At 31.7% G+C, this 72,089-nt stretch overlaps 5 protein-coding genes across 14 annotated transcripts; 1 reads left to right on the plus strand and 4 right to left on the minus strand.

The window, feature by feature from the left end:
- Positions 1–24,040: 24,040 nt before the first annotated feature.
- Positions 24,041–28,069, plus strand: LOC114193458 (VIN3-like protein 2). 2 transcript variants are annotated; one of them, XM_028083269.2, is made up of 4 exons: positions 24,041–24,237; positions 25,625–26,270; positions 26,519–26,838; positions 27,023–28,069. In XM_028083269.2, exons 1-4 carry the CDS (start codon positions 24,180–24,182, stop codon positions 27,829–27,831), a joined length of 1,833 nt encoding a protein of 610 aa, XP_027939070.1. In that variant the 5' UTR covers positions 24,041–24,179; the 3' UTR covers positions 27,832–28,069. The 2 variants fall into 2 exon arrangements, with proteins under 2 accessions (XP_027939070.1, XP_027939069.1); XM_028083268.2 differs by lacking the exon at positions 24,041–24,237 and adding an exon at positions 24,403–24,532.
- Positions 28,070–28,946: 877 nt separating this feature from the next.
- SIC (hydroxyproline-rich glycoprotein family protein) lies at positions 28,947–34,574 on the minus strand. 6 transcript variants are annotated; one of them, XM_028084470.2, is made up of 3 exons: positions 34,436–34,574; positions 30,876–31,190; positions 28,947–30,176 (listed from the first exon to the last, which is right to left on the minus strand). In XM_028084470.2, exons 2-3 carry the CDS (start codon positions 31,183–31,185, stop codon positions 29,314–29,316), a joined length of 1,173 nt encoding a protein of 390 aa, XP_027940271.1. In that variant the 5' UTR covers positions 31,186–31,190; positions 34,436–34,574; the 3' UTR covers positions 28,947–29,313. The 6 variants fall into 6 exon arrangements, with proteins under 6 accessions (XP_027940271.1, XP_085521667.1, XP_027940276.1 ...); XM_085665541.1 differs by lacking the exon at positions 34,436–34,574 and adding an exon at positions 33,668–33,807; XM_028084475.2 differs by lacking the exon at positions 34,436–34,574 and adding an exon at positions 32,158–32,276.
- Positions 32,175–34,561, minus strand: LOC114195050 (Restriction endonuclease, type II-like superfamily protein). Of its 2 annotated transcripts, none has more exons than XM_085665543.1 (2): positions 34,436–34,561; positions 32,175–33,188 (listed from the first exon to the last, which is right to left on the minus strand). In XM_085665543.1, the coding sequence occupies exon 2, from the start codon at positions 33,150–33,152 to the stop codon at positions 32,232–32,234; it is 921 nt and encodes a 306-aa protein (XP_085521669.1). In that variant the 5' UTR covers positions 33,153–33,188; positions 34,436–34,561; the 3' UTR covers positions 32,175–32,231. The 2 variants fall into 2 exon arrangements, with proteins under 2 accessions (XP_085521669.1, XP_085521668.1); XM_085665542.1 differs by lacking the exon at positions 34,436–34,561 and adding an exon at positions 33,668–33,883.
- An 11,019-nt stretch (positions 34,575–45,593) lies between the features above and the next one.
- On the minus strand, positions 45,594–46,669 carry LOC114195051 (uncharacterized). Its single transcript, XM_028085447.2, has one exon. It carries the CDS (start codon positions 46,535–46,537, stop codon positions 45,875–45,877), a length of 663 nt encoding a protein of 220 aa, XP_027941248.1. The 5' UTR covers positions 46,538–46,669; the 3' UTR covers positions 45,594–45,874.
- Positions 46,670–48,991: 2,322 nt separating this feature from the next.
- Positions 48,992–55,397, minus strand: LOC114194189 (serine/threonine-protein kinase CTR1). 3 transcript variants are annotated; one of them, XM_028084284.2, is made up of 16 exons: positions 53,873–55,377; positions 53,480–53,781; positions 53,215–53,356; positions 52,970–53,085; positions 52,395–52,573; positions 52,151–52,243; positions 51,746–52,057; positions 51,621–51,661; positions 51,316–51,384; positions 51,054–51,154; positions 50,866–50,950; positions 50,675–50,773; positions 50,513–50,581; positions 49,876–50,007; positions 49,588–49,682; positions 48,992–49,344 (listed from the first exon to the last, which is right to left on the minus strand). In XM_028084284.2, the coding sequence occupies exons 1-16, from the start codon at positions 54,671–54,673 to the stop codon at positions 49,248–49,250; spliced, it is 2,733 nt and encodes a 910-aa protein (XP_027940085.2). In that variant the 5' UTR covers positions 54,674–55,377; the 3' UTR covers positions 48,992–49,247. The 3 variants fall into 3 exon arrangements, with proteins under 3 accessions (XP_027940085.2, XP_027940084.2, XP_027940086.2); XM_028084283.2 differs by having other exon boundaries at positions 51,746–52,243; positions 53,873–55,382; XM_028084285.2 differs by lacking the exons at positions 48,992–49,344; positions 49,588–49,682 and having other exon boundaries at positions 49,876–50,072; positions 51,746–52,243; positions 53,873–55,397.
- Between the last annotated feature and the right edge of the window lie 16,692 nt (positions 55,398–72,089).

The raw sequence follows: 72,089 nt of genomic DNA on the forward strand, positions 1-72,089 counted from the left end.
AAGATGAAAGACTAAATTGGTCCAAAGTTTTGAAATAGACTAATTTCAAAATTCACTGAAAATTAAGGGATCAAAAATATATTTAACCCATTTTTTAAACATATTTAAAAAAAACAAAGAAAACAAAAACCATACGTACACACGAGTCAAAGATTAGTTGTACTTAAAAACGGAGGTAGGAGAGTATGCATTTTGTAGTAGGGATCATCTTTTTTTATTCTTTTTGGTGATGTGATGTATGATCTAATGGTGATTGAAGTGGTGGGTTAAAAGTGGGTCAAAAAAAGTAGGTTAAAGTATCATTGTCCTTTGTATTATAGTGATCCTTGAAAAAGAAAATCAAAATAAACCCTATAAGTGAAAACATATGTCCGTGTTTTCTACTTTTTTAAGATTATAAAAAATAATAAAATAATTATTATTATAATTATAAAATTAAATATTTATTTTAATTTTTTTAAGTTTGTAAGTATATTTTAATTGAAAAAAATAATTATATTCAAAAAACAGTTAAATTTAAAATTACTTTAAAAATAATATTAATAAAATAATTATTTTAATTAAAAAAATATTTTATGAGCAAAAATTAGAAAATAAATATAAACACCGAAAAAGAGAATTTATGTGTAGTGTGTAAGTAGTTTTAAATAAAAAAAGTAATTACATTTAAAAAACAGTCAAATAAAAAAGTGGTTAAATTTAAATATTAATAAAGTATTATTTTAATTTAAGGAAAAATATTTAAAAGTTAAATTTAAAAAAAAAAAGTGTGAACATAAGAATCGTTTGCATATATGTCTAGATATAATATACATAAACATATTTTCAACTTTAGATTCCTTTCACGTTTAAAATTCAACTTTTCAATTTCACTTTTTTTTTTTAGTTTTCAATTCAAAATTTTTAAAAACGTTTTGGATGCGAAAGTGGCTACATTAGGGATTCGATTATTAGAAAGTAAAATTTTCAATGTTTTGAAAATCAGTTCAAATTTAGTTTCAAAACACTAAATTTTGAAAACCATCTAAAGAAATCTAGTATTGTTTATTATTGAAAATTCAATTCTAAGTCTGTATATACCTAATTCTCCCGTAAAAAAAAATAATTAAACAAATTTATATTATACATCATTATAAACTCATATTTATTATCATATAAAAATTTATAAAATTAAATAAAAAATTAAATAAAAAAATAGGATTACACCAACTCGTAATAATAACTACATTTTATAACATATAAATAAATTATACCTATTATAAAAAATATAAATAAATATATAAAAATAAAAAATTAATTCATTTGTATTAATTTATATAATTAATAAAAATCATATTAACTAATTTATCAATATAATAATTTTTATCATAAAAAACACAATTTTTTTAAACAAATAAATTAAGTTTAAGAATTAGAATAATTTTATTTGAATTTTGTTTTCTTAAAAGTTGGTATATAATTTTAGAAAAAAACTCCCTCTGACATGACATCAACACTATTTTTTGAATACTTGTTAGAGATTGACACGTATTTTCCATACCACTGTTGCCATGACGTAGTTAATAGAAGATGTGATGGCGCACATAAATAAGAGTGAAAAGTAAGGAAAAAGAGAGAAGAGAAAAAATTATTTTATATATATATATATATATATATATATATATATATATATATATATATATATATATGAGTTAAGTCTTTTATTAATGTTGAAATTCATGTTTTATTTTTATTATTCAAAATAAAATCACTTTCAGGTAGAATACATCTTACCCAAAATACCTTAATTTATAGAAGGAATTAGTGTTGACTACTTATTAATTATATTCTTTAAGAATTACGTCCAAATTTTATATATCTGAATCTTTTATCAATTCAAAGTAATGTTTATGTGTTATTTATGCTTCATTCCTTGGTATGAGTTTAACTTTGATTATATAAGATTTTCTAACAGACTCCATTGATTGATTTTGCCATCAATGTTTTTAGAAGTTTCAAACTTTAAATAGTAATAAAGCAACTTTTAAAACAACATTTTCACTTAATCCTAAAATTGCACGGTTTTCATGTCTTCCATTTTATCAGGAAAGTCTTGAATTTTCTTAGAAATGTGAGATTAGAGTTTTATGGTTCCATTACCTATTTCTGTTCCAAGGAATTCTATGAAATTTTTACAAATTTTCATTTTTCCTTTTGATATAATTAAGCCATATTTTTCAAGTTTGTATAATACTTGTTTCAGATGGAGATAATGATCTTCTTTTGTTTTGGAAAAAACTAGTATATCGTCTATATAGATACATGTAAAAGTTTTGCAGTCATTGAAAATGTTACCCATTTTTCTTTGAAAAATTGTAGGAGCATTTTTAAGACCAAAAGACATTACATGCCATTCATATAACCCTTCAGAACAGGAGAAAGCTGTCCATTTTATAGATTTTGGTTCCATTTTTACTTGATGGAATCCACTTTTGAGATCAAATTTTGAAAACCATTTTGCATTTTGAATACGATTTATAAGAATTTCTTTAGACGGAATTGTATATCCATCTTCAACTGTATTATCTTTTAAACGTTTATAATTGTAAACCATTCTAGATTTACCTCTTTTTTGTTCGGAAGATTTATTTACTATAAAAGCAGGACTCCTGTGAGGACTTTCACTTGGAGCTATTACTTTTAGTTTCAGAAGGTGGTCAATATGCATTCGACATTCTTCCTGCTCCCAATTATTGAACTGTATATCTTTAGTCTTTATAATTAAATCAGGGTTGATTATGTTTAATTTACAAGTAATAGGATCACGATCCCAAAATTTTGTAGGACCTTCTCCTATTATACTAGTTTTATTTAACCTATCCAAAATCTGTTGGATATTATCAAAAGTGATTGTTTTGGGTATTTTTATGAATGAAAAAGAGTCCATAGTGTCATCCGGACAGTAATCTATGAATTCCAAATCTTCTTTCATACAATCACATTTTTCTGAGGATTTGGTGCTTGTACATGAACATTCATTAGAGGATTGTTTTGTATAACTGTCTCCACTAATTATGGGTGACATTTGTGTTTTATCACTAATAATGACATAATCTTTGTTTATAGTGATAGTTCTATTATGGCCTAAAATAAAATTTAAACCAATAATCATGCTTTGTTTTGAAGGGACTAAATTTTCTACACGCATGGTTTTAAGATGTATTTTTTGGCCAAATAGGTCACAATTTGTACTAAATTGAAGAGAAATATTATTTATTTCTTCGTCGTTTATCATTACTACTCCAGACATAGTTCTTGTTTTTTGTATATGTTTAATTTAGTAATCATATATGAAGGTACTTTTGTTTTGCAGACGACTGTCTCAGAACATCCTATGTCTAAGAGGGCCTGTATGATTTCTTCTTTAGCAGGGTTTTTGTTTTGTTTTGGAAAATTTAATTTTACTAACACTTTAACAGATATTAGTTGTTTTTCATTGCAAACTAATGGGATACATTCTGTGGTTCCCATCATGTTATTTCGTATGTTTTTTGAGATGATACTTGTTCCAGAATCTTGGATTATTTATTCTAGACGAAGAATTTTTTCTTCAAGGTTATTTATTCTGGTTTCTAAAATTGAAGTCCTAGTATCAATTATGTTTTTATCTTTTATGTTTTCTTTTTGTTCTAAAAAAATTGGTATTTCTTGTATTTTTAGATGTGTTGCAATACATTTTATACAAAAAATTTTGTAGCATAAAGGACAATGAGCCCTTTGTGGTTTATGAAAATATCTATCACAATACTGGCAGGGAATAGATGTTGGTCCTGAAAAGTATTGTAATGTATGAGGACATATATTTGTTTCAGTTATATTCATTAGATAATATCCAGAATCATCTAATATTTCGCCCAATTCATTATATTTGTCATTTAATTCGAAATCATATTCTTTAGGGTAAATTTGGATAAATTCATTATTTGTGAAATCATTTATTAAGTCATAATTTTTGGGTTGTTTTTCTAAATTAATTTCATCATTGTATTTTGTTATACTAACTACTGATAATATTTCAGAGTCAGTAGATACATCTTCGTCAATTGGAAGAAGATTCATATGGCAAGATTTGGTGAGCTCTGCTTCTTTTGTATAAAGATTTGCTATGTTTGGACAATCTCTTGAGAAATGTCCAGTTTGGCTACAAGCATAACATTTTAATGTTTGTTTGTAATTTTTATTTTCTCTAAATTTTCTAACGTGCCTGTCAGGGTTTAGAGTGGGTTTCCTAGAATTTGAGGATCTTATAGTATAAGTCTTTCTAGAATTAGTAGGTCTTTGTACAGTCGATTGAGACTTATGACTATAAAGTTGGCTATGTCTAGGTTTTCTTCTGGACATATATTTTTTATTTTGATTGTATTGTTGTGGAGTGTATATTTGTTTACAAATTTCAAAATCAGAATTTTTTAGTTGTTTTTGTATTGCAATATGTGTACAAGTGTCTTCCATTACTTTCATAATATGTTGTATTCTTATTGAGAGGTTATTTAACATGGGAGTTACCTCATCATTTTTCCAGGATTCTCTGATTTTCTGGCCTAATTTTCCTGGAAGTTTGAGAAACATTTTTTCTCCAACACTTATATCATGAAAACATCCGGCTATGGAGGCATACATGAGATAATCTTGTAAAAATTCTTTAATTTTTCCAAAATATGTTATAGACAACCTTTCTAGATGTCCTAAATAAATTTGTTGTCTGAGTGTATTCCCATCATTTGCAGATTGAGAATTGAGTAATCTTTGTATTAGAGAGCAGAAATTATAAATGTTAGGACCTGGTTCGATCACTAATGTATTTAATTCTGTTGGGTAATTTTTTTTAAAAGATTCCCAACATGCTCTGCCTATATCACCTAAGTAGGTTTCACCTTTGGCAATCATGTCTTGTGAAGACTGAACTTCTTTTTCGTAATGGATACCATAATCACGGATTACAGTAGCAGTCCATTGTTCAATGTATGTTGGTAATAATTGAGAGTCAATTCCTCCTATGTTTAATAAAAGATTTGGCAATGGGAAATTTGGTTCTATTGGGAGCCTTTTTCCATGTGTTGTAGATTGATTATCTGTAAAAGTAACATTTGTTGGGGATTCTCTGGGTATGAATCCAGTAGAATAACTTTGTGTACCAATATGTTCTAACTGATAACTGTTGGGGTTCACTGATCCTACACTTGTATTGACAAAACCTATTGTAGATAAAGGTTCTGATATTACTGAAGAGTTATCTTCTTTGCCTAAATGCAGGCTATCAAGAAAATTATTTATGATATCGTCTGTTTCATCGTAAATATTTTCAATATTTGTGTTTGTAGAGGGATCCAAAGATCATTGTCTATACATGGCTATAATTGCCTGATGATGATTCCATTCTTCATCAGTCATTTCATCATTTTCATCTTCTTCGTATTGTATGATATTCATCATGGAAATGTGTTCGTTATCAGGAATGGCTGAAGTGCTATGCCTATTTTCAGCTAACCTATCTTGTTCTAAGTCAAGTCGTGGTATATTTGTGTAATCTACAAAACTTAGACTAAGTCCTCTAGACCTGTTATGTAAAATAGCAGATGAAGGGGCTGTAATTGGGTTATTTTCTTCTCTGGGTAAATGTGTTTGCCATAAATGTCCTTCATTTCTTTGTGTGAAGGCTTGGGCTGGTAAGAATTGTGTACCATAAGAGCTAATGGCTTCTTCTAATGGTCTAGTGTTTATTCTATACATAGAAGAAATATGGTTACTTATTCTTCCTATGAAGGTTATGTCTAAATGTAGATTTTCACCCATCCAATTGGGTCCAAAACCTATCGTTTGTACTTCTAAGTTTATATGATTTATAAAATCTTGTAAAGTTAATGTGAAATTTGGAGCAAGATAAATAAGGGAAAATGGTTGATTTAAATCTACTTCTAAAATCCCTATTACACTTTGTGAATCATTATTCTGAAATCTTGAATCGTGTAGAACTATCAAAGCTCTAGCTCCAATCATATGTCTGGCTAAGGATCTGACTCCAATGGTAATTAATCCCATGTGGACATATCTTCCTTGTTGATTTTGTAATTGTCTTCCTGTTTGTGGAGATATTAGAGGGATTATCTCATAGGTGTTGTCAGGGAGATGAAAATCTTCTATTCTCCTATTCTCCTATATCGATAGAGGCTTGTTCGTTCAGAACTTAACCACCCTATGTTGTATAACTGTCTAGGATTTAGAGAATCTATCCTTGAGTTAGATCCTATATCTGTATTTTGTTGTATATCTACTAAATCTTCTAATCTTCTAATGTTAGTGGTTCTTTGTCTATTTAAGAATCTATCTAAGATTCCTGGATGTTGTATAAGATTTTGACTTCTAGTCTGATGTTCCCTTAATCTTCTGGGGGTTCCGGGGAATCTTTGTGTGCTACTAAGTTCTATTGTACTATTCATATTAATATTATCAGTTTGTGTTTGTGTAGACGTATTGGTTTGTGTTATCATTACAAACTATTATCATTGTTTGAAGAAGGTGCTGCGTTGGTACTTGCAGCTTTTGAATCTTTTTTAGTTGTAACTTTGATAAATTTCTGTGAAGTTTTAGAAGTTGTTTTTATATGTGTATGTGTTCCTAAAGATAGTTTTGATACTTGCTTTATAAGACCATCTATGTCTTTGGACAAGTTCGTCCCTTTCGTAGAATCAATCATATGATTCAATTTTCTAGAAACTTCTTCTAGAAGAGTTATTATAGTGTTATTTTGTCCTATAATGACTGTGTGTACAGGGTCTACTTATGAAGTAGGTTTTTTATAACCTACAGGAGGAGAGTTTGTAATTTTTTCAACAGCAGTTAGGGCTGATTTGTAGTCGGAGCCTAGAAATGGTTGTATGTTATCCATTAAAGAAAATTTTAAACAGAAAAACAAGAAAGCAGTGTAGTGGCAGGAAAACAATAGTAAGTAAGCAAAGCGGAAAAGCAGTAGTAGGAGATAAAAGGCAGGAATCTACGGAATACACTGTAGAGTAATACTTATAAAAGAATATAAATAATCATAAGGCTCAAAAACTCTTTTTTTTTTTTGACATCGTAGTCTTTTGATTGTTTCTAGTCAGATCTGAGAACAAAATTTACAAAAGCATATAAACAAGAAAATATATATGTAAAGAGTGTCGCAATATGCAAAGTATTCCTCAACCCTCAGAGGCAGATCAGATGTGACTTATGGCTCTATTGGCTCTTCTGGCCATAACCTGCCCGATCTACAAAGGGTATCCTAGCGAATACAAGCCACTTCAATTACATAAATATTCAAAAGGTATCCAAGGATTTCTCGCTCTGATACCATGAAAGGAGAGAGAAATGTAAGATTATGAGAATATAAATCTGGCAGAGCCGGTTAGATATTCTCTCATAAATTTACATCTCAAGTTAACAAAGAAGTAAAAATAGAAAGATAAAATTCTAAAAGGAGAGAGAAATGTAAGATTATGAGAATATAAATCTGGCAGAGCCGGTTAGATATTCTCTCATAAATTTACATCTCAGGTTAACAAAGAAGTAAAAACAGAAAGATAAAATTATGTACATAAAATGTTTTTAAGCCTTTAAATGATTACCGCATCTTTTAATAAATATTACTCAAGGCATCCGTAGATGCCTAGAAAGAAACTACTCCATAAAAACTTGCTTCGATTCCAGAGGGAGGGGAGAGAGATCTGAAATTCGTCGTTTATTTATGGTTGAAAATAGAGTATACAAGAGAGGAAAGGTGAGGAGCGACAAGCGGGAGACAAGTAGAGAGAAGGCAGAGGTAGAGAGAGAGAAGGGTTAAGAGAGAGAGAAGGGTTCAGAGTTCTTGCCCAGCATAAGGGACTTAAAGACTCTTTTATAGAAAAACTTTGAAACCTGTAACTTGTTGAACCGGTTTTCAAGTGACCGGTTACCTAGAGTCTAAGTCATCTGGTGACGTGGTCTGTATTTGAACGTTGTGTGTTTTTACCCTTCAGTCTATTACCCAGTTATGAGTAAAATTACTGTGTCACAGGTAAGAACACTTTATTGTCCTCTTTTGGAGACTACCGTAGAAATCAAGTCTTCGGGATCTTCCTCAAGTATTTGGTCTGAGTCTTCATTGTCAGAAGGGAAAGAAGATCCAGGAGTTCCTTGTCCGTGGCTTCTTGTTTCTTCATAAATTTCTCTATATATCCTTTCTTTTTCAAATCTTTTAACCAGTATTGGACTGGCTTCTATAGGGAAAGGATGAAATTTGTTTCCCATAAACTTTTTCCAGTATATTTTGGTGTTTATGGTTTCTTTTAAAAGGATATATTCTGTATTATCCTTTTTGGAGAAATTCCAATTTGACTCTTCAACATAAGCTTTCCAAAGTTGGTACTGGTATAGCTTTTCTTTATTGAGTGATAAACCTTTCAAGAGACCGTGTTCTAGATGGACATGGGCCTCCGGATTTGATTCTGTGAATAGTTTTATGACATGTGTTGCCACACTATCAGGGGTTGTGGCGCTTTTTGGGGAAGAGGTGATTTGTAAACAGATATTGGTCATATATTCTGCCTGTATTTCATTTACTACGGAGTTTATCTCCTAGGTTAGAGAATTGAATTTTTCGGTAGGTGGGATAAAAAGTGTTTGGAGACATCCTGCCTCTAATAATAGTGAAGGACATATGACTATGTCTCTATATAATTGATTTTTAAAGGTTTTTAAATCAATTTGAGCCTTTCTAAAAATGAATTTTATTTGGCATGTGCATTTTGTGGTTACTGTTTTGCAATAGTCCGAAGACTCTTGGCATGGTGTTTTTGTGTCAAAATAAGTCTGGGATTTTACAAATAATCCATTGTAATTTTGTGTTTCTACATGAACTTCAAACAAGAACTCTTGTATGACTTCGAATTTTGCAAGAAAAATGTTTGGGTTCATTTGTGGTGAGAAGCTACAAGAGGCAACATAGGTATGTGTTTGGGTTCTTGGTTCAAATGTCAACCCTGTTTTTATTTTTTCTTCATCAATAGTTCCCAGCTTTAAAGCCATTTGGGCTTCTTCTAAAGAATTAAAGCCTTTGTAAGTAGACCAAAATTGGTCTTGTTTTGCCTCAGAAAGGTCTTTGAAGGAAGTATAAACTCCTTTATTTGGCCCTGTAATTAGGGCATAATGTGTAAATCCTTTCCCAGAGGGAGAGGCTGGTGAAGTTAACAGAACTCCTTTGTTATCTGCATTGCAGAAATTGTATAGTGCGCTAATGATGCTTTGTTTCACCTTAGTGACTTGGTGTTCATTTTGAACTGTGTATTTTGGAATATTCCATATGTTGTCAATTAAAACATTTAATTTGACATTTGTGTTGTCTCTACCAGGAAAATGGTAGGTATTTGTGAGTATTGACAATTCTTGTTTGTCATACTTTGTGTATTGTTCCACCACAAAGGGGGACTTGACTGGCTTAGGACCTGAAAATCCTTTCTTTGTGTTTTGTATAAATTCCATTTTGGAATATTTGTACCTGCAATATAGAAGCAAATGGGTTAAGCAATAAAATGTCTGAGCATTTGTAGCTGATACTCCAAAACTCTGATGTTAGCTTTGTAGGAGGTAAGTGTAGAATAATATTGGAAGGGATTTTGTTGGCATAATTCTGTTTTTCGTAGCCTTAGGCATGATATCTTTCTTTTAAACCTTTTTATTTGTTTAGTGATTTTAATGGCAGGATTAGGGCTAAAGACAGGACTAATCCCTAGTGGTTGTATTTGTATTCTGACCCGAAATCCAGGAGGGATTTCAGGATCTTGAATTTGAATACGCAAGATATTCATATATTATGACTGTATAGTCTCACTTTTGTATGATGTACCTGGAAAGGATATCAGCAAACATATTGTCATTTCATTGGAATAGTTTTATTAATGGTTAAATGTGTTTTTTAAACTATTTTCGAAAGTTATATTTTGTTTTTATATTTATTTTGTTATTGTATTTTATGAATTATATAAAACATTTTTTCTATAGATTTTCAAAACATAGTTTAAAATGTAAATTTTTTTATGAATGTATACGAGGAATACTAAATATATAAAATATATTAAAATAAAGAAATCTTTTATTTATATATTAATTTAGATATATGTGAGAAAATTTTAGGAGGACAAATTTTCCTTAATCTTTAAGTAAACTTCCATTGTTCTAGTAAAAAATAAGTAAACAATAAGTGAAGGTTATGTTATAGTCTATTATGAAACTTCAGTTGTCAAATGATAAATATTTTACGTGTTATATATCTTTTATAAAGTTTAAAGAATAAATAATTTAGATAAAATATAATTATTTTAAATAACATACATATGAAAAACATATTTAACTATTTGTTCATCATTCAAAATATCATTATAGTTTTAATCTATTATATAACTAAAAAAAACTTAAGTCTAATGAAATTTCTTTAATATCCCAACTTATTTTCTTCCACGTGTTCATTTGTGTGAATTTTTGGTCATTCTACATAATTTTGCATATCAATTCTTTGTTTGACACATGTACAACTCCTTTTTATACTTCATTCACTTCATCCTTCTTTTCATCTCCTTCTTTCATATTCATCTTCTTCCTTCAATCTTCAAAGCTTTCCACCTCCTGCGTTCATATTCATCTTCTTCCATCTAGCTTGAAAGTTAGTTCATTCCTTTCTTGGTTGAAAGGTTACTTTTGTAGATGCTTGATTGACTATGCTTTCTATTGGGTATGGTTGAGGTTGGACGAGGAATTATAAGGTGGCATGGTTGACTTCCTATAACTGTTTGTGTTCCTACTTGGTGTGATATCTGTTGTGGTGGATGTTGTGATGAGTGAGCAGCCTCAGTTTATATTGGTGGTGGCTGTTGTGATGATTCTGGTGGCTGATGTGATGACTGTGTTGCCTGATTCTGTGTTGGTGGTGGCTGCTATGATGACTAACTTGGTTGAATCTGAGGTGGTGGTGGTGGCTGTTCTGATTCCACATTTGTTGGTTGAGTTGTTACAGGTGGTGGTGGTTGTTCTGATCCCATATTTGCTAGCTGAGTTGATTGAGTTGGTGGTGCTGACTAAGGTTGTTGGGGACAACTTTTTAGATTATGGCCTACTTCTTTACATTTGCCACCATTTTTAGTCAAGCCATGTTTTGTAATTTGCTTCCCATTTTTGTTCATCTCCCAAGCTTCAAGTCTTCTTTTTTTTGGGTCTTCCAAGTAGAATTCATTTAGGAGGGGGCAATACATTTGGAAATTTTGTTTGAACCCACATTTGTTGACCATTACAAGGGTATATGATGGAATTTCTCTTCATAGGTTGAGATTTTGAACCAATGAGGGATAAAATCTTCTTCACTTAAGTTCAGATTGCAGCCATTGCATGATAGTAAGATATCCTTATTAGACTCCACTTCCTACAAGTGATGTTCGTTGTCTATGTTGACCATAAATTTCTCCCTAGTAAATGATTTGTGCCTAACCTCAAATATCTTATTTGTTGACCATTTGTGTATCATAATTCAATACAAGTATAAATCACAAATCAGGCAATGGTGACTAAATCAAAACAGTGGACAATAATTTACAAGTACCTAGGAATCCAGTTTGTGGAATTTGTTGTTTCGTTGTCCAATCTTGTCTTAATTCTTGGACATATTGAGTTTTTGAAGGATTTTATCTTTGATCTATTTTCAGCCCATCTTTGCATCATATAAAGACGTATTTCCTCCATCATGGACATTATTGGCTTACTCCTTGCTTGTACAATTATACTATTGATTGCGTCGTTCATGTTATTCACGATTGTGTCACACAAAGGTCTGGGGATGAACCTTGATTTTCGCCAATACCTATTCAAGTGGCACACACAAATCAGTAATGCTTCATAATCAGTTTTCAGCAAAGTTGATTACGTTTAACTTGGGGGTATTCCTAACAGATGTTTGAAAGCATCGATGTTAACTTCTTTAATCTTCCTCATGACTTTCTCCCATTGCTATGGATATGTGCTATGAGTTGCTTCCAACATTAAAGCTTTCAAATTCTTTCCCGAGAATTTCTTCCTAAAGTTTGCACATAAATGCCTCATACAAAACCTTTGGTCAGCCCTATGCAAAAGGGATTGAATAATAGGCAACAAACCCTGCAAACGACAATTAAATTAACTTAGGCAGGGCACCAAATGTCTCAACAGTAAAAGGTAATAACAACAGTGTGCGAAAATAATATATGTACTTTTGTTGGTCTGACATGAACGTGTAGGATGCACAAATATCTGGTCCCCTAAGATCATCAATTAACAACTCCAAAAACCATGTCCATGTGTCCTTATTTTCCACTTCAACAACTGCACATGCAATTGGTACCATTTGGTCGTTGGCATCCCTTCCAACAACAGTTAGGAGTTCACCTCCATACTTGTATTTCAGAAAACAGCCATCTAAACTAATAAAAGGGTAGCATGAAATCATACAATCTTTGCATGCTTTTAAACACATGTAGAACCTGCTAAAATATCTTTCCCCTTCATTTCCTTCAACTTTCACCTTTGTTGTAGAACCAGGATTAGATCGAAGAATCTCATGTGCATAGTCATAAATTCGATTAAATTGTTCTATAAAAGACCCATCAACTTGCTCAACAGCCAATGTTGTTGCTCTACGAGCCATGGACTTTGTCACAAAAATATTCCACTTCCTAGTTACTTTATTTTGAATATCAAGTGCCCTCAGACTTGGGTTGTCTCTTAATGTGTTTTCCAACCTACTACTTAACCACTTAACATTTAACATTTTTAGATTAAATTCTTTGTTACACTTGAACTTGCCATTAATTCTCCTTAATTGCCATATGTTTGTTGCAGTCACATAAGCACAATAGGCAAACCAAGTACATTTTCCTTTCGCACCCAAACATATCACTATACATCTACATTTATCATTTTTTTTTGAAGTTTTAGCCTTCTTCTAGATTGCACTCCATATGTCCTTATTGCCTTTACAAATGTCTCTTTATCAGGAAAATATGTTCCAACTTCCCACTGGTATTGGGCCATGCTTTTGGGCATTTTAAAGGTCCCAAAGTTTACCTTACATTGGTTGCCACTGGCCAATGACTCATCACTATTTGGATCATCGTTGTCCATGTTATTTGATTCCCACCCTTCATTAGATAAACCCCTATCATGCATATCAACTGGGTACTGTCATCAAATTCTAACTCTTCCTCCTCAATATCTTCTTCCCTATTTCCTTCCCACAAATTGTCCTCATAATGGACATTTACATCATGTCATCAGAATCAGTTTGACCTTCATTTCTTTCCTCCACAATCCTTATTTCTGCCTCAGCTCCAGTATGTGCTTCTAAATCACACTCAGTTTGGACACCACCTACTGCCTCATGTGTAATACCTATGTGTACATCAACCTCAGGTTGGTCACCAACTTCTGCTTTAATCTCATTATTTTCCTCAACCAGAATTTGATCCACTTCAGTTTCTGGTTGAACCTCAACATTGACATCAACCACAATTTCAGCATGCACTTCAATTTGTGGCTACACCCTAATGTTATGGTGATTATTAGCGTCATCCTCCAATTCATATTCCATGTGATAACCATTATTATCTTGTTGCATTTCAGTCTCATGAACCACGTTATTATCCTCCACATAATTAATGTGTTCTCCATCGCCACAACCACTATGACCATCCACCTCACCCTGGATCTCAACATTTTTAGTTCCTGTTTTTGCCACCACCTCTTCAGGGAAATTGTAAGACCCGTGAAAATTAATTAAGTAAATAATTAATTAATTAATAAATGCAGGTAGTAGGAGCCTTTAAGACATTTAATGCAGATTGATATAACGTGGAAAAGTACTAGCTTAAGTGGTTAAGAGTACTTTAATTGTGTGAAAGTACTTGTGTTCAAGTCATATGTATGCCATTTGTGTGTTATTTAATTATTATTGTTTTTAATAATATACTAGAGCATATTAAGTGATAATATAATCATAAAATTATATTAATTATCATGAAACATGAATTGGTTGAATGGTTGCTCATTGAATTGAACATTGACATGGCTATGGGTTCGAAACTTGGTGGACCTAAACTAAACTTTCTTTTTGCCAAAATTTCCTTTAGCATGAATGTGAAAAGGTAGAGAAAATCCTAGCTAAGTGAGTAGCCATGGAGGCTGGAAACACCATCACTAAATGAGTATTGAATGGAAGTTAAAGTCATGTTAATGCCAGTTTTCGTTTTGGCCATTAACCTCAATTATAAACCAATTAAGGAGCAGAGAAGGGTTTGGTAGGGATGCCATTGTTTTGCAACAATTTGAGAGAGAGAATTCATAGCGAAATTGGACTTTGAGTGAAGTATAGAGGCGTAATTGGAGAGAATTAAAGCAAGCCATTGGAAGCAAGGGAGAAGCAAATCTTAATTGTGTTTACGCAAGGAGTTCCAGGTTAGGGGAGCTGTACTCCGCTATTTTTGTATTCGTTTTGTGAATGATATGCAATATATGATGAATTTGATGTCCTTATTCTGGTTATTTTTTGTGATTCTACATTTCTTGAATTTTTTCAGAAACCACCTCGCGGGTGATGAATCACCGCCAGGCGACAATTCATTTTGTTCGGGTTTTGGGGTTCCTGCAGAGGGATCGCCTGGCGGCACACCCCTGCGACGCAAGTGGTTTTACCTTGTTTTTTATGTTTTTCTTGTTCTGGACGGATTATGATTAGAGGGAAATCTAGTCCTAACTGTTTGTGAATGATTTAATGTCATATGTTGACGAGATCACATGTATTGGGAAAATTAAATTGGGAAGAAATCACATGACCATGGTTAGGGATTGGGAAATTTGGGAATTTCGTGACAATGGTAAATAACGCGTGAATTGCAATGATTCAATGTGGATTTAAGATTTAACTTGATTATCAATGCATAAAATGAAGGCTAGTCAATTGAAATAGGGTAGTTCACGAAGGAACGCGTTTCTGGACAACTTGGGAATTTGGGAGTTTAGTTCGCGCAGTGCAAAAAGGAGTTCTAGAAATTCCAGAAAACTATGATATGTCTGGCGGTGAGTTGTGTGCCGCCAGGCGCCATGACAGCGAGAGTGGTTGTTTTAAATGCTACGAGGTGTTGTAGTGAAGCTAGAGTTTTATTGGTTTAGAAAATTTATGAAATTAGTTGGAATTGTTGCTTAAGAAATCAATTAGCGGAAATTGAACTTGGGTAATTTGCTATTATCAAATGGAAAGAGTAGTATAATGGGATTGTTAAATAATGGGAAGTGTGCGCGAAATTGTATTGGAGGAATTGTTGGAGAGAAGAGTTGTGTTAGTGCTGAAAATCGGAGTAAAACTGCTCAAAACAGTATACACCGCCTGGCGGCACGGGACTGGCCGCCAAGCGCCATATCAGAGATGTGAGGGGTGCTCTGGTTCACGAAAAACGCTGTTTTTCGTACTTTTCGCGCAACAGGGACCGCCCGACGGTAGTACAGTCCCGCCAGGCGCCACATCCTCACTTTTGGGCGTTAGGCGCCACCATTTTTCTAGTTTGCGTAGTTTTCGTAAAACTGCATTTCCCGATTTGTTAACCGTCTGATATACGTGAAATTTTTACAGGTGGTCCATAACATGTGGTTCTTCACTTTGAACGGTGGAGATTGGATTTGGAGGTCATTAGCTAAAGATATACATTTCTTAATATTGTTGATTTTGGAGTGTGTAAAATACATGAACAAGCTCTGGATAAGTTCAAGTAACTTCTAACGAAGCATGATTGGGTTATGTGGTAAGTCTCTATCAATTTGAATATTCCTTTGGATTAGTCACATGTGGAGAATTGGTTTGGTGAAGGCATGGGTGTCAGTATTAACTTGCATTGGTGCATAAGATCATGTGCTTAAAATTGTTAGAGTGTTGCTGCTTATATTTTGTTTGAGCATGCTTGGGATGGTCTATATGACTAGGGGATGAATGCACATGTGAGATGCTATAATGCCTAGAACATTATAGATGACAATGCTTTTCATTAGGGGTACTCTAGAATGAGAGCAAATGAGAGCAACCTGTGTGAAGTGTGCTTGAACCTTAACTAAAGCCAGTAATGTGCAAGTACTAGTGTAGCGACTGGCAGTACGTGTCCCCCGCCAGGCAATCTGGAAGCGGTAGCGACTGGCGGTACGTGTCCCCTGCCAGGCGATTTTGCTGTAGCAGATTGGTGTTATGCTTGCTATGATGTGCGTGATCTATAAGGCTTCTAGGATATCTTAAAGGTCAACTTGTTGGTGTTCCTTGAGTTGAGCTCGGAACGTATCCCTTGAGTTGAGCTCGGGATAGGGATTAAGCACGTGGTATTCCTTGAGTTGTGGCTCGGAATAACATCTCTTGAGTTGTGGCTCGGGATGACGGATGAACACGAGGAACTCTAGAGTTGTGGCTCAGGTTGGCGAGTGTTGCCGGTGTGAGTGTGCTGATTGTGGCCAGTACGGATGGGTCCAGATAGATTGCCCTCCTCAGTAGTTGACTGACGAGTTTGGTAGTCTTGGGACGTTGCGAACTATGTTCGTATTTGGGAACTTCACCCGGCGTTACGGTGTATGATCCGTAACATGGTTTCCAGCACGTGCTCTATCGGTTGTGGCCGATAGGTATGGCAGCAAGACACCTTGAGGTACCCACTAGAACATGTAGAAAACGAATAACATGGTGGTGGCCATGTGATGTGATATCAAAGGATGAAATTCCTTTGGTGTGATTGTGTGATTGGTATATTTGTGTCATATATATATATATATATATATATATATATATATATATATATATGGTTATTTTGTTAGCTCACCCTATCTACTTGTGTTTGGCGATGATCGTGTACGCGGTACACGGGAGCAGATGATGTTGCAGGTGGATCTGGTGAGGCTTAGCAGCGGAGCAGGGAAAACTCATGGGAATAGTTTTATAGAGTTTTATCATTTATGATTTTGGAATAAAGATGTAATCTATTATGAGACTGTTTTAGTATTTTATTGAATTTTGAGAAGATTTGAACTTAGAGTTATATTTATTATGAAATAAATTCTTTGAAATTCTCGCGTCTTTGGAAAATGGATTTATAATAAATGTGATTTTATTTTCTTATTTTATATTATATTTTAAACCCATAATATCCGGCAGGGATGTTACAGAAATATTCCAAAAAATTGTCCACAACTTCAGCTTCATAAATTTAGTGAATAACAAACATATGAACCTGCCCATTCCTTCTAGCAATAATGACCATGTGCATTGCACCCTTGTCATCAGACAAAATTTTCAAATTGTTCTCCATGTGCATCTAACTTACTAAATTTATACCATAACTCTTTAATGTTTACATAACCTATTTCCCTAAGTATTCCCATTATCTCGAAAAAACTCCACCTATCTGGGTCACAAGCCAACGTGGTCGTTAACCCATTACTATAACTCAATGTTTCATTCGTTTCAAAGTATCCCCCATGGTGCACCACCACCTCAAATCTATCATCACACATCCCAACCTATAAAAAAACTTAAAACAAGTTACTCTATGCACTACCAATGCCCATGGATACAACACATATTACAACCCATACCCCAAAAAAGTTAAACACAATCTCCTTTAAAAGGGGACCACAACCCATTGACAACAAACCAACGGGACCACAACCCACACACCATTAAAAACATACAAAGATAGAATCACACATAAAAAACAATAGCAACGCCCACAATTTCAACAATATAAAAGTAAAAGGCAACAACGAATCCATTAAAAACCTTAAAACTTACCTTCGATTTGGTGCCACTACGAGCAAAGTGAGGACCCTATGCCACAACCAAGGAGATCGTGAATCCTTCCTCTTTGAATCGTCATCCTTCGATCACTTCTTCCTCGAATCAATGTTCTTCTCCACCAATATCCTCAATTTCTTCACCACACGAACCCTAATTTTACCCTCTTCGAAAACCCCAATACAGCTTCAATTTTTTATTTTATTGTCCACATCATCTGATCTCCCTACATTATCACGTAATTATCAATTGTCACAATCTCACATCAGAACACTCTGCCGTTAAATTATTTAACATTGTTAACGTCGAGGACTAAATTGAACCTCCTAAACAAACTAAAGGATTAAATTGAACCCCAAAAAAAATAGGGACCAAAATGAACCAAGTATATAAATTAGGGGACTAAAAGTCTAATTAAGCCTATTAATAACAAGCATATCTTATGATCCATTTCATTGACATGTATTATTTTTTAAATTCAGTTTCCCATCCAACAATGTTTAATATTCACAGTATTGCTTAATTCACTTTTACTGACATATGTGAAAATTTTTTGTTATTGTTAAATATTTTACATATTTAAACTTAAGTTTAATACATGAAATCAACAAAATAAATTTAATTTTGGAATTTTTATTTTACTTATTATGATTCATTTTAATATTAAAAATATTATTGAGTAATTTATTTATTAAGAAAAGATATATATTTCATCCACCATATTCGATATTTAAATTCATTTATTATCTATGTATTACCGATAATTAATGACCTTTTCTTCTTTATATATTTATTTATTAATTAAAATTATATGTTTATAAATTAAAAAATAATTAACATTCAAAAAAGCTTCAACTTAACGCACGAGTCTCGTACTAATTATTTAGAAAAAAAAAGGAGATGAAAAATAATTTTGGCAGTTAAATATTTTGAAAAACATTAAAAAGTAAAAACATAAGGGTGTGAGAAATTTTTAAATTAGGAGGAAAGAAACACAAAAATGATGACTGCCAAACAAATGCCTAAACCTTAAAAACAATCAAAATGTGACAAAGAAGCATGGAAGTGAGGTTTTGTGTGTAAGTTGTCTCATGCATTAGAGAAGGTGAGGAAATTAGTGAGAGTGTAAATAAACAATATCTTATATACCATTAATAGTGTAAAACTCTACTTGCATGTTAAACCTAATCACACTTTTTCTTGTTATTGCTCTTCTTTGATGAACTTGAGCATATGTGCAAGTTATTGGTACTAATAAAAACACACTTCAAAGATTACATCAAGTTAAATTCTAACAAAATAATAACACAATAAAGAATGCTTCGGATGAAATTTTACTCAGGATAAAAACTTATACAAGTTATAATTAAAAGCTAACTTTTTGTTAATTTCTAAATTCAACCAAGAGTGGATGTTATAAAGCCAATATTAATTAATCATAATATTAATAAAAAAACAGTGACATTGTTTTTGGATGAGATAATTTAAAAAAAAATAGTTCATTTATTTAGTATTTTTTTTAGTAAAATAAGTCGTTTAAATGAATAAATTAAAGAAATTGAAATTTAAAAATATTTTAAATAACTAAAATAATACAATTTGAAATTCAACTATTTATTTTCTAGATAGACACATATACATATATATTAAAAAAATGAAGTTGTTAAATATTATTTAAATATTAAAACCTGATTAATATTTTTTTAATTATATACTTTAAAATAATCTTTTTAAAATAAAATTATATATCTTAAAAGAAAATTGTAATTACTTTATAAAAAAAATACTTAAATATAAAATATTTTATTTACTCTATTCAAATAAAAATATTTAAAAAATAAAAATAATTTAATCAAAAAAAATTTAAATATTGAGTATTTTAATTTCTTAAAATCATAGAAATGCCTTATCCAAATACAATATTAGGTAAAATACAAAACAATTGTATTTCTTTTTAAAATACTATAAGAAATTTAAAATATTTACAAAATAAGATAATGTTTATAAATATTAATTATAAGTTATTGTATTAAAAATAAATATCATTTAATATTTTTTGTAATATATTTAAAATCTTTATAGAATATTACCTTATGTAATAGTAATAGCCTTTAGGATTGCTGGAAAATATAACTTGTGATAAAGTGTTTTTATACTATTTTTGATTAACAAAATAATAAAAAGTATGTATGTGTATGTTTAATAGAAAGTTATAAATAATTATAGTTGTAATTATTATTATTATTATTATTGTTATTATTATTATTTATATATCTTCTCGATGTATTGATTAGCCAAAACATATTTATGTATACTAATTATTCATCTCTCGCTATCTATTACTTCTATAAAATATATTATATATTGAAGACGAAACAATGGATTCGATTTTTTTTTTTACTGAGGATAATTGAAAATGGGATTCTTCACTGTTAAATGATCTATTTTGTACGATTCTAATGTGAAAGGTGATATTTCTAATATTCCGCTGGAAAATAAAACTTATTTTCTATGTTTAGCTTGTTATTTTGTTTATGACAAAATGATTTGGATTTCAACTCATTTTTATTTGATTTTTTAAAGTTACATATCAGAAATATATGTTTCTTTAAATCATCATTAATTTGGCATAATATTAAGGATGCATGTGATGCTATTTTTGAAAATACTTTTTTGACATTAAGTAAGGGATGATTGTATTAATCTTTGTAATGATTGTTGGTGTTCTGGCATTTCCATATTTAAATTAGCTAGAATTCCTTATTTTGATAGAGTAAGCTTATACTTTATTACTAGCTTGGTTTGGACATGTACTCATTGTCAAAATTAATTTTGGTGGTGAGAAATAGTTGGTGCAAAAATACAACTAACATTATTGTCCTGGTGGTGAACTTGATACTTCTCAATATTTGGTTGTATGACTCAATCTATTCTCGTGTCTGTGATGGAGATTGTAGTGCAAGCTTTGGTGAAATTCGTGGTGAAGCATGTGGTACAGTTGTCGGTACAGCTTGAGGTTCAATTTGTGATTGATTATGTGGTAGAGCATGTAATGCAGCTTATGGTGTACCTTGAGGTTCAACCCGTGATATAGCCACCAATGCAACTTGAGGTTCAACTTGTGTGGTGCAACATATGGTGCAACAATTCGTGATTTAGTCATTCGTACAACCTATTGTGGTCAAGTCTATTGCGGTACCTCTTGTTGCTCGGTCACAACTTGTTATTGTCTCTTGTTGCTCGGTCACAACTTGTTGTTGTGGTTCAACCTAATAATATTTGTTTGGTGAATGGATCATATTCTGTTAATAATTTATATGCTTCTAATGGTTGTGAGCTAGTGAAATTTGATTCCTTAACTGATGTTTTTTCTAGAGAATGTTACTCCTATTATAAATAATTTGTAGGGCTTACAACAAGTTGATTCGCATCATAGTAATTTTGAGACAATTCCTAATTCTTTCACGTCTAAGGAAGCTCATCTTGTAGATAAATTCAAATTAGGTTTTAAATGAATTGATATGGTTCATAAAGGAGAAAATTCTAATACCGAAACAGAAGATGAGCTAGCTCAAACTACTAGGAAATCCTGCAAGGTAGAAAAAAATTAATATTACATCTTTCAAAGTAGGGATTTTCAATAAACACTAATGAATTTTAGTAGATTGTGATTTTTGTTTGAAGTTTCACATATTTGATATTATTGATCAATTTATTTCATTTGTTATGGCGAATAGTGTTAAATTACAAGTTTCTTATGATGATAGTGCTACTAATGAATGACATGTGGAGTTCAATATTTCTCATGTTTTATGCGAAAAAATCATTATGTACATAAGTTTGTCATCTTGAATTTTATTCATTAGGAACAATATAAGTGATTTTCATGTATTTATTTAGAATATTTATTTATAATATGTGTTATTTTTCTATGTGTTTTTGAGATTTTTTTTTTATCATGTTTGGTGTAATTTTCCATTTGTTGTTCTAATTTTTTTGTTTAATAAAATTTTCAATGTGATGACTATTGTTGGATTTTGGAGTGTCTAACATAGTTGAGATATTAAAGTTTAGTGATACGTAACATGGACTTTATTTGGGATTAATCCAACTTTTGCTAATAAAAAAAAGGTTAGTTAAACTTTTTGTTATAAAAAATAGTTTTATTTGAGTAAATTATTTTGAGTGGCATCACTCATTTCTTGATAGATCTTTTGAAGGAATATTTTTTACAAAGAGTCAACAATAAGACTCAAACAATAAGACTCAAACCAAACTCTTATGAGAAAATGACATAACTTCTAATTAAAAAAACTTAAAACAATAAATTTATAAGTTGTTTATCTTATAAAACATTCAACCTTTTCATTTTTATTTGATGTGAAACTTATACTCACACTTAAATTTGTAAATATATCAGTGTGGAATAGCATAAAAAAAAGAAAAAAAGAAAAACATAAATAGGTAAAGAATAGAAGATAGATTAAAGTTGAAATGTGTGGTGTAAAAGGAAAAAGGAGAAGGAAGAGAAATAAGGATACCTAAAGTAATGAGTATAAAATGAATGTTAATTATATCATTGATTATATTGTTCAAAAAATCATTATCTTTTTATCATTTTACACAAGTGATTGTTAATCCGTACATAATTAATCATGAGTGTGTATGTATGTTTGTCGATTTCTATTATAATAACAATATGAATATTAGCAAATCACTTTTTCTTATTTTTTTAATTAAATAATTACCTTTTCTGTCTATTTTTTTTTTTATTTTTTTCTAACTAAGCGAAATTATTCAATATAGATATATACCCAAAACTAACACTTAATATATTTAATTAAGTTGAAAATTTTAAGAAATTTATAATATATAGTTTAATAAATATAATTTTATTATATAATTTCAATGTAACTTCAATATTGTTTTATTAAAAACTACTATTTATCTTTGTTTGGATGATAAAGGGAGAATAAGAGAGTAAAAATGGAAAGAAAAAAAAAAGAAAGAAAAATTTAATAGGTGAGTTTGTTTGAATTGATGAAAATAAGTAAAAATAAGATAATTCTATTTGTTATTAATAATTTTATTTATTATTTATTTTTATAATAAAATAATTAAAATATTTGTATTGATTTTTCCCGTCTAAATATTTCATGTTATTAGTCTTCAAGAACAATACTAATCTAGAAATTAAAATTAAAATTCTTTGCCACTAAACTAGATTTGAGAAAGAAAACCTTAAAATCATTATTAAAATATTAAAATATTGTATAATTAATTTAATTTAACTTTATCAGTACGTTTTTGAATGAAAATGATCATAAACATATTTATGGATAACACAAGTTACATGACACATTCAATATTTTTTGTATGAAGTGTATTTTTTTAATCCAACTATTGGACTATTAGAAGTTCCAATCATTATATTATATATATATATAGAAAACTTATATGGTTCTAAAATTATTTCTTATATTCACCAAAATTGATTAAATATATAAACATAAACTATTTTATCTTTCTAAAATTTGACACACACTATCAAAATAATATATACTCACAATACTTAAACTGTAAAAAAAAAAATATTCATTGCAATTGTTAAAGGAGTGAGAAATCTAGTGTTACCTATCACTCCTCTCTCAATTTTAAATTGGGTTTTACATAAAGTTCCGACTCTAATATAATTATAGGAAGAAGATTCATTATTAGGGAAATACAAGTTTCTTCTATAAAAGAGCATGTAAAATTTAATATTTTAAATTTTTATTTTTTATATAATCTTTATCTTTCTTATTTTTATTTAATATAAAATTATATATTTTTTGAATCTTGAGCAAAAACCCACCATGATCATTAAAAATTGACTTAAAGAAGATTAATATTGAGGTTTAAACAGTAAATCATTTTATCTAAAAGTTGCTGAATTTATTATTAAGAAGTATATATGAGATGAGATTTTAGTGATATGATATTAGACAATGAAACCTTGTTATAAAAATCATATGTTAATTAATTACTTGTGTCAACCCTAATACACCAAAAACCCTTTTATTATTTGATATTTTGGCACTTTTTGTTTTGAGTTTCCCTTTTCGGGAATTACGTTATACCAAATCACTCGTCACAGCATAAATTTTGTATCCTAGCATTGAATGCTCAATTACATGCCACTCCTTCTATCTTTTTCTCTCACTCTCTTTCTCTCTCCCACCAATACCATTAGATCAGCAATGCCGCTACTCACTCTCAGATAAAACTGCAAATTCTTGTGTGTGAGAGAATCATGAGCGAAGAAGAGACCAAGGGTTCTGCTTTTCTGGGAGCCAACACCTCTTATTCAGGTTACTTTTTTCTCATCACTTTCTCTCTCTTTGCTTTTTCACTATCTGGGGTTTTACGTTTTTTTCTTTACCATGTAAAATAAAAAATAAAAAAATCATGAACTTTGACGTTTTTCACTTTGTTTTCTTTTGTATCTCCCTGAATAAATCGTGGGTGTTCTTCACTTCACAATGTAGGTTATGAAAGTTTCAGTCTTCTTTATTTGCATTATTGCTTTGGTGGTTTGTGTAGTTGGGTGCTTTTACATTCCTATTTTCATCACACAACTGTTGGAAAAATGGGAAATTTGTAAAGGTAAATGGTTTTTCTTTGAGGCCATTCTTGGTCAGTTATATAAAAATTAATTTTTTTTTCCACTTTCCTCATTTTTGTTTAATGTTTTCCCTAAAAGCGGTTCTGGGTTATGTAGTTATGAAGAAATTAAGGTTTAACATATTTGGATAAATCCCTGAAATCCCGTAGTTGGTTGTGCAAGTGTATCATCCAGTTTTTTCTCTCTAGGTTGAGACATCTCTATTCAGTATCTATATATGCATGTCCCAGGTTGTGCCTCTAGTGAATCTCTCTGATGCATGGATTACCGATTTCTACACTGAATAGTTTGGTTGCTAGCTTCAAGTTTTACTGATACTACTTGACCAATTGGAACTTGTAATCTTGATCGTTAAATTGTTAATGCAGTTGATATAGGGTTGTCCTGAGCTGTTTCAATCTTTTATCTTCGACAAGCTTTTCTTTTTAGAAAAAAATAGACCATAGGAATATGGTTAATTAATTTGTGACTGTTGTTATTTTCTTGTTCTCTTTCTGTGAGGATTAGACTCTTGTGGCACCTCCTTCACTTCTAAAGGCAAAATGTTGTTCGTTTTTATGCCTTGTCCTTCATCACATTAACAAATTAGGAATGGGAAATGGAAGTGTTTAGCTGCATGCACTGTTAAGTTCATAATAATATTCATTAATAATAATGCATTTGGAATTGAAGTGTATGAACTGTATTAGAGGTTAATGCAAATCAGAATTCAGTTTTTCAATATTCAGGATGCATGGTGATGGCTCAACTACTAGCGGGTTGTTGTTATTGTTGCATTATTTTGAATTAATCTTTGGTTTGAAAAACTACATGTTAAATACAGTATATAACGGTTTATTTCTTTTCTGGCTTGCACCTTCTGCATGTGTGATTTCAGTATTTTCTTTTGGTAAACGTATTAAATATTTTTGGCAGGTGATAAATACAGTGTTTAATTCACAAGAGGACAATCATGCATATTGTAAATTTGTTTAATTATATTTCCATTTCCATATAAGTCTTGTTGAGCTTCATTTATCAGCACCTTAGACACGTAATGAAGTTCAAGCTAACAATGCTGTATTTCACTACAGGTTTTCTTCTTGATCCTGCAAAATGGGGTGTGCTGAGTTTGCCGGAAAAGCAAAGACTAGTCCATGAGATTGCGCGACAGTCGAAAGATGCCTCTAGTATGCTTCAGACATTTACACGCCGGGAACTTCTAGAAATAATCTGTGCTGAATTAGGCAAAGAGAGGAAGTACACAGGCTATACTAAGAGTCAAATGATAGAACATCTTCTGAAGATAATTTCTAAGAACTCTAACTTGCACATAACCGGAAATATGCCAGCTACTACCAAAAGTTGCATTGGATCTAAAAGGAAAAAGAAACCTGCATCTGAGGATTTACACCATGCTCCTCTAGAGGACATCAAAGAGGAAATAGTGAAAACCTTTTTGTGTCAAAATGTCGCATGCAAAGCTACATTGAATCCAGAAGACTCTTTTTGCAAGAGATGTTCTTGTTGCATATGTCATTGCTATGATGATAACAAGGATCCTAGTTTGTGGTTGACCTGCAGCTCTGATCTTCCCAATGAGGAGTCATGTGGAATGTCCTGTCATTTGCAATGTGCTTTGAGCAATCAAATGTCTGGCATTTTGAAGGGTAGTTGTGGTATTAAGTTAGATGGAGCCTTCTGTTGTGTTTCTTGTGGAAAAAGTAATGAACTGATGAAGTAAGTTGGTTATATACTTTTTCTATACCAGCATGCAAAAGTAAAATATGCATAGATAATTACATACATTCGTAGTTTTATAAACCCTATTAATAAATTGTTATCTGTTCACATGTTATTGGGAGAACTTATTAACAAAAGAAGTGTTATTACAAAGAGTCATATTAGTTGTCTGCTGCAGTGTAAGGTGGCTCATGTAAGCTACAATTTTTATTTGTGTTTTTGGAATGGATGTTTGGATTTTACAGGACATGGAGAAAGCAATTATTGGTTGCCAAAGAAGCAAGAAGAATGGATATACTGTCTTTGCGAATATCCCTGGCTCACAGAATTCTTGTAGGAACAGAAATGTACAAGGAACTGCAAAAGATTGTAGAAACTGCTCTCAAATTACTGGAGAATGAAGTGGGATCACTTGATCATGTATATGCGAGGATGACGCGTGGAATTGTAAGCCGGCTTTCATGCGGTGCTGAGGTTCAGAGATTGTGCTCAACTGCAATTGAATGTTTTGATTCAAAATTTTCTGACCTTTTCTCTGTTTCTGTGGTAAAGAAAGATGCACCAAGTAAGCTTTTTATCTCATTCCATGGTAGACAATGATTGAGAATATGAAATTGCATTTCTTCTATATGATTATACATGTGTATGACAACATGAGAAAGTAAATCAATTGAATTGTTTTTGCATTAGTAAACTTTGCTTTAATTTACCCATGCTGATTTCACTTTTCTTGTGACTTGATTCAACAGCATGTTCAATTCGTTTTGAAGAGTGTCTTCCTAGTTCAGTGGTTATCGTGGTAGAGTACAACGACAAACTTTTAAAGAACTTTCTAGGGTGCAGGCTTTGGCACCGAGTATCAACTACAGACTACCCTGAACAACCCACCTTCATCGTCTTGAGGCCGGAGAAAAGATTCAAGTTAGAAAACCTGCACCCTTCAACCGTGTACTTTTGCAAGGCTTCTCTGTTCAGCAGCACAGGGATTTTGGGTGCTGCAGAAGCTAAATGGGTGACCCAGTGTGAGCCCACCAATTCTGCAAGACGAACAAGTTGTGCCGGAAATCGTTTTACAATGGAAATGTGTGGTCAGGATCATCCCACAGAATCTGGCATCTCCGACATGAAGTTATCATCTCGACAACATCCTGGGAAACCCATCAGTTTGAACATCAGAGGCAGGTTTGAAGAGTTCCTCTCAAAGCCTCAGTCTTTAGAGCCTTTTTCGTATAAAAATCTTGCTGCTGCAGTTTCACCTTCCACACCTTGTAAATCCTATGAGATGAGGCAAATTCCTGGGTTGAATGCTAGAAAACGGTCGAAGGAAAATGACTACGAGTATTCTGTGAGGGTGGTGAAATGGTTGGAGCATCTGGGGCACATAGATGAAATCTTCAGAGTGAGATTTCTGACTTGGTTCAGCCTTAAGGCTACTCAACAGGAGAGAAGGGTGGTTAGTGCTTTTGTTGATGCATTGATTGATGACCCAGCAAGCTTAGCGGATCAGCTCATACACACTTTCAGTGATGAAATATGTTGCGAGCAAAAACCCTTGTGAGGATGCGTTTTACAACACTAAATACTTGTTTTTCTGACTGACTCCACCGATAGAAAGTTGCAACGCATTGTGGGAGTTACAGGGACAGTCCATGGATGAGGTTTTTTCAGCTGTTCATTTCTTAGTTTATGCTCTTTTATACCATTTAGTTTCCATTATCTACTTACTGCTCACTGGACTGATTGTTGGATTATATCACATATCCCCACTTAAGCGCACTACCTTAAATTTTTCCTCACACTTTATTACTTATCTAACAATATGAAATGGCTTGGGGTCTTTTTTTTTTTAGTTTGAGTGAAATTCTAAGGAACTTTCTCACTTAACAATACAAACCCTAGACGTTGGATTGGTGTTCGGTTGGAAGCAACTTCAGAAGATGTAGTAAGATATTCAAAAGTGAAATTGAGTGTAATTTTAAATGATTGTAATTCAATTTATGCTAAATATAAAAATACTGAAAAGCAAAAAACTCAAAATTAAAGGAATTCGTAGGTAATGTCACGGTTTACCTACACAATCCCTGTTAATCTAAACGAGAAGAAGACTTGTTAATGCAATAAAAAAAAAATTAGAAAATTATAGTAAGGGAACATAAATTTGATAAAAAGTAAGAAAATTATAGTAACGAATAATGGAACAGTATATTTTGAGCAATGTTGTATCTCGCGATGGCACACCTATTAACCCGTATATTGTGTTTGATTCATTTACGATGATGTTTTGGACTAGAGTGTTTTCATTTTTGTTTGGTATTCTCCTAATTTGTTCGCTTAAAGCTAAGTCATTAGAATATATGATTTGTTTTTCTTTTGTTCCGATAGCGAAGGGTGGAAAAAGTTTTATTTCCATAAAAGATAAAGAAAGTATTTTTTTCAACCCATCTAAATTCTACTTTCGCTCTTATTTTAAATTTTAAAAACACTCTTAAAATTGATAATATCTTTCCTAAGCATTTTTTAAAATAGTCCCTAAAATAGCATTCCTAATAATGATATCATAAAAAATGAAATTTATAAGAATGTATTACAGCTTGCCCAAACTTTGTAGTAGTAATACAAAGATTAAAAGCGGTAAAAAATGTGAAAGACACAAATGTGATGTTAGTGATGGTGTAAGTCTAATTTGAAAAATACTTTCATATTAAAGCATTTGATCGTAACTTCACCGGGTACCAGCGCTCCACATGTGATTATAATTTTGCAGTTTCTACTTCCTAGACAAATTATGCATGAACTTTTTATCTGGACTGGTACAACTTTAGATAGTACAAAATTAATTGGACGTCAACATATCAAACCGTGCCAAGTACCGAACACATCCCTAAAATTTTCTTATGTTTGTGTATTAGTACAAACAGTAGCTGACCTCCTTGGCATTAACCTATGAAGTGAGTTCAAATTTATTTGGTTTTTCAGTGGCTGGAAATTCATTTCTCTCTGTAACGTCATGATGGGCCCTTCATGAAACGAGCAGCTGTCATCATACATTTTCTGCATCGTTGGCAGCTTCATTGAATGCAGTAGCCAAGTACTCAGCAAGGCTTGGTTCAGAACGGGACTTGACAGAAGCAGCAGATGATCCCTCTCCTGTTGTACTCTTTGATTTTGAAATCCAGGGTTTTACTTTTTCAGGTATACGTGAAGTATGTAAAGAACCATCAATTGCTTCCCATATTTTAGGCTCTAAATGGTTCCACGGATCTTCAACCATGGAGCTCTTGTAAAATCGACTGGGACCAGGACCTGCGTTTTCGTTGGACAAATGACCATGAAAATTTGGTCCTCGTCCACTACCCCGTCCTGAAACAGAGCTACCAGGGTTGTGCCATACACCCCTGCCTCGCCCTTGACCAGGCCTAGGACTGCCCCTGTATCCAGAAGAAGGATTGGGACTGTAACTGGGCCTAGGACTGTTGCTGTATCCTGAAGAAGGATTGGGACTGTAACTGGGCCTATGACTGTTGCTATATCCTGGAGAAGGATTGGGACTGTAACTGGGCCTAGGACTGTTGCTGTAAACTGGAGAAGGATTGGGACTGTAACTGGGCCTAGGACGGTTGCTGTATCCTGGAGAAGGATTCGGACTGTAACTGGGCCTAGGACTGTTGCTGTATCCTGGAGAAGGATTCGGACTGTAATTGGGCCGGTGAGCTATGCCCTGTGTAGAGTTATATAATGGACCACTTGATGGTCCGAATCTAGGATTTGGATGTCTACCCACACTTGATGGATGGCATAGGAAGTTATCGTGAGCAGGGCCTCTAGGTCCAGTCAAATCAAGGTTTCCATATGGTGCTGCTGGTACTTGAAAAGGAGGTAGAGTCATCCTTGGATTTGCTGATTCTGTTATATCCAATCAACGAATAACAATTGTCATTGAGGAATAGATAAGGTAAATCTAGATAGTAGAGTACACGAGAAATTTGAGGTAGTTAATACTAGAAAACATATAAAACTGACTCAAGCAATATGCTGCATACCTTTATTCAACCATTATTATATAAAAATAGACTAGAGAAACTTTTCATACATTACAGAGTAGCATGAAGTTTTAGTCCTTGAAAGATTGGGACTGCGTCCTTTGAATCACCCAAAAGTATTTAAATTAACATACAAATTTGTACCTTAAAAAAATCCAAATTGGACTCAACCAAATCCTTTATGCTAAATTGTTATGATTTAAACAATCTTTTGGAGGACTAGATTTCCTACTGATTGAGTCAATTTTCAAAACGGTGTATATTGTTGTCAATTGATGGAAATAATCTTCTGAAAACTGATTCAATGTAAAAACTCAACATTTTAAGGGTAAGAATATTAGCCTACTTGGTAAATAGGTGTGAAAGGGGTAGGGGTGTTGACGGAATGTAAAGTCCTCATTCCTTTATGCATGGACGTAGTATAAGTAATATTCACCACAAATCAGGCTTATTATCTTATTGCTACATGAATCTACAAGACTCTGACTGGATAGCTACTTATTCAAATCAAATTATAGGATACCAACATCAGGTAAACAGTAACTGATAAACATATCGGTACCTGGATGTGTTGATGAATATTGTGCCATAAGAGAGCCACCAACATTTGGAGGGAAACTATCCGGTGCAGCCTGGATACCGGTATTGTTCCTTTTGTTAGAAGAGAAAGCACTCATCGGATCTGTATAAAAGTCAAACCTTGGAGCAGCATATGATTTATCCCATGATGGCATAGTTAAAGGAGCTTCAATCAGGGGATTTGAGAGAGAACCGGCCATCGCAAAACCTTCCACAGCACCAGAAACTTCAGCATGATCAGCTTGCATGCGCATTTCTCTCAGCCTTTTCTTCCTCTGCTCTGAATCCTCCATGTAACCTGAGAATCCAAATAGTAATTACAGGCACAATATAAATAAGCAATAATAGCCACCATAAAAATTGTCTCAAACACATCAACTACTGCTCGTAAACAGCAAAAACAATAAGCAAAACAAACAACTCATAAACTTATGAAAAGCTGTTAATTTTGCAAGTAATTTATTAACTTCTCAAGTCCCAGATTTTTATTCAAAGCGCAGTTTTACCTATTTCAGAAAACGCATAAGACAGCACTGGTCAAATTTGAACCTTTTCACTCAACACTGGATAGTAAATCACAACATAGTTTACCAAACACATACAGGACTACCTGCAAGGAGTACAAATATTTACTAGTTCACTTTTAGTATAAAAGAGAACTTTGTGCCTTTCAAAACATTAATAGATAAATCCTGTACAAATTGCAATTAGGACAACCAAGTTAACAATCAATTGATCAAAATTACAATTGAAACTTCAATTCAAGCTTTGTAGAACTAATAAATCACCTTGCTTGAACCTATTTTACTGGGTCGTGCTGCAGACTATGAGAAGAAGAGTCTAAATATAAGGCAAAATCGAAGAGAGGGAGAGAAAAGTAACAAGACCTGCAACCTCAAACTGAATTTTGTAGCAAGTAACTTCATATATACTATTGTAACCATTTAACTCCAAATAGCGGGTGATTTTATTGTTATTAGAAAAGTGATCCAACAGATCTAATACACTGACGAATATAGGAAGACAAGGTGCAAGAGCAAACACACGAGACATTTGAAGAGATCTATAGGCATCCTTGCAGTCAAACTCAACCCTTACTGTATCACATTTCTCAAATTTTGTGTAGTTCTATAACCTTTTAAGTCTGTCTCTACCCACTCTCCAACTTCAAATAATCCCATCTAACAATCAACACGACAAATTAATAATGTCATTCTTTATCAATAACATCAATTTATTCATTAACTATATTGATTCCCACTCACCACTCAAATTTTGTGTAGTCTATAATAAAGAATTTGTTACTAATTTGATGACTCTCCTGTACCAACTGAAGGCATCAATTTATCAATTTCCCATGTATCTCCCGCATCAACAACTTAGAATTAGCAGCAATGTGTTTGCTTTTATTAACAATATCTCTACATAACTCATGTCTAGGAGCTGGCCTCACTGTTCTTAATTGAAAAAGGGGACTTCTTAAAACATTGCTACTATACAATTCTCGCGCTGGATGAACATGCTTCCACCAGAAATCATATAGGGCTATTTTCATTACATCCCAATACTCAGCATCACGATGCAACCTGAATAGACTACTACCATTAGGAGTCCAAACATAAAAATCCATCCAATCCCTTCCTAGAATCTCCATTAAACCCTGAGCTTGAGGAATATAGTGAATTGGAATACGAGACCAAGGGAAAGCTTTATTTAAGTCCCCACTGAAATATGGACACTTTATCTCCAGTACTCCACGAGAAGGCAATTCATGCACTAGACTGTCAATTACACCATCTGGTGAAGCAGCAAGCCAGCTGTCTTGTGGGTGTGAATCATAGACCTGAAATTCAGGAAACAACACAGTATTTCCAGTTATCAGTTTGTATCTTTCAAGTGCTTCCTCCTCTTTGATATTGCTCCAACAGGTGGCAAGGTTTCCAGAGAAAGGTTCAATAGCACCAATCTTCTCTAACCACAGCTGGACCCTTTGCCGACGCCAAAACCCAATCGCAGCAGCAAAAGTGCTAGCTGTCAATTTGTTTCTCCTAAGTGCTTGCCAGTTTTTAAACCAATGTTGAAGGCAGCTAGCTTGAAGGACTGAATAAGTTTCAACAGATCTGTATTTTAACATGCCACCAAGTGAGTGCAATTTTCTAGAAGGTTTCTGAAGCACGGTATTGGTATTAGTTTCTCTAAAAACCAGCACAGAAGCATTACTACTAAAGTTTCTCTTATTACTTAGGCATGACTTAGGCATGCAACAAGTGCATCCACATAACAGCAACTTTGGTGCCTGAAACATTGCAGCCAAACATGAGAGAATGAAAGAGCAATTTCACCATCGTTAAAAAAGAGATAACTGTCACTTGAACTTTAGATGTAAGCTAGGCAACAATGGGTAAATGGTATTTAAGAGAACAACAGTGCATCATGGCAATGGCAAGTTTTCTACAAACGTTGAACATGTATATGGTCTCATTCCCGGTTAGCAAAGAAACATTAGTAGAAAGCTCATCGATTGAAATTCTTAAAATCAGAACAGCTTTCCTCATTAAAGTTCATAGGAATTTATGTGATAATTGTGACATTTCATTAAACATAATGACACAAGGATTCACAAACCCACAGAAACAGAACATAGCTAAACCATGAAGAACATTGAAGAGGTTACGTCCTTATGATCCTATGATCGTGGGCCGATCCTTCTGGTCGATCCCTCTGGTCCTATGATCGACTCTGGTTCTATGATCGACCCAACCCCAACGCTCTTACCTTTTTCAACTAGGGTTCCGTTCGTCGATCTGAGTCGCCGTCCTCGCAGTTGCCGGTGCTTGCCGCCCTCACACTAGCTCGCCGTGCAGTCCGCGATGCTTAGCCTCTGGTTGTCTCTTTTATTTTGCTCTCCGACCTCTGTTTATTTTAGGGTTCCTTTGGTGATGTAGTTGCCTTGGTTCTTGGTTGTTTTGCGGGCAGCCCGATTGGTTGTTCTGCTGACATCCACACAGTGTGTGTTTGAACAACACACAATAGTTGATTCTACCTTAGTAAATCATGGTCAAACCATGAAAAAGTAGAAGGAACGCTGCTTCACCTTGACCATGAAAAAATGATTGATTTTTTCTACCGAGAATCCATTCCAACACAAAACAAAAATCCAGTGCAACCCAGTTTAGGAAATAACATGCCAACTAACTTCAATTAACTCAGCGGCTATCATTGAACTCCATTCTCTTACAAAAAATCACTTCAAATTAAAATGCTTGAAATTCTAAGATATTTTAAGTACGTGCAGAGGTAAATTTTCAGGGAGAGCGCTAAGAAAGAGTCAAATCGTACATCACACAATCACCACAACAACGATGGAAAATTTCCAAAGAGAACAAACATTAAGTAATTTTTCAATACAAGTTTAAGTTCCCATCCCCTTTTTGGGCTTTTTCCTTCCTAACCTAAAATCAGACAAAATTCAGAAAAAAAAAAAAAACATAATTGCGCGACGAAGATTTTGACGTAACAAAGAAACGTTTAATGTAAACTCACAGTGATTCGGTCTTCTATCCTCAAATCCTTTAGCTGAAAGTTTCCAAGAAAACAGAAAATGAAGTTCTAAAGAAAGCGGGAAAAGCTTAAGATTAGGTTATAGCAAAATAAAAAGTGTGAGAAGGAGACACATACAATTACGATAGTAACCCTCTGAATCGCATTGGAGATGCATTAAACGCGATTCATTGACACGGTAGCGTGGAGGAACTTCAGGCCCACATTATCATTTTCCGTTAAAAAAAATAATTAGTATTTAGGAACTATAAATGTTTATTTTATATGATTAAAAAATAGTATTTAGAAATATATAAATTATACTATTATAATTTATTTTAAATGGAAACTATTTTATTAGACCAATTGTACAGAAAATTAAATTTAAAATAGAATTAAATGGCACATTTTTAAAAGTTAAAAGGTAAGTCTGTGAAATATGGAGTATGGATTCAAAATGATAAAAACTTTTTACAGTGAGAAAATGGATGATCAAGAGATCTAATTAAGTTACTTCAACCCATACGTAAATTGTTCTACAACTAAAAATATTAAGAAAGACGATTATTTATATAAACTGTGGTAAAAAATAATTATAAAAACACTATAATGAAAAGTTACTTAAGGGATTGAAAAAACAAAAGTCACTAAATTTTTAAAGTAAATGTCCAATTCTCTAACTTCTTTTAAAAAATTGTCTTTGTGGCTTCATGTAGGTTCATTCGAAAGCTTCAATGCCAAATAAAATTGTGTTTGATTAAAACAAAGCCTTTTTAGTATTTTGGATGTTTTATGAATTAAAAAAAAATCAGCACAGATGCAGTAAAAGTTCTATTTGTATATATTATTGATTTATATAATAAAAAAAACCTATTACAGTATACTTTATCTTTTTTTCACACATAATGTCACAATTTAATGAAAGTAACACTAATATAACAATCATTCATATCACTTAATTTACGTTTGATCCACAGCACAGCGATTAGACGTTAACCATGCACAATGACATTTTTGTTGTTATTAAATAATTAAAATTTAGTTTGACATGTAAATATCATATGTAATGTTGTTTCGTTTTAAAGGGAGTAAATTTGCGAGGAAAGAAATAAGACATTTTGTGATGTTCGTTTAAGGGTATTTCTGCAAATGGTAGAGCGGGGATGCCAGGAATCCATCATATTTGTAAATCGCGGGCATAATGCGAAAATTTGGTGGGATTGGTTTGGAGTATTACATATTTATCCCTCTCATCTCTCTCCGCTGCAAACACACTCTCGTTGCAACCATGACTCGCTGCAACCATGAGAATTGTTGCGGAGAAAACCAGATCTGATCCCATGTGTGAAGAATTCGATCCCACTGTGCTGTATCGGATACCTGGTCTTGGATTCGATAGTTGGATCGGATACGTGCTCTTGGATTCGTTCCAGGCTGGATCGGATATGTGCTCTTGGATTCGTTCCAGGCTGGATCGGATACGATTTCTTTTTATTAATTTTTTTTAGTTTCATTTGTTGTGTTTTAAAAAATTAACAAATTAATTTACAATACTAATTTAACTAAGGGCTAAGTGATAATTTGATTATTACTTCTACTAAAACATATTTTTTAATCTATCACATCAATCAAATCTTTCCCAAACTTTCACAAAAATTACTTCTAAATTTACTCACCATCACTTCTAAATCCCTTAAAAAAAACAACACAAATTTCACCCTTAAATCAACTCAAACCCATCCACTCACTCTCTCTCAATCACTCTCCTACAAGTGAACACAGCCTAAATCTATATTTGTTGATTTTATGTCATACATAAATTTATGCTTCACCTATAAGGGTTAAATATAAATTTCAAAATTTACGTCTAGCACTTGTCAGACGTAAAATTCTTTAAAAAAGTCCTACAACATGAATTAGTTCTCACTTTCTTCTCTAGGCAAAGTGTATTGTCAATGACAACAAAATTTTGGAGGGTGTTAGGTGTTCCATTGGTGACCTAAAGTTGTGTTTGGCCATTTTCGTGTGTGGTGTATTGGAAAACATCTTTCTCTTTGAATATTTTTCTTCATTGAGGTTAGCTTCACATCCTTATCGTATGTGTGTGACTGTTTTTAGAAGAACTTAATCATTGTTTTGCATGAATATCCTCCTTTGTTGAGTAAAATGTGAGTTTGATGATTTTTGTTTGATATATTAATTTTAGATTTATTAGATGTTTTATGTTTAAATTATCTTAGATTCATTAGATGTTTGACTAATTTAAAATTTCATTAAATTATAAATTATTATTAGGTGCATTGTAAGTTTATAAAGGTGCATTGTTAGTTTATATTAAGATTTATTAAAATTTTAGATGTAAACATTAATTGAACCTTAGTTCTCGTTTGAGATTTAGTGCAAATAATTAAATTTTAATTGTTTGTATTAAATTTTGAATTGTTCATGGGACAATTTAAATTTTTTTTTCATAATTTATTAATATTGTACATTGTAAGTTTATGCATAAATTTGATAAAATTTTGGTTCAAATAATTTTGTGTTGTTCTTTGGATGCCTACTTGACTATGGTCATGAGTGACCACTTTATTTTGTGTACTTTGGAGATAAATGTTACATATTGTTGAAATTTTATCAAATTTATAATGATAAAATTCTTTGTGTACATGTTAGTGAATTATGATTTTTTTTTTCTAAATGGATAGGGTCTCACCTTGTGATAATTAAAAATTGAGATTGATGAAATTTGTTACCAATGTAGGATCAAAATTGGATGAATGCACGTACATTAGTAAATAATATGAAAAAGGAGTTTATGAGTTCTTGCAATATGCTTAAGAATACATTATCTTTGTGAACGAGGCGTATTGGTGTCCTTATGTTCGTTGTTTGAATTAGATACGTCAGGATTTGGGCAAAATGCATTATCACTTATTGATCTTCAATTTAGTAAGGAGTTATACAATTTGAACTTGGCATAAAGAAGTATTAAACAACCCTACGACATCATGAACAACAAAATATGTGGAAAAATGAATGAATGATCGTTTAAAGGACATAGTACATGATGTTGGTGAAGAAAATTTTGGAAGAGTTCATTTATATAATATTTTGAAGTCCGATTCAGATGAACAATTTTATCCAAGATGCGCTAATTTTACGTGTTTGTCGACAACTTTGACATCTTTCAATTTAAAAGCAAGAAATGGATGGACGGATAAAAGTTTCACAAAATTGTTGGAGTTATTGAAGGAGATGCTTCCAGAAAATATCATATCACCTAATTGTAATAAAGAGGCAAAGAAAATTATATGTCCAATGCAAGAATATACATGTATCCCTAATGATTGTGTATTGTATATAGACAAGTTTGTTGCATTGATGGTGTGTCCAATGTGTAGGTTATCATAGTTTGAAAAGAAAGTTGATGGAAATAATGTTAATGAAGGAACAGATAGTCCTCCTGGTAAGGTGTTGTGGTACCTTCTCATAATACCTAGGTTCAAACGATGGTTTGCCATTAAAGAAAATGCAAAGAACTTGACATGACATACAAATGGAAGAAAGTGTGACAACATGACGACATGATAAAAGGTGTGAGACCCTACTATTGATAAAGATGATGACATGACGGAAACAAAGGATGATCCTCTTTCAAACCTTGTCGACATTTTTCCTAAGTTGAATAGAAAACCAATAAAGATACAATGGGACTTTTGAGTATTTGTAATCGAATGTCATGTCCCATTTTACATTACCCTTTCTGATGCATTGAAGCTGGTTGGTGGAGACAAGATGTTATAAACATTTGTATCATCCAAATTTGGTGCATGTAAGTAGTAATGTGTCCTCTATATTTACTATATTAAAATTACTACATTTAATGTATAATTCATTGTCTTAGGTATATGGATGCAATGAGTGCGGAATGTATGGAATTTTTTAGCCTCAAAGCATTCAAAGATATGGCATCATAAGGGCTTAAACCACAAAAGATATGGCATCATGGATTACCACCTCACTAAGACATGTTTACTTTGCTCCATACATTGAACCATTAGTCTTAATTAGTGAGTCATTTTTTTATGTTATGGTAATTATTAAACTAACCAGTTCTTCTTCATTGTAGGTCTCATTGACAATTAATAGTCCTCATTCTTGAAAAACCTAATTGTCTGGTTTTATTCCATTCATAAGAAACCCAACAACAAACTAAAGGCTTTTCTACACTAGTTTGTTAAAACTTTCATCCAATTAGTAATTGACTAAGGTGTCTTCAATTTAGCTAGAGTTGTGGTTGCAACAAGTCAATTATTATACAGGAGCAAACAAAGACAAATTCAATTTATATATCTTTAGGTTAGATATCACAACTTAAATTAATTATTTTGTGTAGAAGTTGTACGATATTAATTTTTTCGTCTATTATTTTAGCGTAATAAGTAAAGTAATTCCTTTCAATATGGGTACTACATTATGTATTGGATCAAAACTACCATTAGAGCACGAGTCATTAGAAATTGGACAACGGTACGTAAACACTTATAACTTGTGCATGAATTGTATGGTTTGAGAAACTTTATACATAATGGTATTTAGTAATCCCTCACCCATATCAAAGGAGAATGTGACTGAAATAAGATGAGAGTGGGCAAGCTATCTCTTCAAGCATGTAGATGATTAAGTTTTGATTAGTTTTTTCTTTCAAGTTAGATTACCTTTTTTATCATTAGATATTTATTTTGATTTTGTAAAATGTACTGAAAATGTTATATTCGAAATGTATATGTTGTTTTGGATATTTTCTAGTTTTTAGGTTTTTGTTTCATGCCCAAACCAATTTAATTTAAAATAAAAATAAAAACTAAAAACTTTAGGTCTACTATTGCACTGACAGACATAAATTTACGTCTATTAGGACATTAGCAGTACGTCTGTTATTGTTGTATCAAACGTAAATTTGATGTAAAATATAGAAAAAGGCTAAAAAGTTATGTTTCTTGTCTCTACATCAATTGTACATTACAAATGCAACAAATGTAAATTTACGTATGTTATTTGTTCAACCGATGTAAACTTACGTCTGTTATGAATGAAATAAACATAAATTTATGTTTGTTATTTTGTCAACAAACATAAATTTACCTCAGGAATTTTAGGAGACGTAAATTTACGTTTTCTACAATTATGTTTGACCTAAAATAGACATAAAAAACCTAAAATATCAAACGTAAAAGCCATTTTCTTAGTAAGTGCAACAATTTTTAATATTAAAAACTATAACAAATCATAGTTAGGAATTTTAAGCATGACTTTAAAGTTCTATATGGACTAGAAATGAGAAAGTTAAGTGACATATAATAAAAAAAGATAATCATAAATGTTGAACAACAAGGTTATGTGTTGGAAGTTGTATAATGGTATCTTATATATACAAATCATAATTATTATAGTGAATCTTCATAATTGGTGGCAGAACTTTGTTTGTTTTTAGGAGTCCCCCACACACCTCAACTTTTTTTACTTCTTCTTCATTGTTTTTTATTAAAATCTAATAATATTTTCAAATTTTTGAAATATAAGTGTTCAAAATGTTATTTTTTAAGAGATAAAACTCAAATAATTATAGGATTTAAAAACATAAAGAAAGATGATAACATTTATCATGATTTTTTTACTTTCACTTGTCATCAAGTATTTTGTTACTAAATTTTTAATATCATATTCAAAAGAAAACTAGTTTAAAACTTCAACTTTACTATTTTATTGTAGATGCTCTTAACCATTCAAATTTGATCTCTTTGTTAATAATAGAAAATACATTTTACTCGATAAGAATTTTAGTTTTCAATAATGATTAATCAAAACAAGATTGAAAAATAAAATGAAAAATAAATGTCTTATACAAAATATGATTATTTACATTAAAAAAAACTAAAAATTATGTATTTGGTTTAATTATCGACAAACTCAATAAATTGAAAAAATAAAAAATAATTTATTAGATATACGTAATTTCTTTTATAAATATAATTACATTAAAGTACACAATTATTTTTTTTATATTAATGATAATAATAAAATATATAAATTTTGAGTATATTATTTTTACTTTTCAACATTAATGCTCAAAATTTACTATTGTTAATAATCTATTTATATACAAAATTTCAACATTAAAAATTCAAGTATGAGTTGAAATACCCATATTAAAAGCAAGAAAGTTGAAAAACATATAAAAAAAAAAAACACCTACAAAAATTCAACATATTTAAAATAAAAAGAAAATGTATGACAATCATACTCTTTATACATTTTAGTTTGGTTTTGATGTTTAACTATATATCTGTCAAGAAAAAGTAATTTAGGAAAGGTTTAATCATGTCTTTGGTTCCCATTTTGAAGTCAAAATCTCAATTTGGTACCCGAATTTTTAAAAGTCTCAAATTTGTCCCTTTTTTTGTTAAAACGTCTTAAGTTTGTCCTTTCTGTTAAGTTTGGTTAGGCGGTGTTAAATGGGGTGTCACGTGTCAGTTCCTCAATTTTTTTATTATTATTTTTTTATTTTTTATTTTTTGAATTTTTTTTAAAAAATAAAAAAATTTGCCACGTGTCAAGCTGTCGTAGTGCCACATGGTAGTGATAGAGTGATGTGGTAGTGACAATGACACGTGTCAGTATTATGTCAGGTGTCATTTTCTTGGTCTCAATTTGGTCCATGTATTCTAATTTTTGTCTCAATTTAGTCCCTATTTTTGTAAAAGTAATCCAATTTCGTGTTTCTCCAAATTAAAACAAAAATTAATTTTATATAAATGTTATACAAATATTTTTATTAAATTTGATATTTTTATTCAAATTGATATTTTTATTATATATTTTTAACATAGCTAAGTTTATTTAATATTGTATTTCACATTCAACTTTACTTAAAATTGTTTTCAAATTTTAAATTTATATGTTTTTTATTGTTACATAAACTAGTTAATTTATGAATTTTTTTTCTACTAACATTATTTTCTACTAACAACTTTAAAACAATTTTAAATAAAGTTCAATGTAAAATATTAATTAAATGAACTTAATTTGGTTAAAAATATTTACTTGAAATATCAATTTTGATGGAAATATTTATGTACATTTATATAGAAATTAAATTTGATTTCAATTTGAAGAGAGACAAAATTACTAATTTTTACAAAAATTGAGACTAAATTGAGACAAAAATTAAAATAAAGGGACCAAATTGAGAAATTGGAAATGACATAAGTGACACGTGTCATTGTCACTACCACATCACTTTGTCACTGCCACGTGACACGATGACAGCTTGACCGTGGCAATTTTTTTGATTTTTTTTTAAAAATTCAAAAAAAATAAATAAATAAATTCAAAAAATCCAGGAACTGATATCTGACACCTCATTTAACGTCTTCTAGTCAGACTTAACAGAAAGGACAAACTTGAGACGTTTTAACAAAAAAATGGACAAATTTGAGACTTTTATAAATTCGGGTACCAAAGTTGAGATCTTAACTCCAAAATGGAAACCAGAAACAAAATTAAACCTTTAGAAAACGTCCCAAAATGTTTGGACTGTGCAAAAGTCAAAGAATAAAATAATATATAAACACATAACAACGAAATGTACGAAGAAATCCTCGTGTCATTATATTAAAATTCAAAACTAATTGATTATTATATATATATATATATATATATATATATATATTTATATATATATATATATATAATATAAAGAATAAATTAAAAATTAATAAAATTATTCACAAACTTTTTATTTTTTTTTTCACTTTTTACTTTTTTCTTTAATTCAAACAATTTCATTTTTTTTTCTTAATTTTCACCATTTTTGGACTCTTAAATCTACTCCCAAATTCAAGCTACCCTTGTAGTTTTATGATCAAAGAAAAAATTGGTTGGTATTTTAACTCATAATCATGATGGTCGTTAAATATAATTAATTAATTATTGTCATTAGTTATTTTAATTATATTTTATCAAAAGTGTAAGTCGTAAATTTTGTGTGATTCATTGTAATAAACTTGATGGTTACGGAATAAATACTAAAAAAGTGTCTCATAATAGTTTACGCTCTAGTTATTACCATTCAAAAAAAAAATTATGCATTTGTTTTCTGTTTTCTTAATATTTATTCAACCAACATGAAATTCTTTTCATTTTTCACTTATGAGATGTCAGTAACAAGACATAGTGTTTGGTACCATTTTTTTTTTTCTTATCTCATGTTATTTTCTTTATTCTATAACTGGACTTGGAAAACTATTGCATGACTCATGATGTTGTTCATAATATATAAAGGTTAACTTCATATTCACTTTCAAGGTCTTCAAAGTGTCTTGCACGCTACGTACGAAGTCCTTCTTTGTTTTTGTGTAATGATTTTGTAATTATATTTTAGATAATATTAAATCCAAATATTAGGTAGAAAAGTTTGTCAAACTTGAATAGAATGAAGTGTTGTTGATCTTCACTATTTTCTATTCACTAATAATTCAATCAATTAGCACACATATCCCCACATAAATAGGTGAGAATAAAATAATTGTTGACATAAGTGTTTAATATTATTTTTTCTTTCTTCTCTTCCATCATCTTATATTTATCTTCAAGATTTCTAAAGTATATATCATATACACTATTTTCGATGTCTTTGAGAGATTTTTATGAAGGAACAAGTCATCTTCAATGCAAGTTGTTTCAATATCAAATACTTTTATGAAGTCCCTCTCATACATTTGTTAAGGTATCACCTTAAAATCTCTTATACTAGTTTTTTTTTAAGATTTTCATGTTATCTTCTTGAATAAAAAGTTATAGGAAGAGAAATGGTAAGAGATGACTTGAATGTATTATCATTATGAAATAAAAGTCTTATCATGAGTACAATATTTTTACATGACGTCTTCTGGCATCAACCGTTATATTTACCTTTATAGTATGTCCATTCAATATGCACACAAACTCCACTTATTAATACAATTTTCTAAGAATAAAATAATTTTTGACATAAGTGTTTGGTACTATTTTCTCTCTCTTATCCTCCATCATCTCATATTCACCTTCAAGATTTCTGAAATACATATATCCTTTGTATTATTTACAATGTCCTTTGAGAGATTCTCATGAAGGGGCAAGTCATGTAGAACACAAGTTGTTTCAATATCAAACAACTTGAAGAGAAATGGTAAGAGATGACTTAAGTGTATTATCATTATAAAATAAAGGTCTTATCATGAGTACAATATTTTTACATGACGTCTTGTAACATCAACCATTATATTTACCTTTATAGTATGTCATTCAATTTGTGCACGTGCTGCACACTAATACATTTTTTTAAGAATAAAATAATTTTTAACATAAGTGTTTGGTACTATTTTCTCTCTCTTATCTTTCATCATCTCATATTCACCTTTAAGATTTTTGAAATACATATATCCTATGTACTATTTGCAATGTCCTTTGAGAGATTCTCATGAAGGGACAAGTCATCTAGAACACAAGTTGTTTCAATATCAAAACTTTTTAAGTCTCTCTCATTCATTTGCTAAGGTGTAACTTTAAAAACTCTTTCACTAGTTGTTTTTTCAAGATTTTCATGTCGTCTTCTTGAATAAAAAGTTATATGAAGAGCAATGGTAAGAGATGACCTAAGTGTATTATCATTATGAAAGGTCTTATCATGAGTATGAGGACATTATTTTCACATGACAATGACATCAACTGTTATATTTACCTTTATAGTATGTCCATTCAATTTGCGCAAGTCCCACCTTAATACAATTTTCTAAGAATAAAATGATTGTTGACATAAGTGTTTGATACTATTTTCTCTCTCTTATCTTCCATCATCTGCTATTCACCTTCAATATTTATTTATGAAGTATATATATATATATATATATATATATATATATATATATATATATATATATATATATATATATATATATATATATATATATATATATAAAGCACTATGTGCAATGTCCTTTGAGAGATTTTCATGAGGACTAAGTCATCTTCGGTGCAAGTCGTTTTAATATCAACACTTTTATGGAGTCTCTCTCATACTTTGTTAAAGTGTCATTTTAAAAACTCTTCTAATTATTTTCTTAAAGATTTTCATGTCATCTTAAATAAAAAGTTATAGGAAAAAAAATGATAAGAAATGATCTAAGTATATTATCATTATGAAATAAAGATCTTATCATCATAAAATTTTCACCCAACGCTTCTCAACATCGATTATTATATATGTCTATCTTTATAATATGTCCATTTAATTTGCACACAAATTTCACCTGTATACAATTTTATTCTTACAATTTTATAAGAATAAAATGATTGTTAACAGATTGATACTATTTTTATTCTCTTATCTCACTCACATGATTTTTTTGTCATACAATTGAACCTAAAAAACTACTTTAACAAAAAAGGTACTCATTATTGTATATCAAGTGACCGACGATGTTGTGCATAAACTTTTAATATCAAAAGCTTAATTTCAAATTCAACTTCAAAGTATTTAATGTATCTTATGTATTATTTGTAAAGTCCTTCGAGAAATTCTTATGATGGAAATAAGTTATCCCCGACTTAAATTGTTTCACTATTATGAAATTTCTCTTGTAGTTTTTGTTTAGGCGTAACTTTAAAAACCCTTCCATTAGTCATTTTCATAATATTTTCAAATCATTGTTTTCCAAAGAAAAGGTGATATAAAGAAGAATGATAAATATTGACTTAAGTGTGATGTCATTATGAAATAAAGTTCTTATAGAATGAATTCAATGATTAAGAATTTTCTAAGATGTTTCCAAGCATGTGGATGTTCTCCATGTGAATAGATTTTACAGGACAACTTAATATTGATGCAAGAAAATGTGTGAATCTTTAATAGGTTTAATTCGTGTCACTCGTCACTATTTTCTATTCACTGGTAATTTATTTACGTTTGAATTCTAAAATAATAAACACAAGATATATTCTTTTTGATAATTTTTGTCCATTTAAATATTAGACATCAAATTTTGTTTCTGTTCTCTGATCGTGCAAGAACCTTTCTCTTCAAACTCTTGATTTTTCTTATTCTTCTATCACTAATTTCAACTACACAAAATTCCAACGTGGTTCATTGTTACTAATTTCAATGGTTCCCAACAAAAAGTCACACAATTCAGACTCGGCGACTTCTTCAAAGGTGAAAGTGAAGCAGAAACAAACGATCACCAAAACCTAAACCTAATTGCGATCTTCCAATTTCAAAGACAACAATTTATCACAAAAACTAAAGATTTTCATCTCAAAGTGTGAATTGTAATCGGTGAAACACAATTGAGCGAAGATGAAACTGTTACTCGAACACGATAACATGAAAACCGGTTCAAGATCTCAATTGGTTTTGGGCGAAGAATCCAACCTGTGTAGGGCTTGTTGAGCGACGAGCAATTGGGGTTCCAATTCGAGAGCATGCTGGTAGGCCTTAACGGCGTCGTCGTTAATCTTCTTCCGCTCGAAGCAGTCTCCGAGGGCGAAGAAAGCCTTGGCGTTGTTAGGGTTGAGTTTCACGGACTCGGAGAGATCCGCGAGGGCCGAGTCGACGCGGGCGCGCTGAGTTGAGGCGAGTCTGAGTTCGGCGCGTTTGAGGAGCGCGTCGGCGCGCTCGGAGTGGGAGAGGGAGGTGGCGGCGAGGGGGGAGAGGGCGTCGTCGAGGGAATCGAGGGCGGCGGAGCGGAGACCGAGGAAATCGAGGGCGAGGGCTTTGAGGAGGTGAGGGGCGGCGTCGCGGGGGTCGAGGGCTATGGCGCGTTGGGCCTGGGCCTGGGCTTCTTTGGCGAGGGCCTTGGATTTGGAGGCGCGGGCTCGGGCGAGGAGTTGGGCCCCTTGGACGAAGTGGCGCTTGGCTTGGATGTCGGCCCGGTTGCGGAGACGGAGGTCAGACCAGAGCTTCTTGGGGACGTTGTGCATGAAGAGGTAGAAGAGGAACATGACCACGACCATTCCCATCTGCAAAACGATGTCGTTCGAGGCCCAGTTCTCTTTCGATTTATCCATTGATTGCAGAGAAGAACCTCTTGCTTCTTCTTCTACTCCTGCGCCTGCGGGGCTTTCATTTATACTTCAACAAGAAAATTATCTGAAGAAAAAATAATTAGTCAAAATTACTAATTAAAATTAAGGTGCAAATGAGAGAAGGTAGAACAGTTAAACATCAATTACTTCGTTTCAAATATTAAAGTGAAAAATCTCTTCGATGTAGAAATCTTAAGATGTTCAATTTTATATATACTTGTGAGATAATAGTATTTGAAATATATTTTGATTTTGATGAATACATGTAAATTCATAAGTTCAATATTGATTGAGTGGAGGTTTTATAGGAAGTTTGGATCCACATGTACACTGTAGAAAAAAGAAAATGTGGCTAACAAATATGAAGTACTTTTCATTTTTCGATTTAGAAGTTTGAGTAAAAAAATGGGATATAAAAAGTTGAGGGGAGGATGAGGGTATTCCCTTTTATGTGTGAAAAAAAAAGTCTACATTTTTGTTCATTTTTTACACTGTTTTACTGCATTACCTTAAAAATATATTTGACATATTTAAAATATCAAAATAAAAATGAATGTATTTCAATGTGTTAGAAAGGCTTAAAACTCACCTAAATCCATCATAAATATCTTTTTAGTACTAATTAATATTTTTTCTTTCATTATTTTTTTAATGATTTTCTCAATGATATAAAATATTTTAGGAAAATATGTTTCAATTTTTTTTTATTTTTTAATTATCACAAGGATGTAACTATTTTATATTCTAGACGAGAAATTATGACAATTGTTTTAAATAATTTATTAAACAACTATAATAACATTAAGAAAAATACAAATTAATTTTAATATCTAAAATCATTTTCACGAATTTAATATATTTATAATTTAATAATCATCAAATTATACACTTTTAATTAATGTGCTTCCTCTTTAATTAATAAATATTTTAAATTTGGGTTTTACTTTATTAAAGTATTCATCACTTTTGGAAAGAAAATAATTAAATAAATATTTACTGATCTAGTTATACTATCAATAATACAAAATCTTAAACACAACACAAATATAGTAATATAGTAATTGAATTAGGAGTAATAAAATAGGTTAGTTCAGCATCTTTTAACTCGATTCGTTCATGATTAAAAAAATGGATGGAAGACTTACCCATGAACAATAATCATATTTTGTTATATATAAGATAGGCTAACATCGGACCGGACTAATCCATCAATTTCTTCTTTTTTTTTAAACTTTTTTTGTTTTCAAAATTTTTTAATTTTTAATTTTTAAAATTTGTTTATTTATACATAAAAATTAATATTAGAAATATATTTAATATAATAAAATAATTTAAATTTTAAATTAATTAGTTAATATTTTTAATTAGATAAAATAAAATAATTATTATATTACATGTAATAATTAAAATTTAATTTTTAAATATTTATAATTTAAATTATTATATTATTATATACTATATAAAATTAATTTTTTTAATTTTTTAAAAATGGGATGACTAATATTTTGGTTTATCAAATTAATTGATTCAATTAGATGAACCAAAATAAATTAATGAATTAAAATTTAATCCAATCCATCTCTTTTTAAGACGAACTCTTTTTAATATGAATTGACCTTTTTATCACTGTTAGTTTGAATTTGAATTGTGACATCAAAACATGTAACAAGTCTCCCCTAAGAGATTGTTTTCACTTTTTTTTTTTCCATGATATTTCTCCAGCTCCACCAACGAAAGGAAAGATATATCAAAATGGGAGTTTCCTCAAGTTCACAAAAAAAAATGTAATGTAGAGTGATATTGAGACTGCAATGAAGATGTGTAATTGAATTCATAATTTATAGTATAAATATGAATATTTATGTTATGTAATAGTTGGTCCTTTATTTCTTTTAAAATACTTTCTTTTTAAAAAAATTCATATTATTAGGAGACCTGTACATATATAAATTTCTATCCTTTATGAACTATTCCCATGAGCTGAATATTTATCGATAGCACTTATAAGTTGTAATTGAATCGTTACATTGAATACATACAATTTTTTTTTTTCAAAACTACACATAATTAAACATAATTATTAGGTTATTAGGTTATGTTTTGAAGCATTATCGATTAGTGGTAAATATTGACAAAATATTTATAATAAAATTAATTACACTTAAAACGAAATATGTATAAACGTTCTTTCCAAATCTGCGCAGTGTTACGAGGCGTTAGAGTTATGTTCAATTACATCCTACCCTGCAACTAATTTGCATTGTTCAGTATAATATGATTTCAGAAGAAATCAACAAGTTCACCACTGGAATGAATGAAAGCTACATGGAAAGATCATAGCTTTTCCAGATTTGGGATTATCAGCTTCAGACAAGATGAGATTACAGAATGCCAAAACGATTACTACTGAAAAAAAAAAAAAAAAAAGAAGAGAAATTCCAAGTTGCAAAATATTTTATTGATCTCAAAGCTATAGATAAAAGAGCTTGAGGTCATGATTTAAAAGTTACCACAGACTTGATTGCTGCCCACAGGAAATTGGTTGGCATGAATGAACCGATCGATATACAATTGCAAGAAACAATCAAAAGGGCTTCATGCCATCATCAATAGGAGTACATGAACAAGGGAGGGTTAGGTTAATAAATTTCATCAACAAAAATCCTCAATTATGGGCAGCCTACTACATATGTTATTTCCCTCCCATTTTAATCGCATCAGCGGGTGACTTCAGTAGCTTCTTTAGAGATTCAACTATGCTTCCAAATGATGGCCGATCACCAGGTTTACTGTGCAAAAATTACCAACCGTCACAAACCAACTCAAATTCTAAATCAGAAGGCTAAAATCAAAATTACTAATCCTTTACTCAACAATATTCCAAAATGAAATTCATTCACTCAACTACTTAAATGCAAAATAAACCAAGTGCAATAATAACGCACAAAAAAGCCTGTTAGTATTAATGTAAATGAGTTATTGGTAGTTCGGAAATTCCCATAAACAGAAGAAATGGCAAATATAACACTTACTCAGCCCAACAAGCTTCCATGAGAGAGGCCAACGCTGGGGAAATGTTTGGAGGGATAGCAAGCCTCCTATTCTGGAAGGCGACAGCTCCAACTACCTGAACGTACACATAAATATCACTTTAAAAAACTGACGAATTACGTCAATTTGCATTACGCCTCGTTCCGTTATAGTTCCTGCTAAGTTTTAAATTTATAATTTCTTGTAGTGATACCTCAAATGAAATTATTAAGCAAGAAAAATCAACTTTAAGCATAACAAATTCAGACCTGAATGCTCAGAAAATTTACCTGGGCATGGCTAAGTCCATTCCACGGTTGTTGCAGGGTCACAAGTTCCCACAGGATAACTCCAAAACTGTAAACATCAGACTTCTCATTTGAAGGTTCTCCACGAAGAAATTCTGGAGCCATCCACTCGGGCTGAAAATAAAATTAAGAGAGTTACACACTTATTGAAGATGTGGCACCTGAAGTGAAAGTTCAACCTGCAAAATATTAATAGAATGACCACTTTGTTGAAAGAAAATTGCATCTATCAACACCAACATGCAGAACCTACTAAACCAGATAATTTGCTTGACAAAAAATCACTTCCTTAAAACACACCTGAAAAAAACACATTATCCCTACCCAAAGACCGAACTGTCATCAAACAATTGACAACCATACATACTGGTATCAACCATCTATCTGAATCACTATTATATAATTGAACTAAGCACTAACACCAGCTTATAAAGGAAACGTTGATAAGAAATGACAGGACTGTTGTCTATTTGAACGAGGAGCACTCATGTCAGCAACATTAGTTGAACTCTTTACTTCAAACCTGAAATTGCTACTCAAATAATTTTCAAACCTAACGTGCATAATTTTTTTTGTCATCACCATGCTTATGTACATAATCTGAGAACAAGAAACGTACAGTTCCAGCAACAGATTTTGATGACAAGAAAGTGTTCGCCTTAAATCTGGACAATCCAAAATCACACACCTGAGCAAGAAAGGGAAAAAAAATCATTTATTAGCACAATTATTTTACAAAAACTCGGTGAGAAACTCGCGTGCGCAATCGTTTCCATCATACCTTGACAGTCCAATTTCTGTCCACTAACAAGTTCGGGGTTTTCAGATCCCAGTGCACAATTGGAGGCTTCAAACAGTGGAGATAATTTATCCCTTTAGCCTGCAATCAGATAAATTATGTATCTATCATACATCATAATATATAATATCCAATTGATCAAAGAAAAATAACAGTATCTGGCAGGCACAAACCACGTCTAAAGCCATTCGTAACCTTCTCCTAGGATCTAGAATTTCACCAGATGCTGGCTTATGAATTAGGCGGAATAAACTGCCCCTGTCATAAATGCACCAGGAAACAACAATAAGACACTCAACTAAAACCATTACGAAAGGAAATTCAATATAATTTTACTGTAAAAGAGGGTTGGATGGATTACCTAGGCAAATATTCTGTTACTATAGATAGATGTGGACGTTTAGTAACCGCACCCATGAAAAGCACCACATTTGGATGACGAACTCGTTTCATTATGGCAACCTAAAAACAATGAAAATATCAACTTGAATATTAACTTGCTTCGTTTGCCCCATTAGATAAGGAACCAGAGAAGTGTTTTTGCAAAATGAATTCCCAACATTATTGTACTCAACATAAGGATACAAAAAGGGATATAACTTTAGGGGCGACACGAAACTAACCTCTCTCAGAAATTCTTTCAACTGATCATCCTGGAAATCCTGAACTGTTAAAACCTTGACAGCAACATCCTGCAATTTTAAAACCACAGTACACCATTATGAGTGAAAATTATAATAGAAAATTAATAAGCTGTATTGAAAATATTTATTCAGGGAGACAATACGAGATATGTCACTGGTTTGATACAATAAAGTCATCATGCAATCAACAGCAATCAATCAGACTTAAGAAATTAGGGACTACAAAAACAATACGAAGTAACATTCACCAACGTGTTTGTGCATAAGTACGTATTAAAACTTACCGATCCATGCCATTCAGCACGATACACTGTCCCAAATGATCCTACACAGAGAGAAGATAAATTAGATTCGAAGTCACCAGGCTAGTCGCGTGCTCTAAAAAACAAACAGGAAGCAGAAAATTTACCAGCACCAACACGCTCTTTGATTCGTAAATCGTCCCATGGTATCTCAAGCCAGTCCATTGCAAGTGACGGTTCAAGATTCAAGTATCTTGGAATATTACCAGCACCCTGATTTTCAAGTTTATTTTTTACGTGTTCCTGTTCTGGTTCGGTGGATGAGCTCAGTATAGATTGCTTATAGATGCTTTTTACCCCAGAACTCCCCTTTACAACGATCTCTTTGGAAGCTTCTATAACTACAACTGAATCTTTACTGAGCCTAGGGTATTCATGGATTGGTGCTCCAGAGACTTCGTCGAGATCTTCAGAAACACCTTCATAGATGGGAGGAAAATTTAATAAACCCAGAACAGCACATTCCTTATCATTCCCTTTCAAGCCACAAGGAAATAGAGGTTGTTCTGTACCTCCACGAGTTTGATCTATTGCAGAATAAATAGAGCCATTATTATTTTTCTGTCGATCAGTTTCGTCAACTCGTTGATCTTCTTGTACAAAGCCTGCAAGATATTGAGTAACAACTAAGAAAAACTTCAGAGAAAAGGAATGGCCTCTGAAGGAATGTATCGAGATTAACGGCTACATGGATTATGTACTTGAAATAAGGAGTAGAAAGACCACATTTCCAGGTATATATAAAGCACAACACACCTGAATAAGTGTTATCAAGAGATTGAGAACATGCTGTAGCATCCACATATGGAGATTGGGATTCTTTCAAATGAGAAATTTGAAATGGGGAAGGTATTGATGACGCATATGCTCCGTTAATTGAGGAATCTGGCCCAAGGATATTTCCTGGTTCTCCAACCAGATCAACTACATATTCTCTGTCGAAAATATGAAATAAACGTCAGGTTCTTGATAAGGTGATCTAGAAGACTATAACAGTTAACTGAATGTTCAACAATCTCAATAAATCATCGGTCTGAAGCCAAAATTTTGAAACAAAAAATCAAAACAGAAAGGTGAAACATACAACTTAACAATCCACAAATTTGTAAGGACAATGAAACCCGGCAAATCTAGATGATTATGAAAAGGTACAGGTAAAATTAACAATGGAACTCTGGGGCAAGAAAAAGTAAAAATGATCATAACAACTGAAGCGACCCGCTACGATTATCACCAAAGCAAAAGTACGTGGACAGAGACATATTTTGTTTAACTTTAGTATCAAAACAAAACTCAGAAGAACAAAGCAAAAAAAGGACCATTGCGCTAACCTTGAGAGCTGTCTGTCATCTTTAATCTTGACAAGGCAGGACGATCTATGATCTGAAACACAGTATCTACAACCTCGGGCAATGCGGCATGGCAAACCAATGTAATCTGCCAATCTCTACATCCGAAAAACCCAAATAAAAATAATTAATTATTTGAAATGAGTAAATATAGATTACGAAAATCAATAGGAAAGACTAACACGTCGTTTTCAAATGATACAACAACAAAGAATCATATTCTTCACCTTGAAGAGAATCGCGCGATGCCTACAGAGTCCACTGGATAAGCTACCAACAGGAAGCACACATTGGTGAAAGTTCCTCAACCTCTTGCTAACCAACTTCCACCGCTTGTGTAGATCTCCTTGCTCCACAGGAAACGTACCCCTTCGCACACACCATTCAACACAAATAAGCAAAAAAACAATGAAAATAATAATAATAATAATCAAAAAGGACGTAAAAAAGGTAAAAAGGACGGTGTATCGTACTCTTACGATATTATCTTACCCCATGCATATGGCAACGAGTTTTCCGAGTTTCTCCACCAGCACCAACGCGTTCTCCGAAGCAGAATACAACTCCTGAGCTTTATCTTGAAGCTGCTTAAGCCGAGAGTCCTCTTGTCTATCGAAAAAAACTACCTCTATGGAAGTCTCGCTAGGTTCAACCGCCTTAAGCGCCATCAGCGTCGGTAAACGCTTCCCTTCTTCCTCAACATCATTGCACATCACCCACAGGTATGGATTCATCCCCAGTATGTTGTAAAATCCGTCAGATATCTTGTCCGTGTACGACAAACATCCACTCACCTGAAAATCAACCAAAAGAACAAGTTACTAAACGATAATCTACAGCTGCAGCAAGTGTAGTTTCGTTTCGTTGTCCATAGTAAGTACGTACCCATAAACGATACGAAACGGATTCAGCGTCCCAGGTTTCGGGACCAGCGTCGAGTGCGAGAACAGGTTCAGAAGCGAGGCTTGCTAAAAAAGAGAGTCTCTGCGCCAACGTCAGTTGCAGGTAGTAGCTCTCCTTATACTTCTGAGCCGTATTGAGTTTTACGTTTTCTTCCTCTTCTTTCCTTTTTCTCGCGTCTTCTTCAGTAAAGACTTGAAACGACGACGTTTCGTCTTTCGTAACGTCGCTGGAGAATGTGGCGGTGCCGTCCAGCGTGAACAAGCTTCCGGCGTAGCTGCTCCCGCTGGACAACCGCGGGAGAGAAACCTGCCGATCGAAGCTCCGGTCAACAGCATCCTTCACCACCTGCGCGGCCGCCGACGCAGGCGGCGGCGGCGGTGGAAGCAGAAGCTCACGTTCATCTTCTTCCTCCTCCTCGTCGTTCGGATAGGTCCTTAAACGGTGACTAGGTCGGTTGATGTCCTTCTTTTTGTCGATCAACCAATCGCAGAAGGCGGCGATTTGCTTCTGCTTGGTGCGGAACTTGTCGGCACCGGTGAATAGGTCGGAGACTGCGGATTGCTTACCGGATGAGAAAACGACGTCGTCGTTGTCTTTAGCAGCAGGCGTGGGAATCGGTGTTGGCTTTTTCGGCGCGTCGCTTTCATATGCAAAAGTCGTATCAGATGATTTGATAGAGTTGACGAGTTTTCTCTTTTCATGATCCAATCTCTGCTTGGAAGACTCATCCAAACCCCTCTCCGGGAACTGCCTCGGGAAAAAGTAAGTCGCTCTGTGAGGCATGTTCAGAAAAATCTGACTCCTCCTTCACTCAATAACCGTGATCCCAACAACCTCAACAACAACAACAACCTTTCTTCTTTTAACACACACGAAGGAGGTGCAACCACTCACGTGCGAAGACGAACCACTCTTCTCCGTCGCTGAAGCAAAAAACAAAGACGCTATTGCCTTATAACAGTAACCGCCATGGAGCTCCGTGTGTTGCGTATTCTAGTTCAGTCCCGAGAGTTGCGGATTGGATGATGTACTCCGTTCAAATCTGGCACGTGCGTCCAAAGTCGATGACGACGAGGCCAGCAGCAATTGACCCCTCGCAGAACGTGGAGGCAGCGTGAGTTCCCAGAAGTAGTTTTTTTAATTCAAAGAACAATAAAATAAATAAAATAACGATAAGAAGAAGCAGCAGCAGCTGCTAAAGCAGCACCGAATTCAGAAATGGCGTTTGCGAGGCGGTGGAAAGCGTAACAGAAAGAACGAGAGAGAAATAGAAAGAGAGAGAGAGAGAGAGAGTGTTAAATTTGGTGGAAGCTATGGCTGTGAGAACGTTGTATTTTATGCAGAAGAAAGGGTTGGCATGCTAGTTGAGGGATCATGGAATGCTGCAACGGATGGGGAATCAAAAAGTGTGAAGTCAGTGCTAACGTACACCTGCTGGAGTTAGTGCGCACCCTTCGTCATGTTGCGACACGTAAAGCGGTCACCAATGGGGTTTCTACACGTAAACGAACGCACGCGCTGCGCACCTGCGCGCAGTTTTGCAGTCAGGAGCCGCGCTTTTCTTTTGGGAAAACAATAATAATGAAAAATAAGAAATAACACTTACAATATTATTTTATTAACTTGAAAAAATTATATGCGAGCTAAACTTAGATTTGGTTACATGTGCATTGTTTCTCACTTACCATTTTTTTCTGTGACGCGAAATAAGTGTGACTAAAGATTGTTTTGATTTGATTTTATACAATAGTGGCATGTGAGGAGTGTAACACTTTTGGGAGATACGAGTGCAGCAGTGTGATATTGATGGTTGGATGAATGTCTTGTATTATGTGTGCTGTAAAGGGGGTTAGGGTTACTATTTTGGAGTTGAAATTTTAATTGTTTTTCCTCTTTCTGCTCCTTTATTCACTTGCTCTGCGTGAACCAATCCGCATCTTAATCTAATCTAAGCTTTTCTACTTGTTTTTTCGTTAAACAGGTATACTTCCTCGTGCTTAGATTTTCTTTCCCTTTTTGTACACTCTCTCTCTCTCTCTGCCGGATTGTCGTTTATTTTGGCTCTATGTCCCACACCTTTAAAAACTATAATCTCTCACTCTAATTTCTTATTTTACTATATTATTTATTATACATATACATTTCTTTTCCATTGATCAATCTTATTATTGTTGAAGGTATGTAAATTTTATCTTCATTTTGTAATATTAAATTAGACTTAAATTTTATTTTTTAACATGATATTAGAGTCATAAGTTTGAATATATCATAACATGGTTTATTATTTATTGAATATATTATTTCACTCGTTATTGTATAATTATCAGATGATAATTCATTTAATATCTATTCTCATTATAACTTTATATATATATATATATATATATATATATATATATATATATATATGAAAACGTGTATTAGAAGTTTCACATTCATTAAAAAAAATTATAATATATAAATAAATGTAAATCTTATCTTATCAGTTATTTTTTAGGATTGAGTTAAACTTAAATTTACTTTTCAACAATTACTTTATTTACGTAAACAAATACATTCCAACACTCTATGGTAATAATATTTTTTTCAAAACAGTTGATAGTGTGTATTTGGATGGAGATGTTTTTAAGCGATATGCTTTTTTTTTTCAAAAAAAAAGAAAAAGAAGTTAAACTTGAATATGAATCATAGATCTATACTTAACTTGATATGACACAAAAGGAACTTTATATCATTCAATACTTACCAAAAGAAGTTATGATTTTATGAAAGAGATATGATAACATGTGACCATAAACTCGTGTCCATATGCTTGGAATATGCCAAGGAACCGTGACATACTTTTACGTATAAACTGAAATATTTTCATTATCTTGCAACAACATTTCAACCAATTAATCAATTGCCTAAATTTTTGTAATCAAATTTTTCAATTGAATAGTTGATGTAACGCATTTCCTAGAATCTATCTACCTCAATTGAGTCAAATGTAGAGAACTTAGGCCATTTATAAATTAACTCAATGTACCTTTTAAATTGATTGTTATAGTTCTTTAGTTAAATATATTGTATTTGTTAGGAAAACAAACGTGAATCGAAAGTTTTATATTAAATAAAAATAAATAACATGAATAATATATAATTATAAAAACTCATAAACCTATTTTTTAAAATTTTAATTAGGAGTAGTGTAAGAATTTGTTTATAATTCATTGTGTCAAATCTATTTGGTTTTTCTTTCCGAAAATCTTCACAGTATTTTATGTGATATATTATAAATGGTAGATGTCTCACCTTTATAGAATTGTTTATCTATTTTTTTTTTTATATTACTTTTAGGTTATCTTGATTCTTCATATTTTATGATACTTTTCTCCTACGTTTTCATATACACGTTATAATTACATTACTTGAAAATTTTCTATTGTACCATAGAAGTTTGAGCAACATATACCTCTTATTAAGTTCTTAAGAAACCACATCTCAATAAATCTAACAAATTGAAACTTTAAATTTTATGTATAAACTTCGAGTCCAGATTCTCTACTAGATTTGTTGGTACTATTTTTTGCTGAGCATTAAAAATACACTATGATGGTATTTTAAATATTTTTTTAATATATTTTAAAACGTTAAAATTAGTGGTAATCAGTGTATTATGACAATAAAAAAAAAAAAGAGTAGAGAATCCAAACACATAAACTTCACATTGACAATGAATAAATATAAATATAGTTGTCTACATAAAAAATAGTTGTATTTAAAAACATTGATTAAAGCACATAATGGATACAAATGCCACTTAAAACAGTCATAAAATTATTGTGTTTGTAGAATAATGTCTTTATAACCAATATAGTAAAAGTATCCAAAAATATACGCTTCATTATCTTATTGATATTTTAAGAAAGTGATTAATAGCTCCAATTATCTCGATAAAATGTTTCTTTTTTAACTAAATTATACTAAAGAATCAACTTTATTAAAGTCAAAGAAAGAAAATTAGAAGAGAAGAGCATATAGAATAACATGATTGATTAATATTCCAACAGCACAAAATATACTACAAATAGAGTGGTATGTGGAATGAATCACATCAATACATGTCTTCATAAATTGAAAATTAATATAGTACATAATTATACAAATGAAATATAATTAGGATGACTTACACAATATTATAATGTACGGGTAAACTTTAACGTTAGTCATAACGAAAAAGACATGTGTAGTAGTTAAACTTTGAAAGTCTTATATTGGTTACTGGTTTATTTATAGTTAATCCTTTGTTTTTATGCTATTAACTATTGTTCTTGAAGGTTCCATAAACTCTAAATTTAAAATATTGAGAGTGAATTGATAAAATTTTAAATCTATGAATAGACCAAATTAATTATTACTTGATGTTTTCTTTAGCAAGCAAAGAATACATTGTTTAATCTTCGAGATTTAATTTATAAGATGTTTGAACTTTAAGAAATTTGTTCTGAATTTGTGTTCCACACGGGTATCGCTACTATAATAATATATATTTTTTGTCAATTTGATTTTTTTTCTATCAAAAATACTAACAATTTGTTAATAAATTATTATTAATTTTTTTATAAAATATTTTATGTAAAATATTTTTTAAAATAAATTTTATAAAAAATACTTATAAATTTTATTATAAATTTTATAATTGTATAAAAAAAGTTATATATAAAAAATTATTTATTAATTAAAATTCTTAAAATAATGAAAAAAAAATTATTACAAAATTTTATAACAAATTTGTGGAGAAAGATTTCATAAGATTTGTAAGAAAGATTTCATAAAATATGAAAAATTTTAAAGTGTATTTTTAAACTACGCAATGTTCGAAAATTGAGGTTAAAATAGAATCTATTAAATCAAATGATTTGATAACAAACAGATCAAATATATCCAATTACTCTATTTTAATGTTTCTATCATTGTCATTTTATAGTTAAAAAAAGACTAAATCAAAAGTATTTTATAAAAATAAAAGGCAATTAAATCTTAAAAACGGAAATGGCATATCTGAAACAAAAAAGTTGCAGTAGAAAAACAAATATCTGATTCATGGATTTATTAAAAAAACATGAGAGAGAAAGGGATCTTCACGAGAAAGCATGTCCAAGTTCCTGATTCAATGTATGGTTCATTCTGGCATTAAATTAAAAAGGGGACATAGTGATCATTCAATGAAAAACAGACACCAAACAACATTAGACATAAAATAATGACTGAAAACTAGATTGTTTAATTAACTATTACCATAAACAGCAAGTTTGTTTGGCTAATCTTGAACAAAACATTTCATGCATTGACTTAATTAGCAAGAGTATGATTTATAATCCCACTGTTTTAACCACTGCGTTGTGCTTTTATTTGCCTATGATGTAGTACACTATTGTAATATACTTTATAAATTGCCCAATGTGAAGAGTTCCTAAGTTCATAGAAAATTTCCCACTATCACATGATGGGATTGTCTTTTAGAGACAGAAGGAACATGCCCAATGGCCACATCATTTTCTATATCAAGAATGTCCATTATATTATATAATATTATCCACAATTATTTATTATTACTTTAAAGGATTGTTTACAATGACTATATGACAAAATAGGTTTATAGTGTGGAGTGTTATCAATTAGCCACTCAAAAAATGAAAAAAAAAAAGAGTATTTTTGTTATAAATAATCTTAAGAATTATAGAGTATATTGAGAAAATGATTTTATAAAACTTAATATAAGATAAAAGTTATTGTATTTTATGTATCTTTCAAGGTTGAATTAAAAATTTTATTAGTTATTTCAATAGTTAAATTTTTAGAGTACGGTGTTAGACATTCTATATTGATAAAAAAATAAGACTAAATTATATAAATAAGGACAAATTTTATCTTACTAAATTATTGTAGTAGAGTTAAATTTAATTTCATTATCTTAACATAAAGTGATATCTAGATTTGGTACGATTCAATTAAAGATAAATGATTTGAGTTTGATTATTTTAAATAAAGTTTTGTGATTCAGTTTTATAGATAGAACATATTTAGAATAATCGATTAGGATATTTAAATAAATTAATCCTTAGTAAAATATTAAAGAAATGAAAGAGTAAACTATGTTGATCACCATCCTCTCTTTTAAGAAAAGCAATGAAAACAAAGTATATATGAACATAAAAAATTGTTCTAATCGCACCCACTTTCTTGGAAATGTAAGCCAATAATGATACTTATTCTTTTATGGGAATTGCTTACATATTAAATAATCAAAATATTTTCATTCAAAGATGGTTGATTAACCGCATAATCATTGTCACAATATATAATACATGCAATGTGTCGAAAATAATAATTTTCTCCAATCTTTGATTGATTCGATGAGTTTTTATATCCATCCAAAGCTGCCAACATGGATCAATAAAAGTAAGTATTTTCATTAATATTGTTGAAGAAACAAAAGTATTTATAAAAGTGGAGAGATTTTAATTTGATCTAAGAGTAAAATTTGTTCCAATATCTCTTAATTTTCTGTTTTATAAGTATTTGACTTTTTTTATTAGTTTTTTCGGTTGAGTCTCAATTTGTTTATCCTTATATTGAAGTTTATAATTGTTTGAATGTTTTACTATCCCTATAGGATTTTAGGGTCACCTATCACTTGTATAATTATTTAGTTTACAAGTAATTGTCAACTAAAGGAAATCACGTTTAAAGCATTATTACATTAAGTTTATTTAAGGAAACAGATTTGTTTTTAGGATGTTCATGAGTGTATAAGTGTATATAGTTGAAATTTGTAATATAGTCTTGTAAGAGTAATTCAAGTATTAGATGTTTTTTTTTTCTTGAGTGAGTGTTTTTGTACGTTGGAGTAGAGAATCATTCTAAATTAAGGTTTAATATTTAATAAAAGAATTATATTGAATTGAAGTATGTTTTGGATTTGATTAAAAATTTGTTGTTGAATCATCTTGAACTTGATATTGGGCAATGGAAAATTAATTTGAGATAAAACCTTTCGAACATGTAAATTGTGAAAGGAGTGGTTGGAATTCTATATTTTAAACTTGTTGAAATATATAGAGTGGTGGAATTGAGTTGAGACTAATTTTAAAATAATTATGCAAAACTAGTGGTTTTTCATAATTTGCTCGATGAATCTCAATTCGAGAGGAAAATTCATTTCAAACTTCAATTCACTCAACGAATTTAGATTTCACTTGATGAATCTCGACACGAGAAAAATTAGGATAGATTTTTATTTAAATTGTCTCAATAAGTTGTATTTAAGTTATGATTGAACTAATGTATCATATGTTGGGTGTGAGGTCTAATTATTTAGATAGTATCCATTTTCGTTCAAATGTGTTAATTTAGTACTGACTTTTAAAAAGGTGTCAATCGAGTCCCAATTTCTAAAGATGTATCTCAATTAAGTCTCTTTCAGTAAAATAATTATTAACGCTACTAACTTTATTCATGACTTTTACTAACTAATTTTAATATAAATATCAATACTTGATTTTGTAAGTCATTTTTTAATACAGTTAACGACATTAATATTTTTTTTCCTAAAAGGAACCTAATTGAGATATCTTTTCAAAATTTGGGACTTAATTGACACATTTTTAAAAGTGAATACCAAACTGACACATCCGAAGAAACATGTATACCATTCCACTAATAAACTAATGTATGATTGGATTTGGTCATTTAAGCCACAAAACTAGGATGATATGTTGACTTAGTTTGTGGATTATATGTAATAAGTACAAGAACATATTACTAATATAAATAATCTTAATTAATGATCTAATTCAAATAGGTGGGGAAATATTAAGGAAAATTTTAATCATACTGGTGCAAAAAATAGATTGAATGATGACATATTATAACAATTATAATTCATCCATCATAATAAGTGAAATAGTGACACAATTATAAATATGATTAGTGCTTTTAAGCTTGTTATTACTAGAACCATCACAAGAAGTAAGACGGTGGTAATTTTGTAATAAAATACAAGTTTATTATATTATTTTTAATTTAAAATAGAGATATGATGACATGTAATTTTTGTAACCAACATAATATCTTTGATTTTGTTCTTCCTTCCCTCTCACCAGTCTGGTTGTCACCAGTCTCCTCGTATGCTCTTGTTGCTATCGGTAGTCACTCGTTTTCAGTTTTTTTTGCTTGTGGTCCTTTGTGTTTTCACTCGTTAGGGTTTTCTCCTTTATGTTTAGGGATTTTAGGTTTCTAATCTACAAGTAACTAAAAGATAAAAAAAGTATGCCTCACACTTCCTTCAACTCTTCCTCTTTTTCTTCTTCTAGGGTTTCCCTCACAATTCTTACATTTCTTCTGACTGTAGTTGAACTAAAGAAGCATATCTCACGTTCTCTTCAATTGTCTAATAAGACCGACGCCTATGATGCCTAACACGTCTAACTTCACACAAGTGGGTTCTTGATTTATTCTGTTTTCCTTTTTTCTAAAATTTTTGTGAATATCAATTGGAATGCCTTTTCTTATTTTGTATTTTAGGCAATGAGAAGATTTACTTGTAAAACAATTTAGGATCTTTAACATTTAAGATTCTCACACAATAAAATATAATAGAGCATTAATCTTAATCCATAACAGATCTTATGAGAAAATGTTCTTCAATGTGTTCTCCAACCACCATTTTCCAATCTATCTCTTTGCCTTTCTTTCTCATTTCACACATTCTTGATGACTTATTGTGAAAGAACCTTATGGCCAGAGACAAAATCACATGTCTTTTATAAACCAATGTCCATCAAGTTGGTTTTTATTTTATCTTTATTTTATTTTATTATAACTTCTCATAATAACTAATAAGTTCTTATATTTTATTAAATCACAATTTGGTCCATTATAGTATTTTAAATGAGTCATGATAGAATTAATTCGTTAATTAATTCCAACATTAGTGAGCAACCTAAAACTTAAGACAAATATGTAGAGGTAAATCATAAAGAACTTTTTCCATATTTTATTTTTGTAATATATGCATATGCATTCAAGTTATAAGGAACAACCTTATGATTTCACATGGAGAATATCAATTGGATATTAATTTCGCTAGGAGTTGTCTTCAAGTGTTTATAGGAGTTGTCTTCGAGTGTTTGTAGTGTCTAATTTTTCAATTAAAGGTTTAAACAATAATAGTAAGTAAATAAGGCTTTCAGAGATTTTTTGCTCTTACATAAACCCATTGCTTGGAAAGCCTTCTTTTCTTACTCAAAGTTATTCATAACTTCTATTGATATTAGACTTTCAAGCAAACCATATGATATGAAGGTGAGTTAAATATGTTTTTGGTCCCTTAACTTTTAGTGAAAATTGAAATTAGTCTCTCTTTGAAATTTCGAACCAATTTAGTCCCTCAACTTTAGAAATGATGTGTGAATTTAGTCATTTTAATCAAATTTTGTAAGTTTATTTGACGTCTCAAACATGTTTCGCAACTAACATTGAAGCTAAAATGTGTTAATCAGTTTAAACAACTTAAATGTTATCATATCAAAATAGAAAGTAATAAAAGAAAATGTGATGGAGCACACGCTCCAAAAGGAAAAATACCTTAGACAATGGTGATTGACAACGATTCTATCATCAGACTTGAGATCGAAACATTGACACCGACCGTGGATTCTATAGCAGAACCACATGTCCCTTAAGTCATCCATTGGGGATGATTCATGATTCTCTCTTAGATCTCGATTAAGGAGTTTATGTTCCTATCACATCCATCCATATTGTTTAGAAGTCGAAGCTTAAGATGATTTAAACACCTCTTCCTCCCTCCACCCTCTAAGAAGCTGTTTAAGGACAAAGTGGACCATATCTCCGATGTGTTTTCATTGACAAACGATTCTATAATCAGACTTGAGACCAAAACATATATATTATTTTTTTAAGAATTTGATTTTAAAAGGACCCTTTCTTTAAAAATTTATAATATATTTGTTTGTATGGTTTATAATTATAGGATGGTTATATGATATGTCACGCTCATAATTTTCATAATATTTCTTTTCTCCGTCTATATCCGTCTCCCTCTATATATAATAACAAAACAACTCCACTGCATAAAATTTTGATAATAGAAAATAAAATGAAAATAAGATGTAGTTTTACATTTACAAATCTAAAAGAACACGTTTTTAAGAAAAATCATATTATTACATTTTATCATAGTAACTTGTATAACAATTTTTTTTTTAATTTTATTAGCTTAGAAGAAATATAACATAAGGTGGAGGAAGTGTTTTGTTTTGTTTTTTCTTTTTTAAGTTTTTGAAGAATAGAATCGGCACATGTTTTAGCCTAACTTAGACTCACTTAGTTTATACATTACAGAAAATATGGTTGATAGAGTAAATAAAATGTCTCACAATGGAAGTTTTGTCTTGTCCTCATCACCATGACGAATAATATTTTAAAAAGAAAATTGTACACCCAATTTAACAAAATAACAATTTGTATGGTTGTTAATTAATAAATTAATGAGGTTATGAAATGATGATGATGATGATGATATTTGAAGTATGATCCCACGTGATGATGAGAGGTGTGAGTCTCAACTATCCAAACAAAAAAGCTTCAATGAAGTCACATTAAGTATTTCGGAGCCACTTGATATTTGAATCAAACTTCAACTTCACATATGAATCTTTCGAAAACAATCACATCAAAAACCTTTGACTGTGTTTTCTTGTTCTTTCCCTTTGTTTATGAAACCTAAAAGGTAATGGGAAGAACACCAACCATGCAAATCAATGGAAGCCACGATATATGGCTATGTTAGCTGGTTAGTAGCTTTAGGTTAACTTTTATAGGAAAGAAAAAAGTTTTTATGAAAAGTAAAAACATATATACACATGCATGGACAAGATTTTCCTTAAACCACAAAATATAGAGATAAATATTTATCTTTTTCATTAGTTAAAGATAATTTTCCTAAAAGTTCTCTAGAATATTTTTTCTAAATTTTTATTTTGAATATAGAGTAACTTTTAACTTTTTTTACGAAAGTTATATTTTTTTTCTTCATTTCTAAAAAAATTGAAAATTATAGTCCCTTGAAACTTTGGCTTGTCTCAAGTTCCACTCATGATTTAATTATAAAAATCTTAATGAGTTAACACATAAATTTACATATTTAAAAAATGTCTCATTTCTTTTCTACCTAATTAAGATCATCTCTATGTTTTTTTAGTTTCTTTAAAAATTAAAATTTATAATCCTTGGGAAATGTATGAATTTTCGTTTTGATTTTTGAAAATATTATTCTATATTTTTAATCTTCCAAATTTGAAACCACTAATCTCAATTTTAACCTTCATTCGCCACAGGATAGATAAGATTATAGTTGAAGATATGAAGCAATTATTCAAATTTGTCATTTAACTTTCCCTTTAACACATAATTGGTTAAAAAGTATCACATAAATATGGGAATAACAAATAATAATTTTCAATTTTTAAAAAACTTAAATAAAAAATTATAGAAACCAAATTAAAATACACATAAATAATATTTTTATATGTAATTCTAATTTGTAACAATAACAAAGAAGATTACTTTTAGTTACACAATTCTTCTTCTAAAATTACTTCAAACTATTATTTTTGTCCATTTATACAATTATTTAACTTCTAATCTCTTGAACTTCCATTTAAACAAAATTATTCTTTATTTTTATCAAAAGAAAAACTAAATAAAAAATAAGATATTATTCAACTCTTTACAAATAATAAAGAAAAAATACTTTTAAATAATAATTCATTATTGAAATAAAAATTAACATTAAATTATAACTTATTTAACAACTATTTTTCTTTTAATGTTGGAAAAAGTGGATGATACTTGGGAATCATTAATGCAACACAAAGTCCAAAACATACTAACTTTTTTATTTTTTAATTTAATGCTTATATTGCATTCTCTTATTATTAGTCTGCGCTGGCTAACAGCCAATAGTGATCTGAATCTTTTCTCTTAAACTATTAATCACCAATTATTTCTCTAAACATAAACTAAACAATTCCCACATTGGCATTAGGTTCAATAAACTATGGAATTAAGACATTTATAATCAAGATTAGAGTCAATGATAATAAGTTTAAGATATGACTTTTCATAAAATTTGATTAAAAGATATTAAAAATAAAATTTTAGATACTAAAAATAATTTGACTAGGGTTTCATGGGTCAGAATATCTAAAAATTTGTAACCCGTGCAGAGAAGGAAAGGTGCACATTATGAAGTTCAATTAATAGGAGGGTTGCATAACTACATTTTGTTGACTCTTATGTCTTATCCAATTAACTTTCTATTTTTTGAAAATGTTTTTAAATTTTTTGCTTTTAGTTTTTTAAATTCTCTTCATATTATTTGTTCTACACCACTTCAAAATAATAATGATAATAATGCAATTAATTTAGAAAATATAAATTTAAATAAATAAATAAATTTTATTTGATATATTATTTTTATATTTTTATTTAATTATACTTTTTATTAAATATATAGTAATAAAAACATGATATATATATATATATATATATATATATATATATATATATATATATATATAAATCATGATTAATTATGATTTTAACTTAATCAATGTTTAAGTTATAACCGATTAAATCGGTGTGAAAATTTCTTTGTAAATTATTTAAAAATATTTAATTGGTAACATCCCAATTTTAACAGCTTAAAAACTAATAAAGTAGGATTGTTTTACTATGGGAGTCAAAATAGAAAATCCAGTGTATAAAGTATATTAATATAGTCCTAGAACAGATAGGACTATAAAAGTATAACATTTATACAAACCAATTAAGAATCAGAATCAATTCTAATATCTAAGTATGAATCACTCACTTACAACAACTCCCACATAAACTTTCCACAGCTCCCACATAAACTTTCCACCAACCTAAAAGATGCCTCATCATCCTCTAGAGGTGCCTCTGACATTGCAACCACATCTACTCCCACCAATAGGTGATCATCACAAAAGAAAGACAAACAACACAGAAACACAGAAGAAGGGTAAGCTCACTAAAAAAAAAGATATATAGTGTGGGTCATTTTATGGAGGTTAAAAAGACCTCCACAAATAAAGATCATATGGGCTAATTATGATGGATTTTCTAAAAGTTGATAATAGAGGGGTTTTTTTATTTTTTTTAGGAGGTTTATGACCTCCTAAAATTGCAACACATTCTTCTCTGAGTGAATTCACGTGTTCCCTCCCAAATCAGAAAAGTTGAATGAATTTTTCCCTTTCACTCGAAAAACAAGTTAACAGTGGACGTTCAACCAAATCGTTCAACCAATATCAATCGATTCTGCTCCACGATTAACCTATGTCGTAGCCCCTGTTGTAGCGGTCTTCGTCGCGTTGTCTTCATCGCGTCGTCTTCGTTGCACCGTCTTCGTCACGCCATCTCTGTCAATGTTATCTTCGTCGCGTCATCTCGGTTCCGCTATCTTCGTTGTCCTGTCTCCGTTGCACCGTCTCCGTCGTAGCCTCTGTGGTAGCCTCATTCGTAACAAATTAGTGATTCCATGATTTAGCTTCGTTACGCCCTCTCCGTCACTATGGCCCTCCGTCACATGTGGTTGTGATCCAGTGGCTTCTGTAGAGTCAAGGTACACCTGGAATTTTTGTTACCTAAAGGTACATCCAAAGTAACCAAAACAGCAAAAACAGGAAAACGGAGTAATTGGCACTATACGTGAAATACATTCAAATGGTGGAAACCATTTCTCTAACCACAGATTTCAAAACAAAGATCTCACCGGTCAAAATGAATATTCACGTGTCTAGGATCAACTGTCAAAATTTCATCTTAATCCGACAGTTAATGAAATGAGAATTTTCATTTTACCAATAAGACGCAATGCTGAAAACTGGGTAGCGCTCAATGTAACATCCCTAGGGAATATTACTTAAAAATAAATAATAAAAGAACTAATTATATTAATAGTCATCTCGATAAAAATCCCAATGCGGGAAAATTTAATTTCATGAAAGCACGCGCCAAAACTTATAACATAATTAGCCAAGTGTTACAAGTTCCCATTATTCGTGTTTATAATAAAAACATAAAGTAATACATGTAAGAGAAAATCTTAGCTCTAATCCCACGCTAACCCTCACTCCGCCATCTGAACATCCTCAGCACCACCTGTATCAACATCAGCTCCCGTGTAACGAATTACACGATCATCGCCACACACAAACAGAAAGGGTGAGCTGAGAAAATAAAATAACAAGCATATGAAACACAAGATAAATCATATACTCATTTTATTCATTGTATATAACTCTTGGCCAAGACCTTAACCCCAAGGCTTTAGAGCCTTCAAATCACACAACTGGTTAGCCTTGGGCTCGGGAATATGATGCTCACACGAACCAGCCCGCTCGTGGTCCTGCCTCTACGAACCTCCCTGCTCGTAGTCCTACTCTACGGACCTGCCCGCCCGTAGTCCAACACATGTGATCCACCAGCCCCTTACCTCCCCGCACGTGGCATCTCTCAACGTGAGCACGGAACATACGAACCTACCTCGCTCGTATCCCCACGTGAGAGTAACTGGATATGAACCTCCCCGCTCATATCATCACATGTCATCAACCATCCATGAACCTACCCGCTCATGGCACAACATCTCCCGATCCAAGCGAAGCAACATCGTTAATTAAAAGCAACACACCAAGAAAGCAAGAACAATAGCATTTCCGCCTGGTTCGGACCACACGTCGCCAAGCGAAACTGTTCCAAACCGCCTGGCGGTAACCACTGACTGCCCGGCGCCAGCGTCATTCTAGAGTTACTGTTTTCTCGTCACCGCCTGGCGGAGCACATCGTGCCGATAGGTGCTCCACGGTGCATATTCTCTCATGCTAAGTCTATCGCCTGGCGGTTATTAGTGGGCCGCCAGGCGCCATACCAGAAGCACTATGCAGCTGGTTTTGGCACTCGATTTGGTTGGTTCTACAATTCAAATTCCTCTAAGGCCAATTCCCCTTTGGGTCTCAGTACTCAGTCCTGATCTATTGCCAATTCCCAATCTATTTTAATTTCGCTATAGCCCCAACATTATCATTCACACATTTCCATTAGAGGTTTATTTATTCTTAAGTCATGCCATCATGTCTTAATTCACAAATAACAGATCCCATTCCTATATCTCTCTTTTGCACCATTATGCTCATCCATACACCCCATATACCCAATCAACAGTTCGTGTATCCTTTCATCCTTCACTATATCTTCCCACTCCTCTTGCCCATCTCACGCAAATTCTTAGTCCCCACTTTTCTACCATTCTTCTCAACTAACTCTTCTTTACTATCATTGACCCACAACATCCACTAATAATTTAGCAACATGTTCAGATTTTATTTAAACATCAAATCATTCCAAATGCATTTCCTCTCACTCATTACACTACCTATAAGCTTAATCCACTTCCTATCCCTTTACCCTGCCTCCTTTCAAGCTACCTCTCCTTTCCACTTCTCAACCTTTTCAATCCTGAAGGCTTCCTCTCTCTCTCTCTCTCGCAGAAATCCCCAGTACCACACCCAACCAGAGCTACCACACATCATCGCCTGGCGGACAACACAGCCCCGTCGGGCAGCACACCAGTATCAGACCACATGCATGCGTTTCTGCACTCTCCACAAGCCTATCTTACTTTTCTCCTTCCTCGAGAACCACCACACATACACTTACATCCTTTTTTTAGCACCTAATCTCAGCAATATTACCATTATCGCATTCCTCAATTCCAGTTACTTCCTAATCAACCCAACAATCCCATATTCAAAACCCCAATATGATCATACACATTCCAACAAGAAGTCTATGACAATAATTCATTATACAATTTTATACGGACATTGGAGACTCAGTAGTCCATTATATTCACCCAATTTAGCATCAAAAACCATCAAACAGGACGCAGCCAAGGTCGCGCCGCCGGGCAGGAACTCATCGCCGCCAGGCGACTCAAACCAAAACAAGAACATACGCTCACCTCTGATGAGCCGCCTGGCGGTAGGGATCAAACCGCCAGGCGGTTTTTGGGAAAAACCCAAAAACCCAATCGAAGAGTGCAGAAAACAGGTGAAAGCATGCGATTTCAATTAGTTACGATACAGTGGAACGTACATGTATTAAAATATCAACAAAACAACTCCCCTTACCTGGATTCCTTGCCAAATTCGAATTTGTATGCCTATCCCCTCACAAAACCTTCTTAGCCTTTGTTTCTAGTCCAATCCTTGGTGATTTCAGTCCCACCACTTCTCTCAATCAACCCCAAGACTCTAAAAAAAACCTTTGCTTATGGTGAGTACGAATTTACAGTGCACTCTTTCTCAAAATTGGCAAAAAGAAATTATTTAGTTCTCACCAAGGTTTGAACCCACACTCATGCATATACCCAATTAAGGCCAAACCATTCAACCAATCCTTATTTCATGATAAGTCCAATAATTCTAGGAGTTTATCATCACACCACGCATCCAATATATAATTACATAAAAAATGCATAATTTAATAACATCCAAGTGACGCACATAGGACTTGAACCCAAGTCCTCACACACAATAAAATATTCTCAACCACATGAGTTAGCACTTTTTCACGTCATAGCTCCTCACATTTATTGCTTTAAATGTTCTCATTGCCCGTCCTAATTAAATAACTATTTAATTTTTCCCGGGTCTTACACTCAACGCCAGAAAGTGGTGCCCAATGTTGATCAATTCGCAAAAACCAACGCTCAATGTCACCTGGCCAACACTCGGCACCAATCAATTCGCAAAAATGAGCTCTCAGCGCTGCCACGTGGGGCTTAGCGTTGTATCAGATATCAACAACATCAAATTAAGGTTTTTGAGCAATATGGACCTGTTTCATTACTCCAATTGATACTTCTACTATAGATAGTGGTTTAAAAGAGTTTTAAGTTATAGTAGGTCGCACCAATTAGATTCATGATCCAACAACTCCATCTTTCTCAAATACCCCCAATTCAAATAATACAATCAATTCAATTAAATCATTTAAAAGATCAACATACCACAATCACAAGCATCCATAATTCATCATATCATACCAAATACTTCACAATCATACAAGATATGACTCGCTAACACTAAAAGCTATTAGTTTCCCTTATCCTACTTAGGTCGCTTTATAAACGTTAAACACCTCTAACTCCATAGGATGCTCTATCTACACATAGAAACATCACAAGAACGATTAGAACATATCATTATGATCATTGATCAACAGAAACTCATACTGATGATTAAAACAAGGCATGCAAGCAAAAGATGGCCCACATGTGAGAGAAAACAAAATTAGACCAAAAAGAGGTGGAAACTCAACTTACGCGAACGGAGAAACTGATCGGTCCAACTTGAAGAGCTTGTCGAGATGATCAATCTACGGTCTCGGTTCTTCAATCAGATGACCAGAGAGACAAAAATCCTAGAGAGAAGTCAAAGAATTCTAGAAAAGTTATCTCTATAGAGATAGTGTGTTTTAAAATATTGAAACTCTTTTAGAACGATTCTATTTATATTAAAACATTTTAACATTAAAATAATTGAGTCTTGCTATTTTTAAACTTCTATCACTTCTGAAATGTCATTTTCTAGATTATTCTCAATTTTGTTTTTTTTTAAAGCACTTTTTTTTTCTTTATTTATGCGGAAATTGTTAAATTGTGTTTATCCATTTTATGCCTTGAAAAATATCAGTTTGTATTACAAATCTGGTCTAAAATATTTTCACAGTAAAAAATAAAGAGTAAGTTTTTTAATTATATATTAATATCAATTTTTATTTTAATAATTACAGATGATAATTATTTAAAAATAAATAAATATTTAATTACTTTAATAACTTATAAAATTCCATATTTTTACTAAGATTATAATTTATTTTATTATACTAAAAATGAAATTTATTAATCTATTTTTCTATTTTTTGATACTGAATTATCTTTTCATCTAAATTGCATAGTTTATGGATTAAATAAATTTTACTTGCATATTTTCTGGACTATTCCGAATTTATATCACCAAACTTAATTTAATTATTTTTA

This window comes from Vigna unguiculata, chromosome 8, assembly GCF_037176805.1.
Source record: "Vigna unguiculata cultivar grain cowpea cultivar isolate G323 ecotype 2 chromosome 8, ASM3717680v1, whole genome shotgun sequence".
In the NCBI taxonomy this organism is placed as follows: Eukaryota; Viridiplantae; Streptophyta; class Magnoliopsida; order Fabales; family Fabaceae; genus Vigna; species Vigna unguiculata.

Bases quoted from the DNA above. Each gene is read 5' to 3' on its own strand.
- LOC114193458 (XM_028083268.2), top strand. From the start codon at position 24,418: ATGAAAGTTTCAGTCTTCTTTATTTGCATTATTGCTTTGGTGGTTTGT. The intron at 24,533-25,624 runs GTAAATGGTTTT...ATTTCACTACAG, and splicing joins AAAATGGGAAATTTGTAAAG to GTTTTCTTCTTGATCCTGCA. The intron at 26,839-27,022 runs GTAAGCTTTTTA...TTGATTCAACAG, and splicing joins GGTAAAGAAAGATGCACCAA to CATGTTCAATTCGTTTTGAA.
- SIC (XM_028084470.2), bottom strand. From the start codon at position 31,185: ATGGAGGATTCAGAGCAGAGGAAGAAAAGGCTGAGAGAAATGCGCATG. The intron at 30,177-30,875 runs GTACCGATATGT...TGGATATAACAG, and splicing joins ATATTCATCAACACATCCAG to AATCAGCAAATCCAAGGATG.
- LOC114195050 (XM_085665543.1), bottom strand. From the start codon at position 33,152: ATGCCTAAGTCATGCCTAAGTAATAAGAGAAACTTTAGTAGTAATGCT.
- LOC114195051 (XM_028085447.2), bottom strand. From the start codon at position 46,537: ATGGATAAATCGAAAGAGAACTGGGCCTCGAACGACATCGTTTTGCAG.
- LOC114194189 (XM_028084283.2), bottom strand. From the start codon at position 54,673: ATGCCTCACAGAGCGACTTACTTTTTCCCGAGGCAGTTCCCGGAGAGG. The intron at 53,782-53,872 runs GTACGTACTTAC...GTTGATTTTCAG, and splicing joins CCGTTTCGTATCGTTTATGG to GTGAGTGGATGTTTGTCGTA. The intron at 49,683-49,875 runs GTAAATTTTCTG...GTGTACGTTCAG, and splicing joins ATGGACTTAGCCATGCCCAG to GTAGTTGGAGCTGTCGCCTT.